The sequence below is a fragment of the Desmodus rotundus genome, chromosome 13, assembly GCF_022682495.2.
Source record: "Desmodus rotundus isolate HL8 chromosome 13, HLdesRot8A.1, whole genome shotgun sequence".
In the NCBI taxonomy this organism is placed as follows: Eukaryota; Metazoa; Chordata; class Mammalia; order Chiroptera; family Phyllostomidae; genus Desmodus; species Desmodus rotundus.
Window position 1 is genome coordinate 67,121,333 of NC_071399.1, and position 72,089 is coordinate 67,193,421.

General features: G+C 34.9%; 1 non-coding gene and 3 pseudogenes across 1 annotated transcript; all 4 read right to left on the minus strand.

Annotated features, from left to right (window-relative positions):
- The window catches only part of LOC112310395 (F-box/WD repeat-containing protein 11 pseudogene), a 2,624-nt pseudogene extending 520 nt beyond the window's left edge, over positions 1-2,104 (minus strand).
- An 8,683-nt stretch (positions 2,105-10,787) lies between these two features.
- On the minus strand, positions 10,788-27,694 carry LOC112310388 (rac GTPase-activating protein 1 pseudogene; annotated as a pseudogene).
- Positions 27,695-37,601: 9,907 nt separating this feature from the next.
- LOC112313818 (U1 spliceosomal RNA) lies at positions 37,602-37,768 on the minus strand. The gene has a single exon (XR_002975737.2). It is a non-coding gene; the product is annotated as a U1 spliceosomal RNA (small nuclear RNA).
- A 23,040-nt stretch (positions 37,769-60,808) lies between these two features.
- LOC112310382 (monocyte to macrophage differentiation factor pseudogene) lies at positions 60,809-61,779 on the minus strand (annotated as a pseudogene).
- Positions 61,780-72,089: the final 10,310 nt, after the last annotated feature.

The window sequence follows — 72,089 nt, forward strand, 5'->3', positions numbered from 1 at the left end:
CCACACAACAATGAAGTGGTCCTTGGAACAGGTCACCATCAGTCCATTGCTGAAGCATTAAGTGGAATATGGCCTCATTGTGGTGGATCAGCGTGTTCAGAACTTCACCCGTGTTCACATCCCATTCACATACGAGACTGGTGCTATAGACTCTGAAGAGCCAGTCACAATGGCACGTTCATCATACTGGAGACAAAGGACAGAGTCAGTGTGCCCCATTAACACTTTCAACCATCCCAAGCTGGTTTTATCCCAATTTGTAACAGAATTACCTTGTAGCAAACTGGTAATTTTTTCACCGTCAGTAGATGCCTTTGCTAATTTCAGAGCAGCACTTAATCCTCTGCAAATTGTGTCATCCACACAGCAAGTTAGATTCTACCGTCTCTGTATCCTGGATAATCTTTGGGTATAGTGACCTGTCAAATGAATTGGGAGGGCCATCTGTGGGTTTGTTTTTAAACAGGTACTGATCCCACCCTCTTCTTTCTGCAGGTCCCTTCCACAGAGGGTCAGTGAGCACCACTCATCCAATCAGCTTCGTCTGAAGCATTCCTTCAGAGGTCACTTGCTGTCATTCTTTCCATACCAGCCCTACCGCATGCAGAGAAACCTGGCCTCCAGTAGGAAAGAATTCTTTCTGCCATGTGGTCTAAGTCTTGCTCTGGCAAAGCAGTGATACAGTCCTGTTGCAACATAGGCTTCACGTACGAGTTAATATGCCAACGCTGGTGATGACATGGTCGGAAGTAAGGTGCTCCACAACTTCCCCTTGGTCTGATTCAGGCCACTGGTTAAAAATTTATTTAATGTAGAATTAATAAGTATTTAATATTTAATATTTAAAGTCTTTTTCCTTTTGAGTTTCCTTCTGATGACCTCTTTTTGGAGATGATCACAGATGATGTTCCATTACTTATCTGCCACAGAGAATTTTTCCTGGTGGATTCATCTTCATGTTGATCCTCCATAACTAAAGTGCTCATGAGCTCGAAGTTCTTGTCCTCAAGACCATGTTGGGCTCCACAATGCCCCCAGCAGCCCTGCCTGGCTCTCCCCACTCAGCAGCCAATGTCCAGGGCAAGGATGCCAGGGAGGAGGCTGCAGAGACGGAGGCGGTAATAGCACCCACACTAGCTGCCAGCCCACCTGGGCCACTGACCTGTTTTATTGCTTCTTGTTTTGTTTTTGTTTTTGTCCCAGGCTATTCTATAAAGGTACATGAGTTCTAGAACAATTACAGACAATGTGACAAGTTGAGTTAGACCTATAAAGATGACTGGATTTAGATAGAAAACATGAGTAAATATTTGGTATATGTTGCAAGACAAAGTTGATGATTAAACAAATGAATAGAAATAAAAGTGAAGAAAATACTCTGAACAAGTTCTGGGGTTAGAAACATTCTTGAAAAAGGAACAAAATATAAGTTAGGGTAACTGGATATGAAAGGTGGCATATGCCATTGTCATTATCAATGCTATTTTGTCATAGTATTCATGTTTCTCCTTAAAAAAAATTGTATTCCACTTCTGTTTTAAATGAAAAAAATTACAGGAGTCAGCACTTTATTTTATAAATTGTTACATTATATAATGTAACTTGCATGCATTCTAATATGTATTTATGTATATAACATGTATCTTGTTTAATGCATGTGTTACATGCATGCATGTATTAAATGCATATGGTATATATACACGTATTATATATAGTATTATAACATATAATATATGCATTAGAAAAATTACATTTGAATTACTTTGGTACCCCTTTCTCCTCTGTCTTGCAATAAACATACAAAGACACTTTTGTTTCTGTATGTCTAAAACACTGACCTTTTATAAAATGTAGTCCTGAAATATCATGTTTTGACAGATTTCAACTATACATGTATCTGCAGTAAATATTTTACAAGTTTATTCTTTTATAAACGTGAGGGTCAGCCTTGGCTGGGTGGCTCAGTTGGTTGGAGGGTCTTTCTGTTCACCAAAAAGTGGCAGGGTTGATCCCCAGTCAGGGCCCATACCACATACCTAGGTTGTGGGGTCGACTCTTTGTCAAGGTGTATAGGAGACAACTGATTGACATTTCTCTCGTACATCGTTGCTTTCTCTCTCTCAACCTCTCTCCCTCTCTCTCTTTCTCTCTCTCCTTGCTGTCTTTCTCAAATCAATAAAACACATCCTTGGGTGAGGATGTCATGTGAAGGTCAGAAGTGAAAAAATGAGTTCTTAATGGGCTAACGTGAAGATGTTATCAGGTCTGGTTGTTTTTGAGGACTCTAGAGTAGAATGTGTTCCTTGACTTTTTAAGCTTTTACAGGCTGCTGGCATTCCTCTATACTTTAACTCATTGCTGCGTCACTTTAGTCTCTGCTTTTTGTCATCACATTGCTTTCTCCCGGACCATAGCTCTACTAGATCTTAGAAGGATATAGTGAACACAAGAGAATTCAGCATAATGTCTCTATATTAAAACATTTAACTTAATCACACCTCTTGAACCTCTTTTACCAGGTAAGATGACATATTCACAGGCTTCAGGGATTTGGATGTCAACATATTTGGGAGCCATTAACCAGCCTACTGTAAAATGTAATAATTCTAATATGTAATTTTTATGTATCTAGTATTTTTTAATTTTCCCTGATGAATATCATTCATGGAGTCTTGTTTCTTGTAATATTTTATTAAATTTAATTGGGGTGTATATATTTTTATAACCCTCTGTGGCATTTTTATGAAACCTGGCTCTAGGGTCATTTCCCTACAGTAGATGATTTTTTTGTTTGCTTGAGACCCAAAGGAAATACAAATCCAGGAAATACATTCAAGTTTTTTTGTATTTTTTTTAACCAGACAAATGGTGTAAATTGAATTCCCGTATCTAGACAGTTGCCATAAAAATCTCATGGGAAGTAATTTCTATTTTACTTCTACCAAGAGCCTGGACCATGAAAAATAAATTTTCCTTATTTTCTGTCTTCAAAACTATTATTTAGTTACTCTTTTTCTTATTTGAGTAAGTCTTTATCCAATCCTGACTTTATGTGGGGTGAATTCCTATAGAGTTTCCCAGCCTGCAGAGTACAGGTTCACGGACTCTCGGCACGCTCCCGCAGACGGTACACATTTCAGATACATACCAGCTTCAGCAACCACTTCTTTTCCTAACGTTTTTCCCCAGTTTGTTTGGACTTCAAAGAAATTCTACTTCTCTATTGCATATACTGCCACATTTTTTTAAAAATATGATTTTTATCTCTATCTATTTTAGATATTTTATAGCAATTGTTTTATATTAGAATAAAGACAAATATGTTTGCATTTTGTAAATATTGATTTATTTGGTAGTTAAAAAGTGAATTCCATTTGTAAAAGGGTAATTTTATCCTACTTCCAAGTTATTTTAAATAATTAAAGCTTACAAAATAGGTTTCAGCAATTCACTTTCATGTCCCAAATCTTATTTCAGTAGTACTGCTTATTGGGAGTTTGCCAGATTGTAATTGATATTCACCAATAGTTATCCTTTTTGAATATACTACATATTTTTAGGATATAGTTTTCTCCTTGGTTTTTGTGAGGTTAAAAAGAGTTCATAGTAGCTTTTAGATTGAACATTTAGGATGGCAGTATTCTGTACCACAGTGCTATGCATAGTGTTGATAAAGACAAGGAGCTATACAGGGTGGGACAAAGTAGGTTTACAGTTGTTCATATGGAAAATAATACAAAAGTTAATACATAACAATACAGGAATAAACTCTGGCCCTGGTGGTGTGGCTCAGTGGATTGAGTGCCAGCCACATGCCTGGGTTGTGGGCCAGGTCCCCGCTGGGGGATGAGAGAGAGGCAAGCATGCATTGATGTTTCTCTCTCTCTCTTTTCCCTCCCTTTCCCTCTCTACAAATAAATCAATAAAATTTTTAAAAAAGAATAATAAACTCTGTTTTGCATACTCACAAGTGTAAACCTAATTTTGCTTCACCCTCAAAACTAAGTATATTTCTTTCTCAAAACTAATTGCTAATTATTAGTAGTAGTATTCTTATTCTTCAAAACATAATTCACTTTCAAATTTCTAACTCTAAAAATGTCTACCAAAATGCTGAACTCCATTAACTGAGCTCCATTAATTAATGTTCTCACTTATTTATATTTTTTCAATAAATAACATATTTCCATCATTTTTCTGTGTTACAGAAGGTATTCTCCTCTTAGTAAAATCAACTTCATGCTCATTAACCAGTAAATATCCATTGATTTTCTTATATCTTACATTTCATTTTGGGGGAATTGTGCTTAAAGTAAATAAGCTAAGAAGATACAAGTTGACCCTTGGGTAAATGGCTGATTCAAGGGTGGGTAGGGAAAACATGAGATGATCCTGGAACATCTTGTTATGTCAGAAATAAGAAAATGCTATCAACTTATCATGCTGTGCACCTTAAATATATACATTTTTTATTTGTCAATTACACCTCAATAAAGCACTGTCAGATTTTGTATAAAGCAGGATACTCTGCACAATTCAGTGTTTACCCACATGTTTTGATCGGACCTCAAGGATCAGACCAGAGTGTAACCCCGCCAAATTTACTCATTCTGTCTTCATGTGAACTATAAACAAATTGTATTTTTAAATAAAAATAAATTTCCATACTAATAGGCAAAAAAATGTGATTTTAGATTTAAATGTCTTAATAATTACAAATGATTTACTTCTTGTGTACTTGGAAGTACATTTTCTGGGAAATGTGGAAAATAATTTATTTAAAATATTTTCACTCATAACCACTAAGGCCAGTATTTAATCTACTAGCATTTTCAACATGGATTCTTCACTATAATACATAAGTGATGTGCTATTCTTGTTGGCGACATTGAAGCAAATGGAATTTTGATGTTTATTCATTTATAACCTGAGGAAGAAGCAATATGAATTAATATCTGTGACAAAAGATCAAGGTGCTTCTTGTGTATCAAATCAAACTGTGGATTGTGAATTTCCTTACAATATTTCAATAATCACATTTAAAATAAAAAACAGAGAGTGACTAATATTCTTATTTTTTGTTACTACTGATTTTCGTAAAAAGCTATTCATTATTTTGTTTTTGCAAGGAGTTTCTATTTGTCCACAATTTGTCCATAAATTTGAACAGAGAATTCTTTCAGGATCCATAATTATGAAGTCTATAAAAATTCAGGGTACGGAGCACAGCAGTACTTGTCTGGTAGATCTTAAGCTGTAATTTCAAAAATATGACTTAATATAAGATTATGGAACTAAATCATTCTATAAAAATTCATATGATGTAGCACTTACTATTTTTTCTGCATATGGTTTTCTAAATGCATCAACCAACATATTTTTAAATTATTTTTTGCTAGAAATTCAATATGATTTTATTTTTTACATATAGTATAACCTAGCTGATCTAGTCTTAACAAAAGTATTAGACAGCTTACATACATATTATTAATAAATTGCTTACACATCTTATACACATGCCATACTATTCTGAGGCTGTATGTACATGTGCTCATGTAAGTCTGTGTTTAATGTCCCCATGCAAAGGAAATAGTGTCCTTCTATTACTAAATTTTCTAAGATTCCTTGTTCACAAGCTAAATGACATAAGCTGTCTTACATTTATTGATCAAAACAAATCATGTTATAGTGAGATCATATGCGTGTATACATATATATGTGTGTTTGTGTGTATGTGTGCTTTTTTGGAAATATATAGATATATAGGTGCATAAGGTATATGATTAGGCCAAACTAGATCGTGTAAGGAAATTCTGACTTATAATACTAAAATAATCAAAATGGAAAATAAGCTTTTCTCCCTTAACTTATCCAGTATCAAAAATAAATCTTTCACATTCTTAATGCTCAATGAACTTTTGTTCAATGGATTTAAGGAATTCTAAGTCTTGTGTTAGGTGTCCTAATAGCTACAGATTTAAATATAAAACAAAGCGAAGGGGTAAAGAAAATTTTCTATAGCTACAGATCAATATTCCAGCTCCAGAAAGACCTTACAAACTTGCAGTAAAGCTGTTTTAGTGTTGTTTTTCCCATATTCTGCTTTGTTGCTCATTTGTAAAAATAAACATTTGCCATGAAGACATTACTGCCAATTTAGCTTAAATAAGACAAATGAGATAATGAGATCAGTGGCAGATTCTAGTTGACAAATTCTGTAGAATGCCCCACTTCAAGTAAAGAGCTTTCCTTTCCTGCCAAAAGGTCTATATGCTAATACTAACTAATTTGCCAACCTTGGCCCTATATTGTTTGACAATAGCTGAGCATCCCAATTTGTTACAGTTGTGACATTAATTTGGATGTAAAATGTAGCATGATCTCGTAATCTATGCAACCTCTTAACCCAGCAACCAATCACACAGATGCTTACTTTGTACTGAAAAGGCTTAGAAAAGCAGAGAGGTATTTTTTAAAGCTTTGGGATATATTTGTATGTAAGGGAAACAGTCTGGGCACCACGACTGTGACTTTCACTTTCTCGTATCCTGGGTACATCAATAGAGGCGAAATGGCTTATGTTATTTACTTTATTAGTATAAGGTCATTCAGAATATTTGTCCTAAACCAGTTATTCAGATATCTGTAACTGAGCCATCAGTTTTGATGGATATTGAAAAGTCAATTTAGAGTATTTTAGATGTGTGTGTGTGTGTATATATATATATATATATATATTCGGCATCTTTCCATAGAGTTCCAAAATAATCACAGGTATTGCAACCTCACATATATTTCAATCACTTTTCTATATATTTAAAAGAAAAATGTTTCTATGTGTTTGTATTATTACTAATACAACTTAATGTTGTGTATTATAATTTTAAAAAGTTAAAATTTCAGTTTGGAAAAATCTGGTATTTGAAAAACTAAATAGTCACTTAGCGTTAAGAAATGCTTACTTATAGCATAATCAATAAATATATTTAAAAAAAAGAAATGCTTACTTCATTTCTTTCAAGATTATCCTAGCTTAAGCAATAAAAGTCCACAATTATATACAAGAAGGACAGATATAAAATATATCTGAACAAGTTATTTTGAACAAGTATAAATTGATGTGACATTCACTTAAGAATTACACCAGAATCTCAGGGCTTTCATTTAAACTTTGTAAACTGCAGATAGCTAAAGGTAAATGTAAAATATTTTGTAATTACAAAATTATCTTAATTCTACCCTCATGAAATCAGTTAAGGAAAAATATTTGCCATGCTTATGAAAATTTCATTTAAAAGAAAAACTTTTCAAACAGATAGATTTGGGCAAAAAATTGATAATACATGATAATATTTAAAATCTAAATAGAGAGCTTTTATAAATTTTATTTAAAATAAATTTATAAAAGATAAAGGAGGTTAAGTACTTAAAAATTATAAAAATAGTCTGAATTTTGACTAAGTATTTTGAATTTTTATCTTCTGAGTCTGTTTTATTAGTAAGAGAAAATTAACCTAAAATATAAAAATCCTTCAATTCTTCAATATATATTAAAAATGTTCTTACAATTTCTCTAATTTCACAATTAAATTACAAAATTATAGAAATGTAAAACTGAAAATAACTCAGAAGTTGTATGAACTCACTTCCATACAAATGTTAACTTGTTGCTCAAATATTTTCTCTCATAAGTATGGCGGGCGACCTCTAAGCTGGTTCCCTGTGACTGCCCCTCTAGTATTCAAACCCTTAAATAATTCTCTCTCTTTGATTGTGAGTTGGATCTAATGACTCACTTCTAACAAACAGATATGGCAAAATTATGGAATGTCACCTCTAAAATTAGGTTAAAAAAGATTGTGCCTTCTACCTGTCTTTCCTCACTTTCTTGTTCATTTGAAAAACAGAATACGACAATACATCACACAACAAGACAGCATTTATTCCCATGGATTTCAAAATAGTCAAGGCTCTCTAGGGTCCTCACTACACACGGCACGTTTGAGTGCAAAAGAATCTTCAGAGCGTGCAGCCATTCAGGGAAACGACCACTCTCATTCCTCACCTGTCTTTCACACCGTTTCCCCATGAAGTTCTTCCAGGCACCTGTGTCAACTTGCATCATCTCCAGGGCAGTGACAACTTACCCATGGAGTTTGGCAATGAACAATTCTGATAAGCATGTAAAATATGCTTGGTACATCATTGCTTAGATTTCCAACACATTCCCGGGGGCAGAGCTGCAAGAAAGTAAATCCAGAATCATATTCTTAACTGTTCCAGAGTATGGAATATGAATTCAGACCCACTCTTAAGTCTTTAACGACAGTCTACCTTTGAGTACTGAGTACAATCATAGGTACTTTTAACACCCTTTATATCCCTTTTGAAAGAAATATTTTTGATACTGCAGACAGAAAAGATTTTTTCTATAGCCAGTAGAATATGTAAAATTCAGTGAGTGTTAGCATAATTGACTAGATATGTTAGTATTGATCATATCTTTTCATGTTTTTAATATTTTTAATCAATTTGATTTACTTTTTATCTCTTCATTAATCACTAGTTGTGCTTCTCAAAAATAAATGTGAGAGACACATATATATATATAATTATTCTGAAAATAAATGTACTTCTTTTCAGTCAAGACAATTTCCATGGGACATACATCAATTGAGGAATTAAAATTTTTCCAAATAATGTTCCATTCTGTGATTTCTTATTGGAGTATATCCTTTTCTACTCAGTATCTTTCAAACAATCAACAAATACCAGATGTGTTATTAAAGTAATATTTTGTACACCAAATATATATTTGCAACATATCAATGGTATCTGATTTCCAATAGAAGAAGTAGTTATTAAAATTCATTCATTTTAAAGTTCATATTAAAGTTCACTCATTTTTAGACCTACCAAGTCTATGCTCCATTCATAACCCAGCTACAGTCAGCTTTGTCATATGTTGAATTTTAAATATCACTGTGTACTATGGTCCATCCATTTCCTATTATTATGACTTACTGCAAATTGTATTTGCCTTGTTTCCTCCAATTGTATTAAAAGGAAACCTTTCCTAATCAATGCTTCTCTGTGGCACCCTTCATAATTTGGGCTTTTCAAACTATTTATTTCCATGAGTAAGTTCCTTTATGCTGGACTTCCATCATACTCAGCTATTCTCTTCACAACATATTTGACTCCATGGTTAGCAGCATACAAGACAGCCAGCCCATCCTAAGTAAGGGGTCACACCTTCTCCTAAAGTGTCACTCAGGAAAATTGCCTTATCATTTTATGGATATAAGTGCTCCACACACTTTTCCAAGTGTCACCAAATTTGGCTAGTTTCTTGCCAAAGTAATCCCTTTAAAACTTCTGTATAAGATAATAGGTACTTCTCAAATTTGTGGCATGCTCCCAAAAATGCTATTTTAGTTTGGCTCTAAACACCTAGTTAAAAATCAATGGTTCCTGAATCCTTTTGAGACCATTGGGGTTAGTGCTGACTTTACCACTACACTTGTCATTGCTGCTGTGGAGCATGAGTGTAATCTAGAAAAGTTGTATCTCACATACAGATGTTACTGTGTTATGAGAAAGTTATTAATTCACATATTATACTCCTAAAATCTACACAGTCTATGTGTATGATAAGAACAGCTAAATAGGGTTTCTTTGGAGCTCTAAAAGAGAATCTCAGTGAGTGTGGATCCTGCATCATCCTTATATTAGCCCCCCTCCTTGTCATCAACCTTGTCTCAAGTCCCACTCTCGAGTTCATCTCATTTCCACTTAGTATATGGATCAGTAGAACACAAGCTCTGGCATGCCAAGCAAGCCACAGCAATGCAACACCCCTCAAATTCTATCAACTGCTTCAGCAGTGTGTCAGCCTGGTCTGCAGTTATTTAACAATTCACAGATGATCAAACATTGTACACTTAAGATCTGCACAGTTCAAAAGTAGTATGTCCTTGAGATTATCACATAAGGAGTTGGCCAGCGACCACAGTCTACAAACCTTTAACTAAAAGAATGGCCCAAATGATCAAAATTCAGTAGGGTCACGAAAGAGTGCTGCATTACTTTTTTTTCTTCCAGATAACACAGGAAGAATTTTTTGGTAAAGTTGCTACCTCATTTCCAGTGCAATGGACATTTTTCAGAAGGCAATAGTGCTGGTGGCCTTCCCTAGGAAATCAAAACTTTCTTTGGTCATTCTCTTGACTTAAGATGCTCTTGAGGGAGCAAATATTATCAGGTTTTTTCTGTTGTTATCACTCACTTCCAAGTGCTTTTATACTAAGTTACCACTTCCCTTGTTTTTATTTATTCCCAGATTTACCCTGATTCTTTCTACCTGGATTAAGTGGAGGATTTCAGATAGAGTCTTCAATCCCAAAATTGGCAAAGACTGTTAACTGCATCAAAGTCTTTTCCTTCATTTGTTTACATTCTTTGATTTGTAATTAAAAAAATCCTTTATACCAAACATACTCAGACCAACTTAAGGCCTAGGCAATCAGAATTCTTTTGGAATAAGTGCTGCAAGGCTTAAAGTCTTAGAGATAATGTCATATGCCCATTGTCTCTCTCAGTAGGAGCCAACAAACTGAAACAAGCTCTTGGCTCCATGAGATGCTACAGTAGAACAGAAACAGAAATTTGTGAAGTGGAAATACCCATGCACAGTTAAACTTGATTAAAAGCTTCAAGAATACTAAGAATAGTAATGAGTACAGGAGGCTGCAAAACAGGGAGTAAAGGTGTGCCTTTCCTTGCAGTCAGTAAATGACTTCACATGGGCACTGGAGAAGCAAAAAGTTGCCTTGTCATCCTGGGTTGGTGGTAGACTTGCCTTTGCTCCAAAATCTGGGGATGTTCCTGGTGAGGGTGAAGCAGACTCTCTGTGTTAGGGGCTGGGTGAAGGAGTCTTGAGAAGCTGAAGCTCAGGAGTGATCACAGGCCCCAGTAAACTCAACCAAAAAGCTGGTGCCTATGGTGTTGAAAAGGCACTTGAGTTTTTAATGACATTCATGAGGTTAATATTCTCTCACTCCACCATCATGAACTGACTCCAGTATTCCAGGGGCAGTGAAAGCAAGCATTCTACCATCTTGGAGTGATGCTTGATGTCCTGTAACATTGTCATTGGATCTGGATTGGGCACAGCATGGTCAACTATTGTAGGGACAAAGACTTTAGCTAGATTGGCAATATCCATTTTAATGTTTGGGCTCTGAGCCACTCCTATAAGTGAATCATGAGGAAGGCTAAGATGTCTCTGTTGTCCTGGGCAGCTCACCAGCTATCTGGTACATGTCAACTATTCTGTTGTCCTCATCTGTGACTTCTGTGGCTTCCATAAAGATTTTGTTTAGCCAAAAGGTCAGGAGGGGTTGTTTAAGCTTTCAAAGGAAGTCTTTCAGGAGGCTACGCATAGCATGGATGTCATCCGCTTTGCTGAAGAGGGGTACAGTTTAAATTCCTCTTTCAGATCTTTACTGTCAGGTCAGATCCCGAGATCTGATACAAACCTGTCTTGGTCAACACTCTCCACTCACTCTCATTTGTTCAGTGGACAAAAACAGAGAGGATTACTGGGGAAGTCTGGGACACATAATATGCTAACGTTCCCTTTCCAATCTTAACACTTGTTCCTATCAGGGTAGAAATGCAGGGAAGGGGACAGTGGTCCTGGCAGTGTGGATGAGAGACCACACAACAGTCTCAATACTTCGTAAACAGCTTGCCAAGCCTTATCCGCTTTCCACATGGAATACAAGATTCAGGTTTTAGAACAGTCTTTGAGACAAAGTCACGCAGATGCATCTCTCCATTACTCTCTGGAGTACTGCAGCTGTCTGTCTCAGTTCATGGCTCCTGCTGCCTGCTGCTGAAGGTGGAGTCACTATTCCAAGGTTGTCAAGTACCTACTTTGTTTTAGCTTCTTGTCCATTATGGCACAGTTTCAATAGTGGATGCAATTTCAAAGGGTCTGCCATCATTGGGAAGAGTTACTGTAGTTTTTGCAAGTATGGACTCATACAGTGAATCCTGGTCTACTGTGGAACCAATGGAATGAGCTTTCTTGATAGGTTCTGAGAGACTATCAATAACCTGTTGGTTGTGGAGTGCCTCTTTTCTCTCCTCTTTAGTTTGAAAGTCTTTCCCAAAGAAGAATCCCAATCCAGCGATTCATCCATCTTGTCAAAGCTGATACCTGATAAAATAGAACTGGATTCATCAATGGTTAACAGTCTTTTTATGCTCAGCATAGCCGATGGATGGTTGGCCTCTGTTGAGAAAAGCCAGAGTTGATTTTTTCTCTTCGCTTAGTTGAATGCTTCCAGTATCGTACATGAGCATCTCTCGGATCATCTGAATCCGTCTTTTCAGCTTTTCACAGTCAGCCTCAGCTCACTGTCTCTGCTTCACTGCTACGTCCACTTGAATGCATGCACTCATGCTTCAGCTTAATATACAGAGCACCATGCTCAGTCCCTGCTTTTACCAAAAGATTCTTGGATTTCCCCAGCTCATGCTCTGTTCTCTACCACTTTTTACAGAAATCCTCAAAGTCCTTAGCATCATAGCATCTTTCTTGTCATGTAGCCCCCAGAACCCACTTAGCTGGGTCCACCAGGCCACACCCAGTTAGCCTTCCTCAAATATATTCTTAAACATTCCATTTTGGTCCCTTCAAAATTTTCTGTTAGGTTTTTTAGGACCATCCAACACATACTACCTCTTATTCATTTTTTGGAATTCTAGCAGTCCTTCCTAAGTTACAGATCTCCACATGAGGGTATTTTTAATGTTCCAGTTGTGTATGACCCAATGAACTAAGCACATAGGTAGACTATCACGACGGTGTAACAACTTGGAGAAATCCACATAGATCCCTTTAGAATAAGCTTCTAGTTCTTGTTCAAAAGCTACATGTACTATTGCAAGTAATTAAGACTACTGTACATATTTGCCCTTTCCTACTTTTTCCAAGAGTTTTTCCTCTACCAGCTGAATTCCTGAAAGTCACATTCTTCTGAGAGTTGCCATAAATGCATCATGCTGCTTGCATTATTTTCTCAAACAGAGAGTCATATGGTCATGCCATTCGCCCATGGGTATGGGAGGAAAAAGTCCTTAGGTTGTTTGATTGTCATGCAAATGAGTTACATGATGATTCTCCTGGGAAAATACCTACGGTGCGTAGTATGTACATTTGTGTATATATATGCATTTATATACAGTAGACACACACACACTATTTTTACTTGATAAATAAACTCTTGGGGGGCCTCCTCATTAGAGCCTCAATTGTCTCCATCACAGGTTCAGAGTTTATATTTTTGTCTGCTGATGCACTTTACCCAAATTTTTCTAACATTTTCCCATCCACAAATCTCTTGCAAGATACTTAAGAGAGCAAATTCATCATTATATCCTATATGTCTTCAGTGTTGCATGCTATTTCTACTAGATCCCAATACCAAATGAATAGTTTCTACTGAAAAGAGCATTGCATAGATGGCAGTGACATTTGGTTGCTTTTAGGTCTTTAATCCTATTAACCTGTAACTACCTTGTAATGAAAGCATGGTCTGACTTCTCTTACCAAGTCCAATGAGCATAGAGCTGAGTTAGTCAAATGTCTAATATCATATGTCCATTTGGATATTATGGTCCCAGTGGTCCAGGACAAGTCCTGTGCTACAGCACTTATTCATATCCCACATTAAGAGCTTGGTTTGGGTGTCCATTTGAATTGTCTTTTGCCTAGTCACTTAGTTCTTCTTTCACTCTGCCTGTTTTAAATAGGCAATAATGATTCTAAAAAGTTAGGAAGGTGCATAATACAGAATGAAATATATCCACTAAATGCTGACTTCTTCATATTCAAGTTTTTCAGAAATTTTAATTTAGTTCTAGTTTTGGAAAGATCTCTGAGGCACCAGTCAAATGACTCCCAAAATTTCATGAAGTAAGCCAATTTTGAATTTTCAAAATTTATCATCCATTCTCATAACACTTACAGGTAACGTTTGTTGTCAGTCTTTTTTTTTGTTCCTTTTCCCATTCTGCTATTAATATAATGTCCACAAGACAAATATTCAGCTTGTTCTTCACTGATATTATGCCCACAAAAGTATTAGTACTTGGTAGAACTTTAATACCTTAGATAATGTGGTAAACATATATTGAATTTCAACCCACATAAAGGCAAACAGGAGTTTGATTTTCTTCTGCTGTAAGTATGGAAACAAAGTTCTAGTCCAATCAATTGCATTACACCAATCTCCATTAGCCTCTTGCATCTTTTGGATAATTTATATCAGACACTGCATTATTCATTCCTTGTTAATTTACCATCAATCTCAATGACCCTCTTACCTTTCTCATTAGTCAAACTCGAATTGTTATGGGGTGCGTTGATATTATTACTCCACTTTTATCATTTTTTTAAGTCAGAGCAGAAACTTTCTACTGTCCCTTAAAAATTCTGTTGCCTAATACTCACTGCAAAACAGACCCAGGAAGTTTCACTTTGATTATCTAGTTTATTCTGAATGAGGACAGACTTGGCTGAAACTTGACCTAAAGAAGGTAACAGTAATGTTTGCCATTTATGTCACATTCATTGTAAACATGGATTTAGGTAAATACATTTTAGCTTCTGATATTTTGATCGGAAATTTTATTTCATTCATGAATAATTTCATTAACTGAGTGTCTTACGAGAAGCATCTCATAAATCCCCAGTCCCACTGAAGTCCCTGCAATGCCTTTTCATTCTCACAGGCAGGAATGCTGGGGTATTACAGGCCTGGGGTATGACAGGGTGTCCAGCAAATCCAAGAAAAACTCACAGTCTTACAGATAATGGAGGAAGACGCATTGACAAGCCCCTAGTCTAAACCATACTGCATAGATGACATAAATGTTGCACCATGTTTTACCTCTCCTATTTAGTTCTTTCATTCTATCTACTTTAAATTCATCTCAGTGAGGATAAATCAAATGTGACAAGATTCTTTGAAGGAGATGACTTGTAAAATAGATGGTTTCTGGTAACGAGTCTATTTTTTTCTATTTTAATGTCCTCCCCTTTTAAAATATATAGTACAATGACTCTACCTGACTTAATCTTTTTTTCAGCCATTACCCTTAAGCTCAGTTTCCTTTTTTTGCATTTTCTTTAATTGCTCGAATATTTTACATACTTGCAAACTCCATGGAAGGTAACTGAGGAAGTTAATCCACTATTATATTATAATTCTCTTTTGTCTTTTGAACAGGAAAGATTGGCATTTTTCTGAATTATTATACATAGCATTATTTGGGGGATAAGCATGTAACTAGGGTCCATTCTGTTTTAATTACCACAGAAGAAATTAAGGGGGTTGCCACTCTTAGTATCTTGTTGTTCAACAGGCATGTTTTATTTTAACATGGAATAGGAAACAAGACAATTCTCATTTTTTTGTGAACACTCACTTGACTCTAGCTTTTACTACCTTGGGGAGGAGAGAACTGCTGTATTTTGTCATTAATGGGTTGAATGACAAAATCACAATTGATTTTAGGTATATAATCGGCCCAAATAGACCTCTTTATTCTGTAATATCTAAGCATCAAACTATTAGATGTTAATTTTCAAAAGAGTATTAAAACATTAATATGAATCATATTTTTAAAATGCTGATCTTAATTTATTTTCTGTTAAATATCAAGTTACTGGTTTCATTGTTGCCAATGCAGTCAGCTATAGTCACTTTATTTTTTGTGGGGGAGTCATTTTCACTATTTGACTCTTTTATTCCCCTATTTAACTATAGTAAAATTTACATCTTAGAACTTCCACGGCAAAATTTTCACCATCTCAGACCACAAACGAACGGATTGGCCACCAGTGGTTAAAGTCTTATCAGTTCTTTTCTTTCCCCCCATCCTGTCTCTTACCTTATTAATCTTTTGTTATATCGAGTAGAAATCTTTGTGTCAATTCCACTTCTTCCCCCAGTCTGCCTATGGCACCATCATGGATTCAACATCAGGTGATAATAAATTAGAATTCAGGAAGATTCACAAGAAATGTTGTGTCCCTCAACTTACGTTACTTCCATTGAATGACACATAAAGGTGATGCAATACACTGACCTGGAGTTGCTTTGGGCTGTGAGGCTCCGTCTCAAGCAGAGCTTGCAAGTCTCCTCTCTGGATGGGTACACTTCACTATAAAAGATAAAGTTGAAGACAGCTCTGTCCATTTTAATTCATTTAACCAATCTCTGGCATTTCTCTCCAATTATACACTCTGTATATCATATCAATGAGTTACTGTTCAGGCACATTCCTCTCATTGCAGCCACGATCTACCAGTCAGAGTATCATAATGAAGAATTCTGACAGCTACATACAGTTGCCCATCTGGGTAGAATAAAACATTTATTTCTGGAGGCAAAGTCTTGGATCGTGCTTTCAGGAGTTTCTGAATCTATGCTAATAGTTTAGAGCAGCTATTATCTTTTTATCTTCAGATGTATATGCATATGTCATCATTATAGTTATCATCCTTTAGATATATCTTGTCAAAGATATGTTGCAATTGGGAATTCAGAAATAGACTCTATACTCAAGGTGTATCTGATTAACAAAATCATAGAAGGCTTCATGAAATTTTCAGGAAGAATTTTCTGCATTACAAGCCACCTCAAAACTTAGTAGCTCTAAATGACCACCATTTGATTGTTCATATTTCTAGCAGTTCCCAGTTTGGTAAGCTGGGCTCAGCTGGGTAGATCTTCTATTGATCTTGCGCATAGTACTATGCAGTTACAGTTACCTGGGGCTGGATGGTCCTAGATGACTTCACTTAGTGTCCCGGGCTCGTTTGCTGGATGGCTGCCTGTTCTTTGTCCATGTGATGTCTCTCTTTGCATGATTTCTCATCTTCAAGGATAAACTGTGCTTACTTGCACAGTAAGTGTCTTAGCATTTCAAGAAGGTACATTTTATTGGTCAAAGCAAGCCTCTGGACTGTACAAGATTTCACAGGAAAGGCTATAGATCTCACCTTTTGGGGGAAGAGCAGACAAAAAGTGAACATTTTAATCTACCACAATCCACTCAATTGGCACATTGTATTCCTAGTAAAGAAAAATGACATTATACACGGAAAGATTGTATAGTAGTGGTTAAAAGCGAAGATGCTGGAGCCTGGTAATTAATGAGGGATACGGCAGTAAGAGCCATGTGCATTAGGTTGAACACTTCGGAACCCATCTGCCTAAGTTCGATTCTTGGTTTCTTCATCTAATATTTGTGTACCTTGATTAGGTTCCTTTTAAACATTATGACTTGGGGTTTTTCCTCTGCAAAATAAGAATAATAATTATTATTATAATATCACAAGTGTCATAGAATTGCTGTTAGTACTGAATGAGCTAATTATAATATATGAAATGTTTGGTCTAGCTCCTGAATCATTTTAAGAGCTGAAAAAATGTTATGAATCTTTTGTTAATTTACATTTTACATAGCTCATCACATAGTTATTTCTTTAAAAACATTTATGAATGATTATTTAGCTTGTGGTCAACTATTACTTACAGCATTTTCCCACATATGTTACAGTTAATTCCAGATTGCCTTTTTTCCCAAAATATTATTTGAAAATTAACTTAGTACAATTTTCCTCTAACAAATTACTGGTTTTATACTCATCTTAGTTTATAAGTATGTTTTTGATTTCTATAATAATTATTATGCTATTAAAAATTCCTTTAATAACTCTTCCATTATTGACATGGTGATATCCTTAACTTGATAAAAATGCACAGTTTTTGTCCAAAGAAAGCAAAACACAATTAAGAACTTCTCTTTATACTTTTTTCTGCCATCTGTTAGATTAAAAATTAATCTTTTTTTCTGTTTTCATTTTTACTGTGCTGGCAATCTATAATGTTTTATGTATATTCTTATAGTAATTTTCCTTACATTTTTAACATGCTCATTTAATTTTTTTAATATTTTCCCAACCCATCCACATTAAAGAGGTTAGCATGTTATCAAATTTTTCGAACTACCCCCCCCACAATCGGCTGGGTTTTTTTGTAAAATTCTATTTCTACTTTATTTTAAAACAAACAAAAATGGCTTTTTAATTTATAAACTGCCCATACTTAATCTGATATATTGACATGTTTTATTTATGCTTTTGCTCACCATTAGTTTTTGCTCCTTACTTTTTAAAATATTCATTTGTTTATTATCCAGTATATCACTGTAAATTTTGAGAAAATGTCTGGAATAATAACCTCTATCAGTGAAAACTTTTTTCCTCAGTAAAATATTAGTTCAGCTGGATATGGGGTAAAGCCTGGGATTTGTTTTCTTTCACTACAGTGACATTGTATCTATTTTTCCTTATAAAAACCTCTACATCAGATTATAGATTTTTAAATTCTAATAGTTTTTAATATTTTGCCATTTTCCTTGAAATTTTATCTTATAACTTACTTTTTCCAGCTATTATTTTTTGCCCTTACATTTGTGTCATTCAGCAGTGGAATTTATTTTATACTAATGTATATTTTTTGTCAATTAGAGAAAATTTGAATCATTGCTTATGTGAATTTGAATTCTCTCCCAATTATTTCACTTTATTTTATGGAAACTTCCACTAAATATAATTCAGAATTACTCAAACTATCTTTTATGTTTTTTATTTCACAATGTCTTGGATGACTATTTCAATTCTTTTTTGTTTCTTTGTTTGATATTTTTCAGCTTTATTGAGATATACTTGACAAATAAAGTGTAGGTATATACATACCTATAGGTATAATTAACAAATATAATTATAAGGTATAATTGATAAATAGTGTAAGATATTTAAAGTGTATAATGTAATGATTTGATATACATATACATTGTGAAATGATTCCCCCATCAAGTTAATTAACACATCTATTACCTCAATTATACAATAGCATTATCAACTATAGTCACCATGTTATATATTGATTCAGTCTTTCCTTTTTCCCAGACTACCATTTACATTTTTCTTTTAATTTTAATAATTGCATTTCCCTACTTTCATAGTTTTTATTTTGTTCCTTTTTCTTATCTTCTGATCTTGTTTTATGGATGTTATTTTATTCATAGTCACTCTGAGCATTAAAAATACACACACTTTAATATTTTCTTAGCACTCTGTTATTTTCAAGTCATCTGTCTGTTCCAGATTTATGTGCTTTTCTCCATGGCTTTGAGTTCCTTTTTGTACACTGTAATTTTGTTCTCAGGGCTCACATTTCATATGAGTTTTTCTTTTCCTCACTTACTCATTTTTTCCAAAATGTTTATAGTTGTCTCACATGCCAGCTCCTTCATACGGATCACAACTCAGAGGCCAAACTGCTTGAGGATACTCTCAAGGGGACTGCATAGTAATCTTCGTAGTGCAGACACACACAAGCTTTGGGCCATAAAATTACTTCTATTTTCTTCTCTTTCTAAAAGCAAATCATGAATTATGGACCAAAGTCTGAGGACAGACTTACTTTCCTTTTGCTTTCCTTTACTGTGGGCAAACAGAGTAACAGTCCCAGACTTCGCCAACAGTGCATTAACCTCTGGTCTTCAGTGGGTGTGAGACCTGTTTCATCCTGATTTTTTGCCAGGATTGAAGTTCCAGGCTCCATTATCTTCTTGTTCTACCTGGGTAGATGCCTTCAGCCCCCACTCATGAAAGTGAATTTTTCTCTGATCTTTTGGGTTGGCCTAAAAGTCTGTATGGTTTTTTTCCATAAAATAAAAGACACATTTTCCATTCTCACCAATATATGTATTGATTTGGATATTTTGAGTATGTCGGCTATCTCCTGCATGGTATTATTCTCAAATAATGTCTCAGTGTTATTGCTATCAACTTCAACTGTTCTACGCGAACACGGAGCATCGTCCAGCAAGAAATCTCCAGCATGAAACCTCACAAACCACTTTGACACCTTCGATCTGTCACAACACCTTCCCCATACACTGCACAAATCATTTTCGTGTGTGTTTCAGTTGTATTTTTACCTTTCTTGAAATCATAAAGCACAATATACTAAAAATGTTGCTTATTTTCTTCCATTTTCAATATTAAAATGGTCACAAAAATTTCACCAATTTTGACATTTTTTTTCGAAATGCACACTGATATGACAATACAATCTAACAAAATTGTTTCAAATGAAGTTAAAGACAACTAGGTGCTACAAGAGCCATCTTATGGGAGAAAAAAAAAAATGGCCAACCCAGTACAAATGCAGTTCTATGGGATGGAGAAGACTATGGAGACCTGAATGTCACATGCTGAAGATAGCAGAGGCTCCACCAAGTAGCGGGGTGCACAGAAGGACTCTGTGGAGAAGAGCTACTCTGGACCTATTTTTCTGCTCACTATTTTTACCTGGGCAAGAGTAAGATCACTCTTGTGTTGAAATTCGACATGTTTAAGACTTATTGTTACCGGAAGTGGTAGTCACCCTGACGGGTGGACTGTCTGATCTGAGTGTTTTATGTCTTCTGGCAAATGCACCCTTTTATTAACTGCTGATCTTTCTGCTGCACTTTTTATAATGATAAAAGGGGACTGTGCTCTTTAATATTTCTTTTTGTCTCAATAGTCTTGTCTTTGTTGGAGCCTACCCAAACACCAAATCCATCAGTGTGTGAAAACATAAAAATTAATTCAAAATTAGATCAGTGTTAACTTTGTTGTCCAAATGGTGTAAGTTTGGCTTTGCATATATAACAACCAGAAAATCTCTTTCTGACATAAGGGTTATGAAAGATTCCTTGCTATCTTTATTATCTACCTAAAGGTCACAAATCCTTATAATTCCCTTCTAAAACCCTGCATTTCTAAATTAGAAACCATAGACCCTAGATGGGGAGTCTATTACTGAATTATTAGTACATAAAAATTGTAGATCTGGTGAAAACAGACTACTGTTCCATTACCATAGAAGAAAGTGAGCCAGAACTGACTCAGTTGGATGGTAATAAAATGGGGAGGTCTTGTAATGATGCTAAAATATTATATTTAATCTTTACAGAATACCTAGTTAGCATTGCATTTAATCTAGAAAAGAAATTAACTTCCTTCCAAAAAGAGTATAATAACTGATATGACCCCATGCACACCTTTAGGGGAAGGTAAGTACTTTTTTGTTTGTACCTGGATTGTCATATTCCATGGGGCCTAAGTACGATGTTGATTTTTTAAGAGATTTTTTAAAATTTATTTTATCTTTGTAAAGATTTTAGTTATTTTTTTAGAGAGGGGAAGGAAGGGAGAAAGAGAGGGACAAACATCAATGTGTGATTGCCTCTTATGTACCCCCCTGGCCTGAAACCCAGGCATATGCCCTAGAATGGGAATCGAACTGACGACACTTTGGTTCACAGGCCAGGACTCAACAGGACTCAATCCACTGAGTCACACCAGCCAGGGCTATTGTAGATGTAGTGTGGATGTTTACACACAGATAGAGAGATTAATGTAACTACTGAGTTACCATAAGATGGAGAGTCTAACAGTCTCTATTGGTTCTCACCTCCACATGCACATATCTCTATTATTTACCATACTATTAACACAAAGTTGAGGTGTGTGTGTGGGTGTGAATGTATGCACTTACATGTGCACTTAATACTGGAGAATTCAAAGTTAAAAATACATAGTCATAGCTTTAATACAATAATACTTAAAATAGCATTTAACACTTCTTTGGGGCTCCTAGAAATGTTTTAATAACAAACAAATATTTAACCTGAATTACAAAGGATTATAGGAGGTTTTCCAGGTAAGCAAGAGAAAATAGAACAAAGATTCATCTCAGAAAATTGAAAGGACAAAATAGAGAGAAATATTAGGCATAATCTCTATGCTCATTGTACTAAGGCTTTGCACTACTGCATGACCCGTAAAACTTTATTTGCACCCATGACAAAGAATGGAGTCTATCTTTTTTTTTTTTGCCTCCAGTTCATTTACTGATGAGCACATAGTTCCTAAATTTCAGCATTAAAATATCCACATCACACAGATACCCTTGACATCATTTTATTGGTGAAACATGAACTAAGATGACTTTGATATGAAATAATATAACTCTCTAATAATCTTTATCTCTTTTCTGATTCCAGATTTTAGAGTTCATTGCTTCCATGCACCAGAAAATCAAAATAGTGTATTGCTGATGAATTGTATTTCACATACACTCTAATATGACTTTAAGGAGCAACCCCCTGCTGATTTTGGGCAGGCATCCAATAGAACATTTACAGTCTTAGGAGCTTTCAATATTATCAGGTAATTAGGCATTCAGAAGACTCTTGTTCTAAATGACAGGCTTAGAAAGATTTAATTTCTGAAGTTTTCTAAAGTTGTAGAGACCTTTCCAATTTTTTAATTGCATGGCCATGCATTTGTGATGTTTTCTGCAACATGATATGCACCTTGTAATTCTTGTTCTAAACTATCCCTAAATAGTTATCAGTGATAAGAATTACAGTGGAGTGACAGTTACTTTCTTTTACTCTTAAAGTCCCCATGAAAGGAGGCAGTTCCATGTAGTATAGACTATTTAGAAATTACTTAGCGGGAGACTTCTCAATCAAATAATTGAAAATTGTACACTATCGCTAACTGCTATGCTTAAAAATCTACCAATGAAATGCTGCATTCAGTTCACTGACACACAAATGGCAATGGTGGTGGGGGGGAAATACGAAGTAGCTGACTTCTACATTTCTCTAAGAAAAGGAAAGTCGGGTAAATGTAAACAAGAGGTACAATTTAGAGAGTGGCCTTTATTACTTCTGTTTTGCAGTCATAATCTTCTGCAAACATATGGATGAAAACACCAATAGGAAGGGACTCTTCAGGTCAATTGTCAAATGCTTGTCAAGTACAAACGAGCAGAGGATATTTTCCCAAGGTCTAACTGGCTGATGGTGTCCATACGCAAATCTATTAAAGACTACTTCAGTCATCACTTCCTCAAACCAGGTTCACGAGGGCAAAGTCAGTTTGTTGAAAAAAATATTATTGCATCTGTCCTTTCAAGTCAGTGAAAAACATTACCTTTCCACTCATCGAGAAATTAATCGTCTTCAATGTGCACAGAGGACACTAACTCTAATAGTTACAGCTGATGTGTAAACAATCTATGCTGCCGTTGAAAAATGTTCTTATTTTGGATGTGTCAAGGTGAAAATAACGTGCTTAATCTAAACATATAGGAAGGCATCAGTCTGTTTTCATTTTAAAGTAGAGTTATCAAGTGGAAGACCTTCTCTATAACAAAACTGTTAAAACAAATTCTATTCCTGAACTTTAACTTGATTAATTCTGCTCTTAGCAATTGCATTGTTCATGATCCTTGGTTATTCAGTGAAGAATGAATGAGTACAGTGTTTTCATAAGTGAATTTCAGATTGATATTAAATTTCACTACATATTGGTGGTATTTGGAGATTGTATGCTCAACATGCATTATGTTGTTATATTTGGCATGACTAAAAACAAGGTAATATGAATATTCTGATGTTTATGTAACTCAAAATATTTAAATAAATAATTATATCATGGATGATCAGAAAAATCCTAATTTTAAAAAACGATGAATGATTCTAATCTACCAATACTGTAGATTAGTAATTATAATTAACAATAGCAAGGAAAATAACCTTAGTAAGTAAATAAATAATCTAATTGTTTTAAGTGATCGGTAACTTTAATTAAAACAAATAATCACCTCATAAACCTAGTCATACTATAGTTTGCTACGTAATCTTGATTTATAGTAACAGGAAGAAAATATAAATATAAGTAATCTCAAGGTATAATTGTGACATTTATGCTAACTGCATTAATGAAAATTAATATTAATAATATTTTATGTCATTTTCTAGTTTAGTAAATATAATATTTATCCACCTTAATAAATTACTATGTATGCAGGAAAACTAAGTGTTGTAGCACAGAGGCCTAAGGTAATTATATCGACATGATTATTTTCAACTTCAGAGCAATGATGTCGACAGATTAGAGGACTAAATTCTTATAATAGAGTGTAATAGTCAGTGATAAGAATTACAACGGAGTGACAGTTACTTTCATTTACCACTGTGGTCCCCATGAAAGGAGACAGTTGCATGTAGTAGTGACTATTTTGGAATTATTTAATGGGAGACTTCTCAATCAAATAATTAACTCACTGTTATGCTTAAAAATCTACCAGTAAAATGCTGCATCTGGTTCGACTTAATCAACTAAGGTAAAATGACACCCTATCTATGGAAGAAAGACAAGAAACTTAAAGCAGTATTCTTAGGAAAGTTAAATTACTTTCTGGATGAGTTTGTGTTTATATTTTTCAGCATATTACTGCACTTATGGAAAACAAAACTTGTTTTCAATAATGGGGACAGAAGTCTGGGATGACTAGTTATATTTACACCACATTTGCTTCAAATTATGGATCTTTGAAAAGATAGACTTGTAAACAATAAATTGATTTTTATGTTTTTGGCATCCTTTAGTAAATTGTGTCCTCTTTTGATATGTGATTTTGTTAATTAAATTCTTTAGTTTTAAATAAATAGTTTTTTTAAAGGAGAAGAAAATGAACACATGCTTGAATTAAACATCAACATTGTCTGTTTCTGTTATTCCTTAATTTTGTCACAACTGGTCTCCTCCTAGTACAGCAAGATAACACAATAACATATTCTGAACTTATTACAATATACACATAAATGAAGGAGCTTAGTTTAGAGGTATTCCTTAAGTGGCTATTAAGATATTCAGAGGAAAAAATCACCTTATAGTAGACATGATAGATAGATAAATAGAGAGATGATAGATATGGATAGGGATAGATAAATATATCCAAAATGACAATTTGCTGTAGCTTAAATTATTTCAATATATTCTGCTACATATATATTTACATTTACTTGAGGGAGAATTTTAGGTTGAGAGGAGAGATGAGGCTAAATAAGAATAAGAGCAAAAATTGAAAAGCACGAAGCCCCTGATCGTCCGTTTTTGAAATGGGAACGCAGTGAGCGTGGTTGCCAGGCCAAGGTGCTCTGCCTACTTGTACCAGGGGCAGAATTACACTCCGTAATCCTGTACAAAGAAAATGTTATGTGCATAAGTTATTTTTCCCATTAGTCATGCCAAGTAATAAATATTAGGAAAGGTTAGGGAATATTTTTAAACTGTTTATTCTACACTTTGTTTCTCTGCCTTTGGGAGGGAGGTCCCAGGGTGGGTGAGAGGTAACAGTAAATGCCTCCCAGACTTTGGCTAATTATGAGATAACTGCAGAGCTGACTACATCATCTCCATAAACCCTGGGCATTTCCTGGTCCTCTGTTTTCAAGTCAATAAATATGGTTCACCCTGCTTATAAATATACTTAACTATCAGTTGTGTAGTAGTGAGAGCTCACAAGAAATCTCAGACAGTGCTTTTGCTGGGTTAAGTGACAGTGGTTTCAAATGAGCACCTTGAAGCACCTTCGTTCCACTTCATAGTTTGTGTTTGATTCATAAGTACTTGACTTGCATGCTTTCTATGTTGTCAGCATTCTCTTCCTTTGGGAGATAAATTGACATCTTGCTTAGAAATGACCAAATAGAGTGTCATCTGTTACAGTGAAGGGCTACTTCAAGGACAACTTTTATTGAGTGTGGGTTGGAATTTTCATTGTAGTAGCAAAATTGAAAAGCATTATTAGTAGGCCCAAGGAATTGCATTTTTCTCTCTAAAATTATTGTTCTCCTTTCTTATAGGCTCTACCTTCAAAAATCATTGTGAATTATATGTAACACGATTTTTTGTATATTAAATTGGCAGAAAATTATTGTAAAGCAAAGTAGAAGAAAGATTATATAAACAGACACTCCCAGAATCAAACAACTAATATTTTCTCTATCAAGTAATGATATTTAGGACACTTAAAATGAAGCTCTGTACAAAATTAAGAGGACTTGATCAAATTTTTTTAAATGTACTTGTTATCTCATTGATATTCATGCTTACATTTGATGTTCTTTGAGGGACCGACTCTATAGTGCATTATCATTTTACAAAACACAAATTTTTAGATAAGCAAACACATTAAAAAGATGCACACTAACAATACTAATCTAATAAACACTATCTTAGGGTTAAGTTTTGTTCAAACTTGGTTAAGCATTTTAAATAAATGCTGTCATAACACCTTTTTATACCACATATGAAGAATTCTATATGTAACTTCACTTAATCAAAAAATACATATTTGAAGGAGAATGATATTATCCCTACTCAAGTTCTTTAATAAGAATATGTAAACTACCTTAAAATAAATAAACAAGAACAGAGGTTTTTAAATCATGTCCCAGATTCTGCTTCTTCAAGGCTTGTTCTGTAGGATCTTGGGTTAGACGTTCTGGCCTAGGTATTATTTGTTATATCACTGTCATGATACTGCACTGAACCCAGTCCCAGGAACCATCCTATATAAAGAGTAAAAGAAAATAAATAAACAGAATGTAAAATAAATACAAATATGTTTGATGAGATCACTGGGCATCTTTTATAATTCAATCCTGTTTAATGTGATCCAAAGCCATAATATGATCCAAGGATATTCAGATTTACTTACAAACTGCACAGTTGTGTGAGCTAACATGTACTTTTTTGTAAGAACTTTACTCATTTTCTTTTGCTAAGAATTACTTGTTTGTTGGTATATCTTTTGTTTTACAAGGCCCATCAAGAAAGTATCCAGCCATACAATATGAAAAATAGAGACATTTATTGAAGATAAAAGATACAAGAAACATTATACATAGGACAGTGACAGTCCCCTTCAAAGTAGGTACCTTGGTACCTCACACAGCTCTCCTTGGAGGGGCGTACTTGGTGGACAACACCTTTCCAATAACAAGCGCAGTTAACATGGTCTTTATCTTGCTGCGACTTTGTCACACCGTCTTTGGGCGTGGAGAACCAGCCAGGCAACTTCCATTGGGACAACTAGGCCTTAGTTTCCAGGTCAGAGCCCTAAAGCCATGATTCATCCCCAGTCATGACCTTCTGGAGGAAGTGTGGCTCATTGGTAGCAGTTTAAATCAAGCATTAGCAACTGCAGCACGATATTCCTTCTGCTCTGGTAGGAGAACCTGCAGAATGAAGTTTTCCATGACTTGTTTCATGCCAAGATCTTGCATCAAAATCTTGGACATAGTAGTTTTTGGAATCCCAAGATCAGCTTCTAGTTCTCACACTGTCAGTTGCTGATCTTTTGTTGATTGCAGGCTGTACATATTAAACATTCTCAGGGGTTCTGCTTATTGCAGGCCTTCCAGAACATGGATCGCTTTCAACAGATTCTCAACCATCTTTGAAGTGTTTGTGCCACCCTTTTATTTGCACTGCACTTATTGCATCATTTCTGAAAGCCTTCTGAATCACCTGAATGGTTTCCATGGAGGAATATTCAAGCTTAATGCAAAATTTGATGCAGATTCGTTGTTCCACTTGCTCAGTTTTTTTTAATGAGATGGACACAGAGTACACGTCAAGGGCATCTACCACCCCACTGACAAGTACAGTGACGTTGTCATTGTTCATGCGTACACATTTCAGTCCGCTCTTCTTGGCTGCCAGGTTACATCGACGTTGCACAAACCATTCTCATTACATTAACAACGGCTGGACTTTTTCTGGACAGATCTTATACATTGCATGAGTGTTTTTACATTGAATATATCAGAAAGAAAGTAATTTTAATTGAAGGAAAATTATGTGCTTCGTGCTAAGGAGGTAAGAAAAAAATGGAAAAGACATTATTTTTGTTTGCAGGCAGGTTTATTTTGTTATTTTAATGGGAGAATTCAGAACAATTGAAGGATAGAGAATGCAAATGATTTAAACTAAAGTTTGAGAACTTTTTTGAAAAAGTTTTCAGAACTTTTAGTTTTAAAGTTGAGAATTATGTCCTAAATATGATGGGGGATTTTTTTTAGGCCAAACTAACTTTGGATTTCTGGAAGAAATAAGGAATAAGTGTTCAGCGAGGTACAGAAAAGCTGAAGGGAATTGAACAGGAAGTAGTATGATAGCCTCTGAAGGTGGGAGGTATTCCAGATGGGGAAGAAGGTGCCCAAAGACAAAAGCTGTTGAAGAGAAACACTCCCGCTGGTCCCTGCAGCACATCCCAGCAGGGACATTAATGTGGGAGAAGGCAGGCCCCACAGTGTTAATACGCTTAAAAACAGATAGAAATTGATCCCCTTTGGGTTATCTGATGTTTCTTCTATTCTATTCTCTCCCTTGTGTTTAAGGTCACTGGGTTTTAATCAGTTCACTTTAAAATCCAGGTTAGAATTTAGTATGAAAACAACAGAAGGAGAGAGAAGGGGACTTTTCTGAGTACAGTATTTCCAGTAACTCAGCACAGTTAAGGAGGTGAGGACTCCTGAAGGGCACAGCCAAGTGGGGGAAACTCATGCACTTAACAGAAGAAGAGCTGAGCAGCCAGAGTTAGTGAGAGGGGAGGTGTTTGGATAAAAGGTTGGCAACAACTCTCTTAGGAATCGCACTCTACAGGTTTGATACAAGCTTCTTTCATTAGTCTAAGTGTTTCTGCACAAATCACTTGTCATTACAATTTGGTTTAATCTTAGATATTGCAGGGGCAGCAGACCTGTTGGGTCATAGTGCTTGTCACTCCATGGCAAAAAGAAACATTGGCTCTCACATATAGGGTTGTACAAATTGACATAAAAATGGAAAACATGGAACTATTTTTTTTCTATAACAAGATTTAGGAGACATGATTTTTTTTTAAGTTTTTTTTTTTTTTTTAAACTGAAGTATTAGGACATAGGGGTCTTCCATAACGCATGAGGCTGAGCAAGTGTTTGAAGGCTTTGGGACAAGATAGTAGGACTAATAAATGACATCATGGTTAAGGACCCTTGGAGAAGATGCTAACTTATTTACATGTAACTTTGGTAATGATGATTAATCCTTCTCTGCCAGAGTTGCAGTTTAAAATACGAGTAGGATGCTATCTCAGATTACTGCTGTGGAAAGCATCAAACTATAAACTGTATTTTAAACTACTCTGTAAGTTTATTCTGTTCAGAGAAATCCAGATGGTATAATTTATTTTCCTTCATATACAATGAAAAACAATTGGTGTAACTGATAAGAAAACATGATTGATTGATAGGCCTATTCAGATATGCTGATCCAAAAATGCTCCGATCTTACCATAGCTTATGTTTGTTGTTTCGCAGTCACAGAAAAGAAAAAAACAAGAGTGTTAAATCACTAAGAACAAACCCTCTCAGCTCCCAAACTGCATAAATATTACAGAAGAGTGAAGATATAAATTATCTGAAAATTGTTTCTATGCTTTGGATGGTAAAACAATGTAGCATTCATAAATAATTTTACCCTTGGCATTGTTCTGCCTTTGAAAATTTAAGTTATAGAATCCCTGTTCACCTCTAATTTCAGATCTCATTTATTTCACTTACCTATTCATTTAGCTGACAGTGATAATATGCCTATAAAATATCATTTTTTGATCACGTCTATTTGACAGACAGGTTTTTGTTTCCTGTTTCCATTTCTCTAGGCTAGCTGCCTGCCTAGTGATATACTCCTGCTGGTGATGTCAGTCATCAGGCACTCCAGCAGATGATGGAAGATCAAAGGAAGGAGGAGATGGTTTAAGTGATCAATCAATTTAATGTGTAGGTTGTTGAGGCATGGAAACATTTCAACCAACTTCAGCATTCCTGGCCAGATTTGAATGCATGTATTGCATGCGTACATACTTAACTGGGAAATATAAGTGATGATTTATATACTACAGTGTTTTCTTCCCATGGCAGCTTAATTCAGCTACTATCCTACTGAGATTTCTGAAGGTTTCCTTTGGGAGATGTAGTGATGGTCCCACAATCTACTCTTTACATGGTCTGCTAAAGAGAATAAGGAAGCCAAAAGTTTTCATTTGTTAGTCTAGAAAATGTTTTAGGGTGACAATAGTTTCCTTTTTAACAAAAAGTGTATACAAATCTCAAAAGAATAACCATTCAGTATCTCAGCAAATGAATAATATGAATCTAAGAAACAAGACTACAAAGAAAACCATATAAGAAAAGTATTCACAAGACCTTAGGTTACAATATTCATAGAAGGGGCGCAAGTGCCAGGGGATTTTAACTTTAAAGAAATAGTAACAATTGCTGAGATAAGTGAGGTAAGGCACTATAATTACAAATGGAATAAGAGTTTTTCATTGAAGTTTGAGAATAATTGTGAGTTTAAGCGATTGAGGTCTGCAAACAGCAACTGTAGTTGCATATCGAAGAACAAGTATAAACTATATGAACTATGCTTAGCCTGAGATGGGCTGTTAGTAAATTATTAGGTTTCTTTCTTAATCCTCCATCTTACATATTCTCTTTGGATTTGAATAGCTGCAAAGTATGAAATAGGTGTGCATATTTAAAATTAATCTGTAACAATTGTTTAATTAATTTTTTTGTTTGATCTCAAGCCCCTTCCTTAACCTACTAAGATCTGTATCTGAAAAGATTTTTACATTTTTTTATTATTTGCATGAGGTTCTTTGTGTGGAGTACCTTGCAGTCTCCTACCAGGTCCTACCTGTCTTCACTCGCCTTCTCCTCTTAAGAATCACTGTGTCTCAGAGCACTTACACATGAGGCTTGAGTGGACAAGCAAAGCCTTAATGCTTTCTGTGTAAAATTTTGGAATCTTCTGGATGTGCTCATGAGACCTTCTGCCTTTTACAGCTGAGTGAACTTGGAGAAACTTTAGTAGAGATGTCCTCCTCTGTACCATGTCAACAATGAATCTGAAACCAGATTGACAGATTCACCAAATTTGTTCCACATATACCATGAGACATACTCACACTAAAAATATAACACTTACCCAATAATTCAAACTTATCTGGGAATCTCATATTTTACTGATAAGAGGCTTAATTTTCTTTGTTAAAAATAAGGCAGAGATTTTCTTCTCCTCCTTTATCTTGAAGTATTTTCCTTACATTTCCTTGTAATGTAAGCAGTTTTACATCTCTTTGAAATGAATATAATTTAGTTTGAAGACTACAGGGGTCTTTTTCCCACTGGCGTTGTCCATTTTGTGACCCAAGGATGCCTTTTTCAAGAACCCAGGAGGCTTCTCTTTGAAAAGTAAATGTCAGGGGAGCTAGGACCCTCATCCCCAGTTTCTGCAGGAGGGGAAGAGCATAACTTCAGTGGACTCTTTGCTCCACATTGTAAAACTGCCTCCTGCCCTGGCTGGTGTGGTTCAGTGGATTGAGTGTTGGCCTGTGACCCAAAGGGTCACCAGTTTGATTCCCAGTAAGGGCACATGCCTGGGTTGTGGACCAGGTCCCCAGTAGGGGGTGCACAAGAGGCAGCCAGACATTGATGTTTTTCTTCCTTTCTTTCTCCTTCCCTTCCCCTCTCCCTAAAATTGAATAAATAAAATCTTTATTAAAAAACTTGTCTTCTATCATAAAGATATGAAAAGTTTGTTTTTCCACTGGATAAAGCCATTAAGTTAATACAGGTGGTCATCTCAATTGCTAGGTGAGTCTATGATGAACTATGGTATTGTCAAGTTCCCTTACTTGAGGACTAGTTAAGGGAAATACCAGGTCAAAAACTAATCTAGAACTAGACTCGCCAGAATTACCAAATTTGTCCCATATATGGCATGGTACATAATCATACTAAAATTTTATAATTTTTTTTAGAAAAAAATTTTTTTCCTCAGACACTTATAGTACTTGTTCAGAATTATATGTTGAGATTAAACTATGTGCAGGCAGGTAATTGTAGTGTATTCTTTTCACTGTCAGATAGTGAAATTAATTGAATGAATAAGCTTCAATTTTTTTATATCCTTTATTAATGATAAAGAGTTGAGACATTGGTCTAACTTATCATATAATTTATTTATATTTTGAATATTTTAATATTAATGAAAACATATGTGATGCTTATAAACAAGGTAATTACACATCATTAGACATCAGTTCTCCTAATATTGATTCATAGATTCAATTCAACTTCAACAAAATTCCCAAAAGGATTATTCATTGTACTCAACAAACTAATTCTAAACATTCTTTGGAAGTGCAAAGCATCAAAAATAATCAAGATAATCCCAGAAAAGAAATCAAATGCAGGGCAACTTGTCCCTTCCTTCAGGTAACATGGTTTGTCATAAGGTCATAAGGACTTTATAAAATTTGATTGCATTAATGTGAATAATGTGAAATTAAAGTACTAATGTAGAAATATAAAAAAGAAATAAAGCTGTTGAATAGATTAGGGTATCTAGAACAGATCCATGCTCATATGAATATATGATATACAACCAATTTGCTTTGCAGAACCCTGGAAGGAATACCTATTCACTAAATTATGTTAAGAGAGAAATTAATGTTGGGACACAATGCTCCATGACCACTTTCACATTTCAGCACAGTCTAGGCTTTATCATTGAATGACAAACACGCTTTGGAAATTAGAGGTAGTCAATTGCTCAGGAGAGATTTAAAGACTCGATTTCCTTGGATCCATTTGCACAATTTCCAAAGGTAATAGACCTAGAAATATTTCCCCTTTCCAAAAATGATTTGTTTATATTCTAGAGCAAAGTTCTCTATTTTTTTCCCAGAGAAGCAAAGGGACAGATCTGACAGCTGCTCTATATAAGACTTGAGCCTCATTAATTTTAAGGTTCCTCTCCTGTGGAGCAAACCCCACACAGCATGTATGGAGCAAACCCCACACAGCAAGTACATCTGAGCCTCATCAAATCACTTTGTGGGGCAGTTGGTGTGATGAACAAGTGCTGCTAATATGCAATGAGAGTAAATGGTGTGATTTGCGTGTGTGTGTGCATTTAACTGTAGAAGGATAACTGTTAACTTACAAATAGGATAATTTCTCAGACCCTTCCTAATTTGGGACTTCATATTTATCTTTAAATTTTAAAAAAGTAAAACTCTAGCTCATTTTGCTTACAAAAATAAATCCAAGATGAGTTATGACTTAAATGTAAAAGGAACATCTCTAATACTCTATATTATACAAATTTTATTATCATACCATGAAAGAATTTCCTTAAGCTATTCTACCACATAATATAGCAGTAAAAAAAAAAAGAAATTCACATTTCTGCTTTTCCTGGACTTAAGTTTAATATGTAAAGATAGATAATAAACAATAAAAATTAACTATATTGAGGTGAAAATAAAACTAAAGTTCTAAAATGGTCAATGAAGTAATGGCACATTAGTCTGTTATTTAATCTCATTGATGAAATTAGCAAGTAATTTAAAAGAAAAAAGAGAGGGACTGAGAAGAATTGGAGATGGATATGATTACTTTTTATTTTGAGTACATATGTAATATTAAATTTTAAGGAAAATAGAAGAATAAGTGATCCAGCAAAAGATAGCAAAAAGAACATTAAGAGAGATATGAGCACAGTATAATGGATGTAAAGGTGGAGAAATTCCTTCTAGACTAAGAAGTTATTTTCTGCCTAGTTCTACAAGAATAGGAGCCTTCTTTGAAAAACACTCCCGCCTATGTTTATGGCTCCGTGGCATCCCTGCAGCAGCAGCCAAGAATCGGTCAGCTTACGAAGCTTTACAGACGAAACTGTCTCCAGTCTGAATTTACTTTCATATTCCCTAGGCTACAGTTAATTTTTCACTTGGACTAAGTTATTTCAGAGTGCCAATTTTTCTTCTTTCATAGATATAATGATTAAATATCTCATTAATTCTCTTATTTTGGGATTCTGAGTTTTGCGGTATGGTGCATATAAACATACTAATTCAAACAGATAAATATTATAATAACTGAAAATCACATAACACCAAAGTTTGAAATGAAAATAAACATAATTTATCAGATGATAACTAATTTTGAAATCTTTGAATATTTTAGTATGAGATGAAGGAGTAATTAAAATATATTCAACTGTTGAATGTGAGTAAAGCCATAAAAAAGTCTCCAAGACATAGATATAAATAACAATAGCTCTCATTTATCAAGAGCGTACCATGGGCCAGGTGCTGATATAAACCATTGACATATGTAAAAGTCCACTCTACAACCCCATGAATTTTTAAATAGTATCTTGATACCCAATTTACAGATGAAGATACGAAAGTATGAAAGGGTTTTGTGACTTATCTTGCAGAAGTCACAAAACTACTAAATGGAAGAACCAGGTTTTAAACCAAAGTCATCAGTCTTCAGAGGCCTCACAAGTAACCACTACATAAACCATCTCTTAGCTGATTTACCCTCTAGCATCCACCTAAAGATGGATGCTCTAGAGCTGCACTTGAAAAGGTTTAATACCCATGTGAATTCCCTTCTTTCTGCATAAAATTTTGGTTCTGACTCAGTAGGTGTGAGGTCGATCTTGAGATGTTAGGTTTCTAACAAGCTGGTGGGGGTTACTTATGTTGTTATTGCTGGTCCAGCTCCAGCCTTTCTCCATCAAGTTTCCTCAGGAGGATGAAAAACTGCTGAGCTGATTTTAGTGACTATTTTCTCCATTTCCCGAGAATGGCATATAGCTAGTAACTTCTAGCTGCATAGAAGTTAATTCATTATAGAGGGTGGGGCAAAAGTGGGTTTACAGTTCATGTGGAAAATAATATAATAACTAATAAATGATAATATAAGAATAAACTGTGTTTGCATACTTACAATTGTAAAGCTACTTTTGTCCCACCTTGTATACAATGGGGACTTCAGGGAACCATGATTAAGAGGAATTCATTAGTAATTCTACTGCAACATGATTTTAATAGTGCTCCTAACACACAAAGCTTGAGTGGCAAAATAAGAATGGAAAACGGAATAAAGGTGGCCTACGATTTTGATAGTACTTAGTTATGACTGTGTGGAGGGAATGCATTATCGATGACCATCTATAGGTAGGGCCATGGATAAGGGAAAATTCAGCTTTAATAATTTCCTGCCTAGAAGAACAGAAATATTTATACTTGGTTTTCCAAAAACATATAAATGAACAAATAAAATAATAACTAACATGTACAGAGCATGGCGTCCTGTGCCGAGAACTATCCTAAGAGCTTTAAATATATTAATCTATGGAACCCTCTCGACCACAGGTGAGGAACATCATCTGAAACATGGGAACAGGCAAAAGATGAGCGAGCGCTCTTTCAGTGCAGTGCTGGAATAGACTATTTGTTGAAGTATTTTACAGCTTTTTAGTGACAGTTTATCTTGACCCTTTTGTTCTGGTAGAGAATCAAAGTTATTATTTCTGTTCCATTTGAAAATTAACCAGTTTTGTATCCAACCAAGCAATTTTACTTTTCTATAACTACCTTCTCAGATGCTGTTTGAAGTAGTCACAGTAACTTATCCGTTCATTTATAAATTAAAGAATATCCTTGACATATGTTCATTCCATGTTGGTAGGAGAGTTATGTTTTTTAAAAACTTTTGAAACATATGCTTTATAAGTTTTGGAGATCATCTGGGAGGAGAAAAAAGTGGTGCTGTAATAAATTATAAATTCCTAACTGGGCAGGTCATGGTGGATAGTCACAATTCAGACCTATAACTTTTTTTTAGTGAACGGTTTTAATGGGTTTTTTTTTTTCTGATTTTTGAGAGAGAGAAACACTGGATTTGTTGTTGCACCCATTTATGCATTCATTGGGTTGCTTTTTACATGTGGTCTGACCGGGGCTGGAACCTGCAGTGTTGGTGTATTGTGATGATGCACTAACCAAATGAGCTACCCGGCCAGGACTTAAAGCCAGCCCTGTCCACTGGCCTTCTGCTCCTAGGTTAACATACCTTTGAAATGCCAGATAATTATACTCCTTAAGAGAGCACATATTCTTATAATTCAGTCTCCTTCTTGCTTTTTCCCACCCTCATGTAATCTTCCTTAAGTTCCCTCCTTAATTTCAAATGCATAAAAACCCCACAAAACTATTATTCTTCAGAACGTTTTATAGCTTGCTTCCTGGCAACTGGAATCCGTTTAGGCTCACATAAATTCTTATAAAACTCCTCTACAGGTTTGCGCATTTCTTATGCTGACATCTGTGAAGATGCACAAGTAGACTTAGGATTCAGAAAGTGAGTAGTTAAAAAATGCTGCTGTCAAGAATTGTGGAAGTGTGACGTTACCCTGCGAAGTAACAAGTTACTCAGTTTGCCTTAGTTTCATTGACACTAGGAGAAGATAGGAGATTCCTGGGTCAGCCGAAAGGACTTTATTACAGCAATGCATGCGGCATCAACTTCATGTTCGCCTAGCTCCTCGCATCCCCAAGGCCTTGGGACAGTGCAGAGACAGAGACAGCTGAATTCCACAACAGCGTGTTCGTATCAGCTGAGGAGACACAGTTTTAGGTAATTGTGGACTGTATAGTAGCTCCTAGAAAATCTTTCCAGTCTTTGATCTGAAGAGAGGTATTATCTTATTTATCCTCAAGGATAAAGAATAAATCTGTTTCCTGACCTGGACTGAGGAAGACACTACTTGCCAAGGTCATTGTCTCCACAAAAATGCTGAAGTGATAGTCCAGAGGACAAACTGTTGCTTTTGCTGAAGAACTTTGAGAATCACAAGGAGAACGAAGGGTTTCCCAGATTGCACCTCCTGGGGCTGCTCAGTGAAGGCAGATTCGTTTATTTGTCTCTTTCTTTCTTTCTTGGCTCCCAGAGAGCCACAGAGAATTTCAGAACATTTCAAGAAGAAAGAAAAACAGCACTTTGCCCTGCTCTGTTCCCTGATTTTTCTTGTTTGTTTGTTTTGGTTTTTGTTTTGAGTCACACTCTTGTTAATAACTTATTCCATTGATGGTAGCAATGACTGGGGTTTGGTTTTAGGATCTCATCATTTGGTGAACTCTGTAGGACAAACAATTTAGAACAATGCTTAGTTGAGTAAAAGATGGCAAAGAATCCAGTGTGTTGGTCTTTTTGTTTGTCTATTTATGAGATCAGATCAATTAACTGTTTTTTATCCACTAGGAAAGAAATTAGCCCTTGAGATGGAGACAATTATTGCATTTCAAAATCACCTGTGGATAATATTGTAGAACTGAAAATATGGACTGTGTGTCTGGGACTCTGCATGTTTGTACTTGAGAAAAGATTTGCTTTTTTGTGTGTGAACTGCTTGCCTACTTAAATGAAAGGAGCTTTATTTTATGTATTTATAGATATTAATAAATGTTTAAATAACTAAAATATTCTCAAATTCTCATAGAATAGGGAAACCAAATCTTAGTACTTTAAATATACAGAGGTTTTTTTTTTTTTTTTTAAAAAAAAGCAATCCTTAGAGGAACTGCTAGCTTAGAAACATTTTCAGAATCTATGTTCATAGTTAAGGTAAATCTTAAGACTGTTATAATAATTTTGTGTGGCATTTTTTTCTTCTTTTTTTCATTCAGGGGAGAGCGTGAACACAGTCCCCCACTACCACAAATTGTGCACTCGAGTTTCTCACATTTAGGGAAATTTTGAGAATTGCCAGCACACCCAGAATGCAATGGGTGAGCCTCGCCCTGGGAAAACCACCTTCACAATTGTGGTATCTCCTCTGCCAGGTAAGCATAAAATTTTGTGTGTTTTAAAAAATACTTAATAGCTACAGGTTTTTTTCTTGAGGCTAATAACATGTACATTTTATTCACTTACAAAAAATTTGTGTTTGTTTCAAGTGAAAAGATTAATTATAATAATTTAATGTTTATAATAAAAGCTTTTATATACCCAGTTTATTTGTCAGTGTAAACTATTTCTAAGATCTTTAGGTAACTTAAAATTTTGGGTTATTAAATTGAGAAAATTACTAAAAATGTTGGATATTTGAATAGTTTCTTAGAAAAATTGAATAATAAAACATTGATTTTGAAGCATATATTTCAGTTTACATATATTCTTATCTCATTTTTATATTCTAGAGGAGCTTTTCCCTTTTAGTCATGTTAATGAGTCTGCCCATTTTTTCCATTTTAAAAAAGGTATAAGGGAGTTATGTGTGTCTATAAAAAGTTGTGTTAAAATACATTTTTAAGCTAAAATATTTGATTGTGACACATTCTGAGCTATCTACAACCCCCCCCCACTTTTCTCTGTGAATTAGAAGTTAGATACTTTGATTAAAAAATATTCATATAGGTAGTTTGGAGTACAGTTAGAGCAACAGTGGCAGAAAAATGAACCGTGCATGCAAGGTGAAGGAAATAATTTTACTTTTTTTTTAGGGTAGAATAAATAGTTTTGTCCTAAAGTGTAAACACAGGTTGTCTCAGAATATGAAAGAATATAATGGAAGACCAAACTTGAGGAAATACAGCGAGTTATAAAAGATATGACAGGAGAGTGAACATTATATGCCTTGATCCATAAGATTTATATTAGTTTTTTATTACTGCAATAGCAAATTAGCACAAATGTAGTGGTTTAAAACACCCCAAATTGATTATTTTTCAATACTGGATGTCAGAAGTCCAAACTGGGTCTCAGTGACTTAAGTAAAGATGTCAGCAGGGCAGCCTGCCTCCTGGGGTCTCTGGGGGAAATTCTGTTACTTTGCACCTCTCAGCCTCTAAATGCTACTTGTTCCTTGTTAATGTTGTTAGTTCCTTGCACCAAGTAATCACATCACTCTGACCTCTCCGTCTACAGTTGAGCCTCCACGTCCTGGAGAGTTGCTTGCGTTAGGCGTACCTAGAACATTCATAGGGTTCTATTTGGTTTTCCTTGATCCAGGATCAATGTCTTGAGCTGACAATTGACCAAATTCTAAAACCAGTTTTGAAAATACGTTGTTTGGATAAAAATACAGACAACACTCGAAAGAGTGTTTCATGTGGGAGGGTAAATCCAGGCCCTCATTTTCTGTTTTGTTCAGAAGTGAACCCCACAAAATACTATGGGCAGTATTTTTAATGTTCTATTTTGCATGATATATGAAAATGCTCTTTTTTATTTTTAAGATATCTCTAATCCACAGTTTAGAAGATTATGTTCTTTAAAGATGAAATGAGCCATTCTGAATTTATATCTGATTCCCACTATCCCCTCAAAAACCAAACACAAGTATTTCTGTTGTTTTCTTTTTTTAAAATTATTTTATTGTTGTTCAGTTACAGTTGTCTGCATTTTCCCTCCCTCCCCCACACCCCATCCAAACCCACCTCCCTCCCTTGCTTCCACCCTCTGCCTTGGTTTTGTCCATGTGTCCTTTATAGTAGTTCGTGAAAACCCCTCTCCCCACTGTCCCCTCCCCCTTCCCCTCTGGCTATTGTTAGATTGTTCTTAATTTCAATGTTTCTGGTTACATTTTGTTTGCTTTTCTCTTGATTATGTCCCAGTTAAAGGTGAGGTCGTATTTGTTTTCTCACTTACAACGGTAATCAATTACTTGAACAGATGCAGCGTGACTCTGTCCTCTGTGTCACCAGGGTATAATTGGATCGAGTCAATAGTGCAATCAAGGCTAACCTTGGAGTATTACACTTGAAAAAAAATGCATTCAATCAGGTGTGACAAACTCATATTAAGGAATAGGGATAAATAATATTTGGAGCAAAATTCTATAATATCTTACCAAGAAATCTGACTATCTGGATTATAAAGTTTTAGTCTCTCAGTTTTAGAATTCAAAGATTGTTTTTTTTTTTTACTAAAAAAATGATCACTAGTAATCTAGGGACCTTAACAAATCATAAAGCATCTCAATTTAAGAGAAATTTACCCAAATATATAGATTAACAGTTAAGATCTGATGGACAATGTGTCTTGGGCTTGGCTCCTCAACCTCAGAAATGAAGAATGAATCATATAATTTTCAGAGTCAATCAATGATACCTTTGAAACTTTATGCACAGAGGTTAATGATTTGACATTATTGGTTGCCCAAACTGTTCAAGTCTGATTTACAGAACAAATTCAAGAAGGCTTATTGAGTTAAGTAACACTCCCATGTAATCTATACAAATAACCAGGCCAGATCTAACAAGAACAGTTTGTGTTGTGATCAAGAATAATCTTTGGAGATTCTGATCACAACGGGAGAAACTGTTGTAATAAAAGTACCCACAACTTGGACATCAGTAAAAGAGATGAGTGGATAGTCTTTTAATGCAGTGCTGGATTTATTTACTGATTTTCAACCCTCTAGAGGCAGAGGGAGAATTGTTGACTTTTGCCTTAGAGAGAAGTAAATAATATCCATTGAGTAGAGCACAAAATCCTAAATATTATGCTTTATGGGTTTTAAACATTAGTCAGTTTTGCATTTTACCCACTAATTTATCAGATTTAATATCTATCTCTATCTCTATTTCCATATACATACTTAAATGCCCTCTAGACTTTCATAACATGTTGCTGCTTCCATTATTAAATAGTGAGTTAAATATCAACTTTGACAAATGTTTATTTTGTATTGGTGAGTATGAGATTCAGTTATGCTTTTTTAACCTTTTGAAAGTTATACATTAAAAAATCCTATTAAAAAGTTTCTATTATTACTCTGGATTTCAAGGAATTACTCTGGATTTCAATATATTTCTGGAATATATTGATATAGTGTAATTTTTTTAATTTTTATAAAGATTATTTATTTATTTTTAGACAAAGGGGAAGGGAGGGAGAAGGAGAGGGAGAGAAACATCAATGTGTGGTTGCTTCTTGTGCACCTCCAACTGGGGACCTGGCCCACAACCCAGGCATGTGCCCTGAATGGGAATCGAACCAGTGACCCTTTGGTTTTTAAGCTGACTCTCAAGTCACTGAGCCACTTAAGCCAGGGCCAAGGCTTTTTAAAATTTTTCAAGATCACATATTTAGGATTAGATAGAATAGAGTTTACATACAGGATTCTGGTTCTTTAGAATATATTAATTTGTGTGTTTTTGTGTATGTGTGTTTATAAGTTAGTTTTTTCTTAATCCCTTTACCTTGTTAACCCATTAGTTCTATAGAATATATTCACATTCAGCATTCTATATGAAAAACATCACCTTAACCAATAGATCTCATTTCATAATACCAATTCAGGGAAAAAATAGAATTCTAGGAAAGTAAGTTTTAAAAGATTTTTCCTATCCAAATGATTAGAATATTTGACTCTCAATAAAATGGTTTGAGCTTAATTTCTAATGTGATTCTAAAAGGTATTTACAAAATAAATTATTAAAGTATAAAGCTGATTGAAGACAGTCTGGCACTTGACCTCACATAATACTCTAAGTGTATTTGGCTATAAAATCCTCGTTAAAAAAATTTTTTTTTTTGATTAAACACATGTCTTTCTGCTACAACCAACAGGACTTGAGTATTTTTACTATTTTAGATCAGCATGCATCTATGTAGATAACCCATGTTAATTATAACAAAATTTTATATTTAGCATTATATTGAGTGAGGAATCAAACTTCAATTATCAAATAATTAAAACATTCACCTACTTAAGACATGTTATACCTTAAAATTATCTTGGTGGTCCCATAAAATACATAGTAATATATTTAAAATCAGACATTATAAAATTTATCAAAGGAAAACTTCATTAATTGGTAACACATTCCCTTTAATAAAATTAATATTTATTAAGCTATTTCTGTGTTGTATTTTCCATTAAATATAGCATGTAACACTGATATTTAAAAGTAAGTTGAGTCTTGGCTGGTGTAGCTCAGTGAATTGCGTGCAGGCTGTGAACCAAAGAGTCTCCAGTTAGATTCCTGGTCAGGGCACATGCCTGGGTTGTGGGCCAGGTCCCCGGTGGGGGGCATGTGAGAGGCAACCATACATTGATGTTTCTCTCTCTCTCTCTCTTTCTTCTTCCTTTCCCCTCTCTCTAAAATAAATAAATAAATAAAATCTTTAAAGAAAAGGCATTGAAATATTTGGAGTGTTTCTTTTTAAAATTAAAAAAAAAAACCTAAAAGTAAGTTCAATAACAAAGCTATATAAAATTTTAATAAATGTATCTATGCATTCTTCTCTGTTTAATATCCTATGCATGAGACTATAACTCTGAGTTCACAATTTAACGTTTATTAAAAAAAAAAAACACACACACCTCAAATTGTTGTCTCTTCTAGATGAATTGGTGGAGTTTAGGAACTCTGACAGCCCACATTGCCAGAAGAGCGAATGCATATTACATTGATTTGCTGAATATACTCTGAAGTAACAGTAACTTCTGAATGGCCTCTGCAGTGTATTTTCATATTTGAAGTGAATGGGATATAGACTGTTCTTGTACTACATCACAAGAATGACTTTCTTGGGATTAGCATAATGCAATTCTCTGAATCCTCCTTTCGATTTTACTGTTTCTATGTGCCTGTTTGTTTATAAGAAAGCACTATCATTCACTCCAATTCATTAAAGAAATGCCTAAGCAGCATAGTTCTGTATAATTTTGAGCATCGTTTTAAAAATTGTGCATGATAAAACTGGATTCGTGCAATTTTTTATTCAGCTTTAACACTTTCCGTTGAGACATATACTAGATTTATTTCAGGGTTGTTTATGCCAAAATATGATCAAACTGCTATAAAAGTATGTAAAAGAAGCTACACTTTTTTCTTTAATAGGTTCATTTTGATATGAATATTGTTTGTTATTGGCTAACAGGGAAGATGTTTTGCTATTCCCATTATGGAAAAAATTATACTCAACTGCTCTGTAGCATTTCATTACAAAATATACCTCAAGAATAGCAAAATACGGTACCAACTAGAGTGCACACATGTCTTACCTTAATATTATGATTCATTGTAGACAATGGAGACAAAATGCAATGCATCATTTTAAATATTCAGAATATTCATTAAGCAATTATCTGGATTAATTTTGAATACTATTTTATGCTGTTTACCTTTTCTTAATTTTCAATTGTAGTTCACATACAATATTGTGTTAGTTTCAGGTGTACAACATATAAATAGACATTTATATGCCTTATAAAGTGGTAACACCAATGAATCTGCTACCCATCTGGAATCTTACGTAGTCATTACAATATTACTGACTATACCCCCTATGCAGTACTTTACATCCCTGTGACTATTTTTATAACAGGAAATTTGTTTACACAGTTTATCTTTGATCAAGTATGTGTCATTTATTAGCTTTATTGTTAACTATGTTTCCTGTAGTTAATATAATTTGGTAGAAAACTATCTAAATCATATCTTCAAAGAGTCCAAATGTTTGTATGCCCATGTCTGAAGCTACACACATTTTCTGATAAAAGGCCCCTTAAATTCAGTCGGTAGAGTGCCAGTGGACTCATGGTAGCTACTTCAAAAAGCAGTGGAGAATTTGAAAATACTCTATGAAACTAGGCTGAAAATAGGATAACATTACAATGTTACTTATTAGCCTTTTGTTCCAATATACTATTAATTGCTAACCAAGAGTCAACTAAAGAAATGTAGCTTTAAACCAAAGATGATGACTTTCCCCCTCCTTAACTATAGTTTCAGATGTTCTGTGTGGATTTGTTAATACTTCTTGTGTGAATTTCTGCTAACCTTGAGTGACTAATTCCAACATTAGCTTACCTGTGTCACAGGTTGATTACATGTATGTCTGTCCTCATGGTAGGTAGAAACATTTATTACATGCATTGTATGAAAAAAAAACCCTGGCCTTTATGTTTAATAAACTCATGATCTAAAATTTAAAAGGATTGTGAATATGTTGTTTTTGATATAAACACACAATTACAAAGAACACAACAGGTTATAATATGCTTGATATATTAATCTATTCCTAAAAGATTAATAACTATTCTATGACACACATTGTTCTAAGCACAAGAGCTCAGAAGATAAGCATTTTCATAAGATATGAAAACAGAGTAAAGGCATTTACTCTGGATTAAAGAAACTTATAGAGGTATTATTTGGTAACTGACATTTCAATTTATTTCAGAAGGTAAAGCAAAATTATTCTCAGAAACTCAAATGCTAAGAGCAAGGTTCTATCAAGCAGTTGAAAAGATATACGAAAAACAAAAAGAAAAGATGTAAGAACCTGGATTTTCATAGATTATAAGGATGATAAGTAAGAATTACAAACTAATGGTGTCATTATTGAAAGAACAGTGTTTTAAAACTGAGCCCTAGAAAGCCAGCAGATTTTGAACCCCTCTTTCTGACCTTTTAACATATGAACAACAGAATGGAGGTTTGGGTACTAGAGAAAGATTTAACTAAAGAGAGGAAATAGAGAATTTTTTTAAGGGTTATAAATGTTAAGAGTTCATGAAGGGCTAAATGTTTTTTCTAATTTTTAATTTTTTTGAAGGGCTAAATCAAAGAATAGACCTAGATGTACAAAAAATGTGGAAAGCTCATATATTTTTTAAATAAATATAAATTTTCTATAAATAAGGAGGACTAAAATTCCAAGAGAATGAAAATTATATGTTGAACATCATCATTAAATGCAAATTAAATAATAAGATATTAGTATGTTTGTAGGGTAAGTGGAGGCAGTCTGGCTTCCTCGCCCAGATGTCTGGGTAGCTAAGAGGAGCAGTGTTCCTATAGCCTTGGAGGGGCCTGATAACCAGTGTTCTCATAGCCTTGAGCCTGGGTCCCATAACGTGCTCCATAACATGAAGCGGGCTCGAATGTGCAGAATTCTGTTATGTTATAGAATTTCTGGCATCTTGCTGGCTTTGTTCCCCTCTGGTACTTAAACAGGTGGGGACTCCCTGCTGGGGGAGATGATGATGAGAGACACACAAGGGGACAGGTGCCAGGATGGGTGCCACTCTGGGGAGCAAGGGCCATGACCTGAGACATGCAGATAGACATGCAGCCTGCAGTGTCCATGGCTCGCTGACCCATGAATAAAAGCATGCCAGACATCCCAAGGGCTCCGTGAATATTGTTCCATCTGCACAAATACCATGGACCTGCCTTGAAGGGTTGTAACACAAAGTTTATAACATTATAAGGAAATTTAGAGTAAATATTGAAATATTACTTTAGCATTCAATTTTAAAAATTTGATTGAGAAAATTTGAATATATTAAAATGTACTGAAATAATACTCGAATGCTTCTTTTTTTGGAAGGCAAGTCAGAAAGAAATATTTTAGCGTGTAGTTGTTATAACTACATGAAAATAACTTTAAGAGATAATCTGATTCAACCAAATATTTATGCACTGATTTTTATTATTATTACTTTACTAGGAAATTAGGAAATAAAAAAAATCAAATATCCTAAATACATTGACATATTTATTGCCATTAAATATGGTATAACCACATATGGAATTATTATATAAAATAGAAAAGTATACAAAAATTAAAACTATGTTTATAATAACTTTATCATATACATAATACATGAGAGACAAATAGCAGGACACAAAACTTTAAACACAGCATTACATCAAGTATATAAATATCACATATATGTGATACACTCACATAGCTGTTTATTGGTAATAAGATTTTTGGTAATTTTCACATATTTTAATTTGATGTACTTCCCTAGTTTTCCACATGGAATATATACCATCTCTAGTGAAATGAATGAACTACCATTTTAAAGGTGAACTTAGGACAAGAAGTCTGACAGCCCTGTGGCAGCTGAGTTTTTGTTTTTTAGAGTAAGTACAGCAGTATATTGGAAAGTAGACCAGGAGGGACCAATGGAAATAGTCTCAGGTATAGTAATGATTCTTCACTATAAAGCGTTATTTCACATTACCTCTCTAAAGTCTGTTTTCCAGATACCAGTGAGTTTGGGCTGTGGGTATATGAGACAGCTGGGTTTATGCCTGACTCTAGTGTCCTTCCTCAGTCAGGGCAACTTGGGTGAACACATAACACAGCACAAGCTGTGAGGTAAGAACACCCTGAGAAGGCCGAGTTTTACTGAGCCCTGCCATCCTGGAAAACAGCCAAGGTTAAGACCATTGTATTTCAATACTCTGCCTTCCTTCCCCCATTGCAATAAGCTCTTTTCCCCTCTCCCAATAATCCTTCTGATGGGGGATTCAAATGTTGCAAAACTTTTGGTTTCAGGCAATAGCTAATAAGCATAGCAATCAATGTGAGGAAAAAGCTATTGTTCCAGGAACTGAAGGTAGGTCCCACCCTGACTCCAGGAGACCCTAAACTGTTCTATCTTTATGCCCCAGGAGGACTGCAAGCAGTCAAGCTGGTATCTGAGCCATTGTGCTCCAGAGTGAGAAGTCCACCCACCGCCCAGGGCGCAGATAAAGACCACGCCCAGGACACACGGGAAAGAATGCTGCAGCAGTTTATTTGATTAACTTTTTCCCTGAATTCCAGACCCCTTACCCATACTTTTCTTCTCCGTATAAAAAGGGTTGGTCTAAAATGTAATTTAAGATGATCTGTTAGGGTATAAATCTACCTTCTCAGATTTCTGACCAACTGAATAAAGCGTCCAGAAAGATTCAGTCCCTGTCTCTGCTTGCTGTGTCTGGTAGGTGACAGGTGGCACAAATGCCGGCTTTTCCGATTGCACTTTCAAATAAAGCCTCTCTTTATAAGCTCAGGTTAGTTTTTTGATTAGCAACACGTTAGCAAAGAAATTGTGACTCAAGGAGATAACTATCAGTTCTTATGCTTCTTCTTTTCAGCTATGTCATTTCCGTATCGATTTGTTCCAAAACATTTTCCCCCTTAGATATGCTCTACTCCAAGTTTCTTGAAATGGGTTAAAACTGTAGACAGAAAAAAAGGGATTCTATGGAAAGTAACCTCACAGGGTTACTGATCATAAATTCCTAAGTGGGCAGGTCCTGGTGAGTAGTCCTGCCCCAGGCCTATCACTTCTTTGGTGAAAAGGTTTTAAGCAAACCCTGTTCATTCTTGTGCATCTAGGTTAATACACCTTTGAAAAACCAGAAGTAATACCCCTTGAAGGGGGGATTAATTTTCTCGAGAGCACTTAATCTTGTTAACTATTTTGTAATTCAATCCCTGCCTTGCTTTCTCCAGTCTTCCTTAAGTCTCCTCAATTTCAAATGCATAAAAGAAGCTGCAAAATTGTTATTCTTGGGAGCATTTGAGATCTTGCTTCCCCACCTTGTCATCAGTTTGGCTCAAATAAAAACTCTAACAGTTCCGAACATTTCTTACATCAATGTTTGTCAGTTACTGCTTTGTAAGAAATGTCTAAACCTGTAGAGAATTTTTATAAGTGTATTTGAGTCAAACAAACATCATATGCTGGGAAGCAAGATCTCAAATGCTCCCAAGAATAAGTTTTGTAGCTTTTCTTTTCATTTTTTATTGTATTTTTATTCATTACCATTTATCCTCCATATACCCTCTTCTATCTCCATCCACTCTCCTCCCCCACTGCAATCACCATACTGTTATCTGTGTCCAAAAGTCCTTTTTCTTTTTTGCTCAATCCTTCGACCCCACTCCAGAGCTGTCATCCTGCTCTCTGTGTGTCTGCCTCTATTTTGCTTGTTAATTTACTTTGTTCATTAGATTTCATATATGAGTGAAGTCATATGCTACTTGTCTTTCTCTGACTCACTTATAAACCAGGCAGCTTTTTTTATGTATTTGAAATTGAAGAGGGAATTTAAGGAAGATTATAGTTAGAAATTTATGATCAGTAATCTCATAAGGTTACTTTCCATAACCACCCTTTTACATCCACAAAACAATTATTGCATTATATCTCCAAAATGATCAACCAATAATATTTTATACATTTGGTATTTATGTAAATAGTATACATTAAATAATATAATATATAAAAATAGTATATAGTTCTGACATATCCACATTTTTTAAATTATGGAGAAAAAGGTAAAAAATTAATTCAAGAAATTGATTCACTTCAAATTTTTTAATCAAAAAACTGAAATTCAAATTAATATTTTATAAATTTTACCTTTTCTATCCTGGATATATGTGATGCTAGGAAAATTTTAACCTACTTGGGCAAGTATTTGATGTAAAATTTTACCATCTAAAAATATTTCTGAAACATCATTAAACATTTAGAAGGTTTTTTCACACTCATTCAATGTTTGTCCTGCATTATGTATAAGAGGGGCACTGCATTATACAGGGAATTCGAAAATGAGTGACACCTGACTCCTGCCTTGTGGGTGCGGATACAATGAGAGAAAGAAACATGCTTAAGCCTGTAATTATAACACAGGGAGATCAAGGGGAACATACTAGTAAATGTGACAGGTTTTGAAGGTAGTTAACAGCACACTTATATATGGAAACTTAATTGTTTAAGATGGTTCACAAGTTACTGCCTTGCTAAGACTAAAACTCATCTGCACAATGGGGATAACAGAAAAATGGGGCACCTAATACAGTGTGGCCCCAGTTATTACCATGTGATAAGTATACTTCAGGAACACTGAGATACAGTGCCATAGGGACACAGGAAGAAGCAACTGATTTTGTCTGAGAAGACTTACTGAAGACATTGTGGTAGTCTGTACCTTGAAGGTGTAGGGGAAATAGAGTTAGTCAGGCTCCTTTACCCAGGTGTCTGGGGAAGTAAGATAAACAGTATTCCCACAGCCTTGAGAATGGTCCCACATGCACAGAATCATGCTTTGATATATAATATCTTGGCACCGTGCCAGCTTTGTGTGCATTTAGCCTACAAGAGAGTTGGGACTTCTTGAGGTGTGACACACAGCGTGAGGCATACCAGGATCACCCCACCCTTGAATAAAGGCAGGTTAGGCATCCCTTGGCTCCATGAATTTTCTTCCCTCTCCCTGAACTCCAAGTGCAAGACAAGGGTTTAGAAGGAAACAAAAATTTCAGACCAGAAAAGGGAAGAAAAGAAACAAATAAACAATTTTGTAAAAGCATTCATCAGATGCAGAAAATATTCAGGTCTTTAGAGCTATGGAATGGTAGAAGCTGTGGGAAAATGGGCTGAACCAGGATATAAAGAGTTTGTTATTCTATGTTTAGAATTTATTGTGTATTGACTACAGAATTTACTATGTATTTTAAAGCAAATTCTATGCTTTAGAAATAGAAGTTTAATAGCTTGGAGGTTGATGGATTGGAGTGAGGAAAGATTGTAATTGATAGGGAAACTCAAGAGTTAAAGAGTTTACCTTCAGTTATAGTTGATAAGTTTAGGAGATTAATGGAGATGGAAAGCTGTTATTCCAGGGACTGGAATGCATGACCTATTTCACTCCAGGAGGTTGATAGGTAATTCAATTTTTGTTCAGCAGAGAGTCTGCAAGGGATTGAGATAGTATCTGAGCCACTGTGTTCCAGGGAGGGAACATCAGTGACTAAGATAAAGAATTGTTCATCAGCAAATAAAGAAATACTAGGAGGGGATAGTGAGGAGAGGGGTTTTCAGGAACTACTATAAAGGACACAGGGACAAAACCAAGGGGGAAGGTGGAGGTGGGGGAGGGAGGTGGGTTTGTCTGGGGTGGGGTGGGGGGAGGGGAGAAAATGCAGACAACTGTAATTGAACAGCAATAAAAAAAATGTTTAATAATAAAAAAAAGAAATACTAGGAAAATTACCAGATTACAACTCTTATCTGATTAACCTTTTCCAAAATACCTTGCCTACCCTATCCTTCCCCCTATAAAAAGGTTAAGAGGAGATGCTAAGATCCCCAGAATCTGAATAAAGTACCCATAAAGATTCAATCCTTGTCTCTACTTATTGGTTCTGGTAGTGACAGGCAGCACTGACACTGACTTTTCCGGTTTCAGAATCAGATACACTAGTCGGGGGTTTTTTACAATCGTCCATGAAAGAGAGAGTTAAAACCTAGACTCAGTACAGAGAAAAATCAAGAGATGGGAGCATTCAGAACTTAGCAATTAAACATAAGTAAAAAAAAAAAATTGTTCTAGTAGAGATGCAAAGAATTTAGCTATTTATTTTGAGATGCTTTTGAAATATCCAGATGGCTCTATCTTATTTGTAGTTTGTGGTAAGTGAAAACCTGACCTGCTGTCTGCTAAACTGTGAGGAGGGAACTGAGAATTGAAAAATAAACTGCAACTTGTACAATATACCATGACTCTCAAAGTAATTAGCCAATCCAGCAAAAACATAATGTTCTTCAGAAAATATCTATGTTTATTTTTTAAACTCCAGTTCACTGACAATCACATGGGCCAAGACGGTCAGAGACAAACTGGTCTAAAATTGACTCTGCACATACCCATGTGCTCTGAGGGACTGAATGTACACACGGACATTGGAGCTCTAGCCACACACAGCTCCTGCAGCAACCAGACCAGAACAGCCAGTGAGTTCCACTTTTCCTACTTTTTCCTACTACCAACTCAGTACCACCTAGAGAAAGTCAAACACACTCCCAAACTGACCCACAGAAAACCCACTTTTAGTTATTCCGCTTTACCTTCCCCCATGCAAACAAACTCCAGTCACTATATTTGAAACATTTTTTTTCCAGTACAAAAAAGTTTTCCCATTCCTCTATCAAACTCAAGCCAAATTTTAATAACTTATTTTTATTAAAAAACATGAACAAATATAAATTCTAACAAAATTAATGGCATTATTTCAACTTACAATTCTATAATGTATAAAGATTGATAGAATATAACATACTGAGATTGAAACCTTTTCTATAACATCTAAGGGATCATTTTTTTCGAGATTCTTATTTTAGCATAAAGATATCTGCTTCAAGTTTCTTTTTTCCTTCTTTTTTAAATTAGAAAAGAGTTGGGCCTATAATCTTTTTGACATTTTAATATCCCTTGTCTTTATCAAAAAAATTATTGAATATCTAGTATGTGCAAGATTTAAGTAATGCTAATAAGAATCTGAAAAGGAAAATCACCTATAAAAAAACAAGGAAATGTTTCCTTTTTTTTTTTTCATTACCCAAACCTGAATCTGTTTATACATTCATTGTGAGTATTTCGTGTTGTAAAGTAAAAAAAGTTTACTGGTGATTCAGAGTTACTCCTCTCATCTTATTGATTGTAAGGGAAACTTAAAATGACTATTAGGCTGCCAAAAACACTTTATTGTTAATGATAATTTGTTAGCATAATAAACAATATGTCAAGCTCTAATTTCCAGAATAAGCATAAAAAGAAAAAAGACAACTAAATTGAAAAACACACCACCCTGATAATTAGAGGAAACAGTACTTGAAATGTATTCAATTCAGAATGAGAACAAGAATCTTACAAATTTACACTATTTCAGCTTCAAACGGATGGATTTTAGTGGAACTTTGTATATCATAACACAACCTTGGGGTGTACTCCTTATGTCATTCTAAAGAGCCTGAGAATGCTGTAGTCAAAATAACAACGATCTATAGATACTGCCACAGATCATTTACCCTGTTAAAAGACTTGATCTCCTTCAAGAGTTTCAAATATCACTCTTACTAACACCTATTTTTATTCAATCAATCTCTTTGTGCCTAATCAGAGCACAAAGTGATTGTGGGAGGGGAAAGGTAACAATAAGCATCGATAATAAAACTTATTTTGTATGAGTTGACCAAGCTGAAACAACAAATACAATGTAATTACTGTCTCAAGCATTTTTAACCAAAATAAGCAAGCATCACACTTGTTACCAGATTTGTTATTTGGTTTTACAGAAGGTATTCTTCTCTATGTTTGCTCTCTGTTTCAAATGTTACCATATTATTTTCAAGTAAATTTCAGCTTTATAGATGATGATGATGATGATGATGATTTTGAAATTAGTACCATATTTGAAAGTGGAATAAAAACACGTTTGTTTCAGTGATAAATCTCATATTGGCTCTAAAAATGCTTGGCAGTCAAATTGCATTTGAATTTTAAATTTTAGAGTCCTTTTCTGCACCATCTTTATTATACCCCACTTTTTGGTAATGACATATACATAAGTCCATAGTAAATAATCCATTCAAGGATGATTATCCCTGAACTATAAGGTTCTATGAAGACATGGAATTTTCTTTTTCCTTTCCTTTTTTTTTTTTTTTACTACATGTTATATCTCTGGAAGATATTTCATTTTGCTTCCAAATAAAGAATATTCCTAAAATATGAAATTCACAAAGTCAGGGAATTTTTTGCATGCTATTTCCATAGTAGATTTTTACTAAAGTTTGCATTTAAGAAGAGATTTAGAGCAGAAAGTATAGCTATAAAACCTTCAGGGAAGTACATCAAGTGCCTTATGCATTAGTAATCCTAGAAATAATCAATGCAATACATGAACTTATTTTTGTAACTCAGACCAGAAAACTTTAGTAATTTCCTCAAACAGAAACAGCTAACAGGTGAAAAGGACTGGATCTAAGAGCAGAATAAATTCTTTTTAGTCATTTTATGAGGTTTTGTTTGCCCAGTATTCTGAAACCAAACTACTGTTTCATGAGAAAATATGCTTTGAGCCCTGAACAATCAATATCGAAGCACATATTGGTTATCATCCATAGTTATGACATGGCGTATGATCTGATTAAAAGATAGATCTAATGTAAAATGTTTAATATAGGAAATTAAATAACCCTGAAAATTACATTATTTGAAGCTGAGTCATCAGCAGGTGAGTTTCAAGGGAATGAATTTTAGGCCTGTGAGCTACAGGCTTGTTTTACTGCGAGTTGTTAACACTGTAAGCACATCAGAGACAGTATGAGGGTATTACAAATAAAACCCTGGCAGAGCCACAACACTCACATTTCTTGTTCTGAAGCCAGTCAGGGAGGTGTTTTTCTTTAATGTGCATTAAAGAAGAAGAAGACATCAGAGACATGTAAACAGAAAGTAAAAGAATGTTAAAATGCTTGCTGAGATAGGGTAAATCTAGTCTATTTTGAAAAAATATCTTTGACTACAATGTTCAATTTCACTTAAGATAAATTAAATTTATTCCTACAATTTAGTTTGGCTAGAATTATATCTCAAATCCCACACAAAATAGCATAAATATAAGTTTAGTACAGATACTTGATTTTTAAAACATATGTGTTGTTTGGGTTATCTGAGACAAAAATATATAAAACATTTGATTTCTCATTAAATTGTTTAAATTTTATTTGGATAAATTTTCCCCAATATTTCTATGTGTATTCTAATTATTTCTAGAAGCAAAATTATAATTTTAAAACCTATTTATTATCAGTTGATAAAATATAAATCAGTTTAAATTGTTTAAAAACTGTTTAAATTGTTTAAATTGTTTAAAAATTGTTTAAAAAATAATAGCTAAAACCAGAAAATATTTAGTATTCATTCTCTCTTTCACACACACACACACACACAGACAAAATATACCTTCATATATCTGCTCCTTAAAACCTGAACATATTTTTTTTATATTTTAACTTTTAGAAGTAGGAACAAACATAATACATTTAATTGATATCAAAACAATATAATAAACATATATGTATTTAAGCCATCAATTAACATTTTAAAATACTAAAATTAATATCATGAATCAGTGATGTTTCAGGGTTAATTTTAAAATACATATTGGACAATAGGTATAAGAGTAGTTAAGGGTTTAATTAAACAAAACTGTTCAATTAGTAATTGAAATTTTACATAAGATTAATTAAATCCATCATTACAGAAGAACACACAATTTTTGAAATCTCATTAAGGAAATTCCCCTATTTCCATAGATGTCTTGAATTAGTGTGTTATCATTATAAATATCTTCAAATGCCTAGTGTTAATATTTAGGCTTTAGGAAGAAATACACTGTTCAATGGTCACAAAAAATATGCCAAAATAATATATTGATAAAATGAAAGAGTAATTTACTTTTTCCCCAGGTTTATTGAATTATAATTGATATATAACATTGAATAAGTTGAAAGTATACACCTGATGATTTGAAATATATATATACATATAAAATTGAGGTCAGCCTAGCCCAGAAAAAGTGTAGCCATTGTTAATATAATGAGAATGGTTTGCTCAACACTGATGTAAATTGGCAGCAAAGGAGAGTGGACTGGAATGCACATGCGTGAACAATGGCAACTTCAGTGTACTTGTCAGGGAGATGGTAAACGCCATTGAATAAGCATGTGTACTGTGTGGCCATCGCATTCAAAATGACTGAGAAGAGCAACAAATCTGCATCAAATCTTATGTTAAGCTTAACATTCCTCTGTGGAAACTATTAGATGATTCAGAAGGCTGCAGCTATGGGCAACTGGTGATTGGTTGCTTCATCATGACAATGTGCCAGCTCATGCATCACGTCTCATGCAGCGTTTTTTTGGCAAAATGTCAAATCTCCCAGGTGACTCAGCCCTGCTACAGCCCAGATTTGGCACCTTGTGACTTCTGGCTTTTCCCAAAGCTAAAATCATCTTTGAAAACGAAGAGATTTCAGATTGTTGATGAGATTCAGTAAAATACGAGAGGGCAGCTAATGGCAATTGGAGAACTGTGTGAGGTCCCCCGGTGCCTACTTTGAAGGGGCTGAGGTGTCATTGTCCTATGTACAATGTGTCTTGTATCTTCTTCAGTAAACATCTCTATTTTTCATATTACATGGCTAGATACATTCTGGACAAGCCTTGTATATTGTGTGTTAGTTAACAATGTGTCATCTCATGTAACATATTTTAATTTCACTTCAAAAATATTTTTATAATTGTAATCATAATAGTTCCTGAGAAGTGTTGGAATGCCTATAGGCATATAGAAAGAAATAATATCTCAATTTTTACAATATCAAATCCTTTCTTTCTCCATAAAGTAAGAATTAAAATTTTATATAAATATACATATATTTATATATATGTATATTTATATATTTATAAATATATATATATAAATATATATATCCTTCTGAATGTTTTTCTACATGTTTAGGTTTCTGTGTGTATTTTTTGTTCATAAGTTTTAAAAAATAAGTAAAATTATACATGCTGTTAGGTAACTATTTTTTTAAAACAAAATTTCTTATGATTGTCTTTCATATTCGTGTGTGTGTGTATGTATACATTTCACTCATTTTAACCATGGTATAGCATTCTACATCATAATTAAAACATATTTTCTTCCATTTTTTGTATTACAAACAATGTTGCAACTAACACCATTAAATGTATATTCAGGTTTGTCTACAGGATAGATCTGCACATGGATATTGTCTGGAATCAAAGGCATATGCATTTAAATTTTGACAGGTGCACCCAATGTGACCACACATCTTTCTTTGGCTACACTGACTACACGTGCATCAGCAACATTTGATAGAGCCGGTTTCCAACACAACAACAGGTTAAGGTAGAATCAGCTAATTGGCTGTAAGTTTTGCCAATAGGATGGAAGCAAAATTATTGTTTGAACAGCAATAATTAGTATTTTAAATACTCTGGTATTAATGATGTGAATCTCAATGCATTTTAAGACTCAAATGTCATATGTATTTGTTGTCTTTGAACTGTATCTTTATCAGATTTGCTCATGTTTCTATTAAGTTGTTTTACTTATTTTATTACAAGATTTTTCAAATATTGTATATTACAAACTTTATTTCAAATTTCAAAATTCTTAGGAATAGATAAATCCTTTGCTCTTTAGTGCTTGTCATGTATATATTTGGTCATAAACACACAAAGGGACTATCTGTTGTTTGTCTTATTAAGCACCAGATATAAATATTAAATATGAATTGAACCCAAGGTATAAGACATTTAACTTACATACAACTTATGATCATATACATTTTCATTAATGAAATAGTAATGTTTCAAGTAAAACTTACCTATTATTTATTTACAACTATACCACTATACCATTTCCTTCTACTGCAAACTAAGGGGGATGTAGGCTGTAAAGAGACAGACAGAGGGCTGGGCATGACAGAAACTCATATGAATATATCTTTGGTTTCTGGGAATGTAAAAAATGAAGTCTTGATTGTTATTACAAGAAACTCATAGCACAGGAGAGGAGAAAGACACTGCGCATCTCTAAAAAGCTGCACTTGAAAAGTAAGTATTAATTATATGTTCTTTTGTTTTAAGAGAGAGTGGAGAAAGAAGGGAGAAATAGGGAGCAAACATCAGTGTGGGAGAGAAACACTGATTGGTTGCACACCTCCAACAGAGGACCTGGCCAGCAACCCAGGCATGTGCCCTGACCAGGAATCAAACTGGCGACCCTTTGGTTCCCAGTCCGGTGCTCAACCCACTGAGCCACACCTGCCAGGGCAATATGTCCTTCTTTATCTTGGGCTTATTTTCTCTAGATCATATCATATCGTCTCTATTAGCTCATAAATGCACATAAAATCATATTAATTGTCAAGGAATTTATGAACTTGTACATAATTGCATTTAATCTCCTACATTTCAAATCCCAAAATAAGGACATGTTTGCACTCACAAATAAGCTTAGGAGGAAATAATCCCATTAATTGTGCAGGTTTTTACTTTGATAAAAGAAACAATAATAATTTTCTGTGTTTTCGTACATGAAAACCTGACTTTGATAGGTGTACTGTTCTATGAATTCTTATGTTCCCAGAGTAATAGGAATATATTCCAGTAAAGAACAGTAGTAATTATAGATGTAAGACACATATCGCATGTCCCAGAATTGGGAAAACTGCTAATTGTATAACAATTATTTAAAAATATGAAATGAAGAATATTCACATTGTGAATTGGCTATGAGTGTCTGACCAGAACTAGCCAAGCAATTACGAATTTCATAAGAGTGATGATACATATACACAATCAACAATACAATTTTTTTGAAATCTTGCATTTTTTAAAACTGATTGCCATAGCACGTGAATTCTCAACTGGGACAATATCACATCAAAAGAAAAGGAATATGGGAGGAGATTAGGTTTTTATGGGAGTTTATGGCCCTCTAGAAGTTGACAGTACATAAACAGATAAACAGTGTATGTGATATTAAAATTTCATGGTAGTAAACAGTTTAGAAAAAACTATATAAAAATGATCTTTAGGAGAGCAATACTTAAAAATAAGTTTGGGAAACATTGTGGTAACACAATCCAGACAAAAATCTATGAGTAGTTATTTGGAAAAATATTTTGCCTTTTTACACACATTGAAATTATTTCTTCTGTGATTTAATTCAAAATTTATTTATTAACTGTTTAATGTAGTACTTATAGGTCTGTCTTTGGTTTCAAGTTTTGATGTATTAAAGATTGCTTCAAAAATTGTTTTAAAGCTTAAAAACACATGGGTAATAAACTGAATTATCATAATAATCTTTACTAAAGGTACTAAGAACTGTTTTTCCTTTTTGGACAATTCTATGAAATAGAAATTACAAAATATATTTTTCTGCCATCATAAATATTAAATAAAAAATCTTTTGTTAATTTGTCATTTTTGGTTGGTTCATTTTATTCTAATTTAATATTATATAAAACATAATATTTTTATTCTTTCTTAAACACTTTTGCTTTTTAACAAATATGAATATTTTCTCACTTCAAGATTCCATTCTGTTCTCCTAGCACATAACCTGACTCATGAGAATTGCTGGCACTAAATTCCTGCTCTACACGTGCTTAATGCTCCAAGATTGTGTTGAGCTTGAGCTGTAGGAATAATTCTTTTTCATTTTCCCAAATGCGAATTGCCTTACAAGATTGAATATGCTTTTTTATCTAAACTATTTAATCCTGCGTGAAGATTTCAATTCTTTCTTGGACGTTTAGTTATATAATTATAATGGAAAATCGGGACATTGGTCTGCACTTTGTCACTGTGATTTGGAATAAGCCACTTAATCTTCATAAGTCTCAATCATCTCAAAAATAAAACAAAAATTAGTCATTACTCTGTTTTGTACCTCGTAAAACAATTTGCAGGGCAAATATATAAATTAATATATTTTGAAATAATTTTAAGTGTCAAATTTCTAAAATATTAGACTGGCAGTTGTTCTATCTACACTATAAGAAGCAGTGATTAATAGTGTCAATTTGCACTTTTTTCCTAATTCATAGGAGCAATATTTCACCATCAAATTGTCTAAAGTCACACAGTTAAAATTTTCAATATATGTTTTAATAGAAATAGTACTATTTTAACTTTCTGTCCTTATGATCGGGGAAACATTCACATTTGTTTCTTAGAAACTACACTATAGAAGGTATTTATTAAATGTTTGCTGACTCTATCTAACAGATCATTCCACTTCAGTTTTATGGTATTTTGGAAATGTAGGTGACATACTATATAAAACACTGACAATATTCTTCAAGTTTATGGTTGTAGAAATTTAACATCAATGTAGTATTATTTGGTTATCCTGATAGCTGGAATTTTGATGATACAAGCTGAATAATTATTTGATACCTTCCAAAATTTGATCTTTTTACACAAAACCAACATTATGATTTATAGTATTTATACATCCTTTCAATATGGGTCATTAGGTTTGCAATTTACAATTAGGAAATATAATTTTGCACCATTTAAAATGGCTTATATGTAACATTGATAAAGTGCTCAAAAGTCAGAGTGCTTATGACATCTTACAGGTATCTCAGCAACTCAGGGCTTGACCCATCTCGACTTCTATCCCATCTCAGAGTAGGCTAACGATCATTGGTTAGTCATTGGTTTACCAATGGTAATCAAGCCAACTGGCTATTTTAGAAAAGGTAGAAAAAATATTTAAATATTTTTAATAATAGATGTATTTTTAAAATTTTCCCATAAAGATAATTGGTATCTTCTTTTTTTCCCGGGTAACAATTTTATTCTAGTCCACAGCACAAAATTTTACAAACATTTTAGTGCCTTTGACGGTGTTACTTCAGATTAGACTTTAAATAAATCCACAAAGGTTAGTATATTAAAATGAAATAAGCTCTGGCTGGTGTATTGAGCTCTGGCTTGTGAATCAAAGTGTCTGTTAATGGTATGATTCCCAGTCAGGGCACATGCCAGGGTTGCAGGCCAGGTTCCCAGTAATGGGCACAAGAGAAGCAACCACACATTGATGTTTTTTTCCTTCTCCCCCTCTCTTCCCCTCTCTCTAAAAAATAAATTAATTAAATCTTAAAAAAATAAATATACACAATAAAACAACAGGCATCCAGATGTTGAGAATTATGCAGGCAGGTGTGGTCTGCTCAGTGGTATTACAGAGTAGTTCACCTATTTAAGAATTTGTGAGTGAATATCAACTCACCTGTTCCTCATTCCTGTATAATTCACCAAAATCAGAGCATTCTAAACATACACACAAAAAATAACTCCCCCTTTAAAAGGTGTATCAATACAAAAATTTAATGAATAAGCCTACATGTATCATCAAACCAACAATTCCATCAATCAAACCCATTGTTAGAAAACAGTCAATATTGGCATCTGATCTAAAGGCAAGTTTGTCTCATTCATTAAAACACCACCAGGAGATTAATCAACAGAACAACTAATGTGTTAGTCTTAATATAAGACACTGAGGGAAAACCAAAAATAATTATAAAATACCACTTTCCTGAGATAGCGTATAACCCATACACTACAGACACATGAGTTTCTATCTGTCAAACAATGATTTAAATATAATTGTTTTTATCTAAAAGAAAGTATATTGGGAGATGCAGAAGTAATGTAGATATGTAAATATATGCATCTAATTCCACTGTTTAAAGGGAATAGCAAACTGATAATACAGAGTGACAATGACTTAACCTTTGGGCACCAAAGAGGCACCACCACTATCCATTGTAATTAATAATGCTCTTCAGGAGTTTGCAGCAGATTGCCACCCAACGATACCACAATACAGACTAAGCGCTCATGCACTGTTGAAAAAAACCCTAAAAAAATGGCAAAGGTGCACAAAAAAAGTTGAATTTTCTGAAAAAATTGATGATATCAAACATACCTTTCCATCATTAGTAAATGAAACAAAGTCAAGTATAGAGCCCAAAGCAGCACAGAATTCAGAGTCAGAGATTGGCAGAAAAAAGTCTGGAAAGCTGCAGTTTTTTAAAAAAATCACCAATTTCTCCATGGCTAATAAAACTATCAGAAGAGGTATAATGTTTGTAGAATGTTGACCACTTGCTTCAAAAATGCACATGGATGAGGAGCCACGGAATGTATGTCAATGGAGCATTTTTAAAAATTTACAAAAAGCTGAAGTTACTATTTAAAAACTAACCATGTTATGCCAAGATGAACCATGGTAAAAGTAGTGTAAGTTCTATCTATGATTCTTTACACAGCTGATGGGAAAGTGATAGAAACAATTTTCTCTTAAAAAGGAAGCTTTGCTATTGCACTGACTTGGACAACCTGACCTAGTAATTTAGAAAATCATGTAGTAAAATATGTAAAATTAAAATATAAAATTCTGGTTTGTAAACATCAGTTGGCCAAGTCTATCCAGAGTCCTGCATGACAGTGAAATGGAATGAATAATTCGTTCACTAACATATTTATTTGTTTTGGAAAATTCCAGGACACAGAGTTTATACTTTCACACTTACTATATTCGAACTATATAAAGAAAGTCAGTGTAGTTGTCTTCTTCTTCTTTTTTTTTTTTCTCCTGTTCAATATTCAGCTCTTACCCCACTCCCATGTGCCATAATTGAAATAGTACTGGTTTGAAGACCTAGTACAGATTGGTCATAAATGCCGCATAAAGTCTGCAGGACTCAGTAAAGATATTTCCAAATGGCATGGTAACGCACTGCAGCTGCCGTGATCACAAACAGGTGCCAGATGGCGTGGGCAAATGGAGTGACGCCATAGGCTCTCGAAGAGAACAACTCATAGGCCGTAAATTAAATCCCTACAAGCAAGTTCCTGTAGTTCATTAGTGTATTCATTGTGTCATCATCAAGGCTGGAAAGAAACCCGTTGTGAGATTGAAAAAGAGCTCAACCAACTTATACTTTTCATGGTAGAGAAATACATAGAAATACATAAATGGTTTCCCTGCTGGTGTGAGCCAGACAAACCGATGCATGTAAGATGCCAGGGGTCCAAGTTCACAGACATTTAATCATGGTGCATGACACAACAATGAAGAAATTGACAACCATTCTATCACACATGTGGGAACAATGCTCCTCTGTCCTTAAGTGTTTCTTTTTCCATGATACGATGTGAAATGCTGTGGAAACAAAGCAGAGGACACAGAGACTCACTCCATAAAGACATGCTGTTATTCTCTCCTAGCAGTCATCACGTGATCGAGAGGGCCATGCCCACGGCGGCCTAAACGATGAGGAATGTACGTGTGCAACCTGAAGCATGTTCATAACAAGTTAGTTTGTAGTGGCTCTGGCTGAGCCACATGGTTCGTGAACTGCGGGAATCGATTCTTGAACCAATTTTATCTTCCTCATTTCTTAGCATTCAGAGAACTTCATCTTATCAGTGCTGGTGGCCAGGCATGCGGCCCGCGTGGATTTGTGCTACTCCAGAGGCTGCCTTGGGCTTGGGCTTCTCTGGAGTCTGCCTGAGTGGGCCAGGCCATGGATTAGGACAGGGTTGGGGCACGATCAGGTGCCTTGGGGAGGAGAGAGGATGCTTCAAGGGCCCTAGTGCCTCCTATCTCCTACCTGCACCTCCAGGGTTAGTGATAGGTACATTCTTAAAGGTTGATAAAAGTGTGGATGTTAATATTAACAGGATGCGGTTCATTTCAGCTAAGCCATTTCTACATTAAAATTGCACATTTAGAATATGTTTGATGAGTTTCTTTTTTTTTTCTAGTTTTCTATGATGCTGCTTTACTTCCTCAATTTATGGAAATGGATCAATGGTCTAAAATTTGCCCACAGAGGCATGAAAATATGTATGCAAATAACAAAATAAATAGAACAACTTATAAATGCAAATTATAAACAGAATCTTTCTGTGAATTTTTACTTACTGAGACAAAAATTCTGTATAATTTTATCACCCCAATAAAAACAAGGAAAAGTAAAGGATCACCCCAATAAAAGAAGAGGAAAAGTAAAGTTGTAACTAGAAAATATGATAAAATATTATGTATTTATATTCTGCTTGCTAATTGATTATCTAATAAAAAACTATGGCACATGTATTGATTACAGTGGCCTTGTAATACAGTTTGATATCAGGTATTGTGATCCCTCTTACTTTGCTCTTCTTTCTCAAAATTGCAGCAGCTATTTGGGGTCATTTATGGTTCCATATAAATTTTTAAAGTGTTTGTTCTGTATCTGTGAAATATGTCATGGATACTTTAATAGGTATTTCATTGAATCTATAAATTGCTTTGGGTAGTATGGCCATTTTGATGATATTAATTCTTCTGATCCATGAACACGGCATGTGTTTCCATTTGTTTGTGTCTTCCTTGATTTCTTTCTTCAGTGTTGTGTAGTTTTCTGCACACAGGTCTTTCACCTCCTTGGTTAGGTTTATTCCCTGGTATTTTATTTTTCTTGTTGCTATATCAAATGGGATTTTTTTTCCTGAATCCTGCTTCTGATGTTTAATTGTTGGTATACAAAAATGCCTTTGCTTTCTGGATATTGACTTTGTATCCGCTGTTATGCCAAATTCATTTATTATGTCGATCAGTTTTTTGATGGAGTCTATAGGATTTTCTATGTATACTATCATATCATCTGCAAACAATGACAGTTTTGTTTCCTCCTTTCTGATTTGGATGCCTTTTATTTCCTTTTCTCGTCTGATTGCTGTGGCTAAATATTCCAGTACTATGTTGAATAGAAGTGGTGAAAGTGGACAACCTTATCTTTTTCCTGATTTTAGTGAGAAAGATTTTAGAGTTTGCCCATTGAGTTTGATGTTGGCTGTAGATCTCTCATACATGGCTTTTATTATGTTGAGGAATGCTCCTTCTATTCCTACTTTGCTGAGTGTTTTTTCTTATCATAAATGGGTGCTGTAACTTATCAAATGCTTTTTCCTCATCTATTGATATGATCATGTGATTTTTGTCTTTGCTGTTGTTTATGTGATGTGTTACGTTTATTGATTTGCTCCACATGTATTCATAAAATCAGCAAAGATTTTACATAACTGTCAAAGAAAACAAATTGAATTTACTGGTAAACAAATATACTATTGACTTTTGGAAATAACTTCAAAATAATATTTTCCAATATATCATTCATTTTATATTTTCATGTGGAGACAGGGTTAAAGCTACTATAGTGTCTTTTGCATTACAGCAATTCCCACTATTAAAGTTTCCTAACCATAACGGTGCTGACAGTCATTTACATGGAGGATAGTAGAACATCGTCATAGTATGTTATATAATAAATAAGTACATATCAAATGTCATAAGGTTACTACCACACATTTACTAAGGTGTATTTCACATTTCGGTTTATAAGAATATAAATGTATGTGCCACATATGTGCCTTGATATATGCACAAATCAGCTATTGCGATTTTTTCCAAACCTGTGAATATAATTAACAACTCTCGATTATATTAATTACAATACTATTTATTTTTAGCACACTGTTGGTTTGTTGATTAAATTTTGTACGTTTCTATTAACTGATTAAAAATCAGTTAATAGTTTGACTATGTCATGCATAGTCAAAATGTGTTCTTATAACATTTTTGACTGACCTATTCTTTTCAAAAAGAGTTTCTTTTCATTTTCATACAGGAAACGAAGGTGTAGAAGATGTCCTTGAGTGATGTGGTTCCACTCAATGTACTCCAGAAATTAGATAGCATCAAGTAGTTACATCATGAGGTAGCATCAAAGGTTAGTTGGTTGAAAGGCCTACTTAACTTGGGATTTGCAGATGTAACACTCCTGGATAAAAGATGATTACTTAGTGTCAGAAAACTTCAGCTTTTATAAGGTTTTCATTTAGTTCAGAGGCTATACTTGCATTAGCAATCACTTATAATTTTGTAAGCTATATCTTGTTTTGCGTTAATTCAATCTGCCTATAAAAAATTCCCATCTAGAATTTCCACTAATGTTTCTTGACTACAAACAGGGCATCTACATTTCTCACTGTATACATTTGAAAGTAGCTACTGAAACCCTTCTAAAAACTTCTTTTCTCCCACAAACAGGAAACTCACAATTTATACCATTTGTGATATGTATAAGTTTCAGTTACTAAGGTTTAGATAAATAGAACTGGCCCCCAACAACAAGGTTCAAATTTCAGCTACAGTGATGAAATAACTATGAGAAAATGCACAAAGTACCAACTTTGCTGGTAGCTCTGCAGTCCACATACCATCATGTAAACCACAGATGCACACCATGATTTGTTATCAGCCACATTATTTATTTCAGGCTGTTGGTGATTGGTCACTGTGCATCTGCTATTCGGTACATGCACAAAGAGCAGCACATGCAGTTTTGTTGCCTTCTTGTATCCCAGTGATAAGCCGAGGTGGCATTTCACAAAAATGAATAATCAGTAGAGGGAACTGGCCAACAATGATGAAAGTGCAGCAATGAAACAGGTCAGAATGCTAAATATAAAAATTTGAATCAAATGTAAATGGAGTTGTAGAAGAAATCAATGACCATGCAAATGTTGACATTGCTGCTGTTTCAGAGACTCTAAATTTGTAGCCAGAGAAATTTAATGAAGGCAAAGAAGTTATCAGTGTAACTGAAAAAAGTGGATGTGGCAAAAAGATGAAGATTCATCAGAGGCAAAAACTTCACATTAAAGGAAGCCCTGTAGGGAGTTCACAACATTGAAAGTGCAAAGGGTAAATGTTGAAAGATTTACCAAATTTATATTTGATGAGAAGTCAAACATTTTTCAAATTGTATACACTACTCATCTTTTTTAAAAAAGATTTTATTTATTTATTTTTAGAGAAAGGAAGGGAGAAAAAAAGGGCAAGAAACATCAGTGTGTGGTTGCCTCCCATGCGCCCCCAAATAGGGACCTGGCCTACAAACCAGGCATGTGCCCTGACTGGGAGTTGAACCGCGACCTTGTGGTTTGCAGGTGGGCACTCAACCCACTGAGCCACACTAGCCAGGGCTACTCATTTTTTACAAAGAAATATGACACTTTAATTTCAATGTCACTAATGATTTAGTATACCAAATAAATATTCATTTGGATGTATGATTTTTTAATTTTTTAATAATTAAGGACTGACAGTATGAGGATTAATGTTGGACACAAATTTTTATTTTATTACATTTTATTTTATTATTATTGAATATGTTGGGGTGACAATGGTTAATAAAATTATACGATTCTATAATACATCATCTGTATATTGTGTTGTGTGTCCACCACCAAACGTCAGGTCGGCTGTCACCGTTTACCTGTTCTACCTCTCTCCAAACTTCTCCTCTGGCAATCACTACACTGTTGTCTGTGTCTCTGAGTTTTTATTGTTTTTGCTTAATTCCTTTATCCTTTTTACCTATCCCCACAACTCCCTTCCCTCTGACAGCTGTCTGTCTGTTCTCTGTTCAAGAGGTATATAGGAGTCTGTTTCTAATCTGTTTGTTGGTTTATTTGTTCATTAAATTCCACATGTAAGTGGAATCACATGATATTTGTCTTTCTCTGACTGGCTTATTTCACTTAGCATAGTATTCTCCAGATCCATTCATGCTGTCACAAAAGGTATGATTTCCTTCATTTTTATGGCTGAGGATCCTATTGTAAAAATATATCACAGCATTGTTTATATGAGATTAAGTATAAAGTTAAACTGTTTATGTGAGATGTTTCTAGTTAATTGAGATAGACCAGTAATGATCTGTATTTCTCTCTTAGGACTGCTCTCACTGTGTCCCTTAGATTTTGGACTATTGTGTTCTCATTTTCTTTCATTTTAAGGCATCTTTTGATTTCTTCCCTGATCTCATTGTTAACTAATTCACTGTTTAGTAACAGGTTATGTGGCATCCATGTCTTTGTGTGTTTTTCAGTTGTTTTCTTATGATCATTTTCTAGTTTCATGCCATTATATTCAGAAAAGATGTTGGATTTAAAAAATGATGTTTGATATGCTTTCAATCCACTTAAATTTATTGAAACTTATTTTGTGTCCTAGAATGTGTTCTATCCGAAAAAAATGTTCCATGTACGCTTAAAAAGAATGTATGTTTTGCTACTCTGGGATAAAAGGCTCTGAAAATTTCAATTAAATCCATCTGGTCTAATGGGTCATTTAAGGCTGCTGTTTCCTTGTTGATTTTCTGTCTGGAAGATCTATCCATTGAAGTCGGTGGGTGTTAAAGTCCCCAACTATGACTGTATTTCTGTTGATCTCCCCCTTTATGTCCATCAGGATTTGCTTTACATATTTAGGTACTCCTATGTTGTGTGAATCAATATTTATTAGGGTTATATAATACCTTTTAAGAGCTACAACGTGATCCACACTTTGTGGTTATCTCTGCTGGGCCTGGGTATGTGTGGAAAGGACCAAGTTGTGCACCAAGGCCACCAGCACTGAGCCTGGGGTCAGGTCAGCAAACACCCCAAGGCATCACAAGATCTATGTTTGCCTCCACCTGCATCCACTTGCTGGCTGCCCGTTAGGCTCAGTCACTAAAAGAACCTCTGCTGGTTCTCAAGTTGCATGAGGTAGGTTCTCAGTGAATCACCGAGTAGGGGCAAGTTGTTTACCGGATTGATACAGGTTCAAACTTGGTGCCCTTGCTGGGTCTGAGGCTGCTCAGCAAATGTCCCAGAGTGTACCAAGTCTAGTTACCCTTTGCCAGGTGCCTACAGACCTTTGTGGTGGGACAGAGTTAAGGTGAGGCCCTCAGGTGCATCAGGCCCAAACAGTCCAAGATTAGGCCATGTGTTGGGAAAGCTTTGCAGTGGCTAGGCATACGAGGTAAAAATGGCCCCAGTGCTAGAGCACACACACAACTCAGCCTGTCCCAGATTCTACTGAGGGCCTGAGCTCAGCCAGGTGGGGTCACCAGGAGTTGAGAGGGTGGGCTAGTAAATCTTCCATGAGAGGGAGGTGCTAGTCGGGTTTAGGTTAATGGGGGGAGTGACCTCTGCCCAGAACCACACAACTCAGTCTGTCTCAGACTCTGTGCAGACCTCCTGGGGAGCCAATGCTCAGCAGGGTGGGGTCACCAGAATTTGGGGGTAGTGGGGCCACCAGAAACCGGGAGGATGGTGCTAATACATCTCTTACAAGGGGGAAGTACTAGTCAGGTTCACACAAATTGAAGGGAATGGTCCCTGCCCCCAAGCCACACAACTCAGTCACTGACATTCCTTTAGTCTGCACAGAGCTCTGCACCCAGGCCAGGCAGCTGACTCCTCAGTAGGTCACAAGTTCTACAGGGTGGGGAGACAGGGAATCCAGAAGTTGGGGATATTGCAGCCTCCTAGGCTGATATCCTAAGGAGGGAAATACTCCACCCAAGAAATATAGTGTGTTCAGTGTGGGAGAGGCACTCAGCACAGGGGTCCTGGCTGATGTCCCTTCAGCTCTCTCCCTGGAGCTGCAGAACCCAGTTCCTCCTCACATGACTTTAGTCTGCTCCACCCTCCCTCTGCCATAGCTCAGGGTGAGTGACTGAAAACAAGTTGTGTACTGGCTTCTTAAAAGGGTCACTGTGTCTCTGACTGAGTTCCATTTCTTCTTGTTGGGCAGAATTTCTGCTGGTTTTCACAGCCAGATGTTAGCTGGGCACATCATCCTGCCTCTGGTGCTGTCTGCTGGGAAGCCCAGTGTGGGGTTGAGGCGTCACGCTCTTCAGGGTGAAACTTTGCAGATCAGATATCCATTCAAATTTTTAATCACCACACTGTCGGGGCGGGGCCTGCCAGTTTTGTCTCTCCAGCCCTGCTGTCTATGTCAGTGTGGCTTCTTCTGTAAATCCTTGCTCATAAGACTTCTTTCAGGCTCGTCTTCAGTTGGTTATGAAGGTTGTTTATTGTATATTTTAGTTGTAATTTCAGTTTGGTCCTGAGAGGAGGCAAGTGTAACTTCCACCTACTCTACCACCATCTTGGATTCTTCCAACAATTTTAAAACTCAAGAGACAACCATATGTTTTCCTAATGTTTATTAAGATTACTTTGTACAGTTTGAGGTTGCAGGGTAATTTTCCCAGTATCCCACTACAGTACAAATCAGAGACTTGCTGCAATTATTCAGACTTAGAATATTGTCCTGTGGCCCCAAACATAGTACATCAGCATATCTTGTTGCCTCATCTTCAAATACATCCAGAATCTCACCACTTTGGACCATTTTTCCTCTTATTAATAGTGGTGATAATTGATCATTACATCTTGATCTTTTATTTATAAAACACTTGTAACTAATATTTCTACTAGACTGTTTACATCAGAGCAGCCAGACTGGTTTTGTTAAAACTGAAAGCTGACTATGTTATTCTCCTATTTATAACCCTCCTATCACTCCAATTGACCTCACAATAACAGTCAAAGTTTTGAAAATGGCCTGCAAGGAGGTACCCAAACTGCTCTCTTAGGCTCTTATCTCAAGGGTCTCATCTACTTTCTCTATCAGTGACTTCCTCCTCAATGTCCTTGCTCTATTTCCCCAGTGGTTGCTAACAGATTGTAGCCTTACAAGATTTTTAGCTGTTGGTGCTCCTCCTTGTCTGGAAAGCAGGTCAAGTATCCACACTTAGGTTCCTCTTGATCTATCATTGTCATCAGTTTTTTACTTAAATATCACTGTTTTTGCAAGGTATTCCCTGACCTCCTTTTACATTATCACCTTCCTCCTAACATACAATATTCCTTATCATTGCTTTCTTTTTCTTCAATGCACTTATCTTTACAATGTGCAAAGAATCTGAATTTTACACACCAAAACCACATATCATATCATTTGTTGTGTTATATTGCCTTTTGCTATGATATATCACTCTATTTTATTTTTCTTTTGTCAGAATGAAAGGACCATAGACACAGTTCTCAGTCAAACTTTATTTGTTGAATCCATGAATAAAAAGAATGGAAAAATGGATCGTCGCAGGTGACTTCTCACATGATATTGTGTAAAAACTCTGATGATGCTGATCTTCTTCTGTGGAGGTGCTCTGCGACGTGGCCTGTAAACCATGACCATTCACATGGGCGCCTCCAGCTATGGTCAGAGCCCTCTGCTTGGTTTGTTCACGGTGTCCACTACCTACTTCTCACCCTCCATTTATGTAGCCAAAGATTGGACCTAGTTTTTGTTTTTTCTCTTAATACTATGTTACATCTTTAGATCACAGTGAGCTTGCTGTTGACTTACTCCCTAGGTTTCTCTGCATGTGTGTATTAAAAAAAAAAACATTTTAAGGGTATAAAATCAAAGCTTGAAATAACTTATTCTGTAAGGAAAGCTGAACTAACTAGGAATCATTCAAAAACACTTAGGTGACTCTTTGTATCAGGTCTTACAGGTGTACTGGAAAAATTGCTAGTATTCTAACATTAGTTCTATAGCCTCTAAAATCCAAAACACTAACTTCAGATTTCTTTAATTCATATAAGTATGCACACACAGTCACATGCATGCAAATATGTGTGTGCATATGTACACATGGAAAATAAGGTAAATAAGTAATAAAAGTTTTTGAATTATTTGGATGAAGGTTAATTCTTTCTCAGAAGGAACTAGTGCTGAGAGTAACTAAAATAATTTGTGATGATTGTTGACATTTTACTGTGAATCAGAATCTAGTGTAGAATGGAGAGGGCAGTAATTTCCCAGGGTAGTGTGGGACAAGAAGCCCAGGAGTAAACATGTCGGGAATAGTGGGAGTTTCCAAAGGGAGCCATAACAGACACCAGTTTGTCTTGGCACCTGAGAGGTGTGGAATCAAGGGGACTGTTCTATACTATCCGGGAAATGTGTTAACTTTATCTTTCCATAGAGAAATGCACCAATGAGATGTGTGTTAGTTAAGTTGGTCCAGATTTAAAAGAAAGTGACAAGATTTAGAAACTACCTACATTATTTTAAAAAGATGAAAGATACCCTTAATAAGATGGAGTAATTTTTAAAAGTTTCAAATGCAATGATAAGTTCAGGACACCTTTTTTGTAACTCAAGAGTTTTGATACATAAGAAAAAATAGTAGAAAAAATATTTTACTGAGGCTAAAAAACAAACATATTTTAAGAAATAGTAAATTCAGGTTTTCTGAGAAATAATAATTTGAAACAAAAGAAAACACAGAACATAAAACATTCAAAGAACCTGAATTGTGAAAAAAAATCCTAATTTGACCAGGTAGACAAGGCTTCCTCACTGTCTCTGCTAAGAGCAAGAAGATGTTACCTGTGGGAAGTCAGGAGTAACTGGAAGGCATGCTGTATTCCTGGGGAAGTATCAAGGCCAAGTCATGATTAAGAGTCTGAGGCTGTGAGAGGAGGGGCTTGGGGGACTGGGTAAAAAAGATGAGAAGATTAGGTACAGACTAGTAATTACAGAACAGTCATGAGGGTGTAAAATACAGTACAGAAAACATAATCAATAATGTTTTAATAACTATGCATGGTGTCAGGTACTGGAAATATCAGAGGAACACTGTAAAATATACAGGGTAGGGGAAAATAGGTTTACAGTTTTGAGGATGTGAAACAGGGCTTATTCTTGTGTTATTATTTATTAATTATTAAAATTATTATAATTAATATAAACCTACTTTTGCCACCCTATGTGATTGTCTAACCAATATACATCCCAATATAGATGATATTTTTGATATATGATGGGATGAAGAATTCTGCCTCATGAAATCTGTAATGTAATTTTATTTAAAAAATTTTCTGATTTCATAAATAAAGACACTTGAGAATTTACATATATATATATATTTTTTCTTTTAACAAGGTCAAATCACACTGAGACAATTAAAACCTAACGTGATGTTTAAAAAGTGGTTTGATTTTTTGCCCTGGCTGGTGTAGCTCAGTGGATTGAGCAAGGGCCTGTGAACCAATGAGCCACAGGTTCCATTCCCAGTCAGGGCACTTGCCTGGGTTGTGGGTCAGGTCCCCAGCAGGGGGCACATGAGAAGCATCCACAAATTGATGTTTCTCTCCCTCCTTCTCTTCCTCTCTCTCTAAAAATACATAAAGTCTTTTTTAAATACGGTTTGATTTTTATAAAAACAAAATTAGATTCTAAGAGATATGCTGGGGAAAAGCTTGCCAATATGACTGGTGTTTGCCCACGTGCATCTGAGGGTGAAGGTCAATGGTAACAATAATTCTTCCTTTCTCTACTGTGTAACCAACAGATAACTTTCTCAGAAAACTTTCAGCTACATATTTCAGGGATATCTAGAAAATGTTTCATAAATACTGGCTATTTAGCTATAGTGTTTTATCTATTATTTTCCTGCTATCTCTTTGTTTTGATATCTAATCCAGAAGTCTTAAATGCATACAAAGACAGATTACTGTACCATGTTCACGCAATTGTCTATGGTTTGGTTTCTGACCCAAAAGCTCATTGCGTTGAACTTCCAGAAACACTACCACTCTGTGAGAAGGTTTGAATTCTGCCAACTAATACCACTTATGTAGCTAATCAGTTGACATCGTCACCTAGGCACCTAGGCCATACAGTAGTCCCCCCATATCCACAGGATGTATGTGCCAAGACCCCCCAGTGGATGCCTGAAACCATAGATAGTACCAATCTTTATATACAGTAAGTTTTTTTCTTATACATACAAAACTATGATGAAGTTTAATTGATAAATTAGGCATAGTAACAGATTAACAATACATAATAATTAAATAAAACAATGATAATGATGTACTATAATAAAAAATTCTGTGAATGAGGTCTCTATATCAAAATATCTTGTTGTACTGAACTCACCTTTCTTTTTCTTGTGATGATATGAGATGATGAAGTATCCACATGATAAAATGAAGCGAGGTGAATGACATAAGCACAGTGATGTAATGTTAGGCTACTATTGACCTT